The 72,089-nt window shown below is 34.9% G+C and overlaps 2 protein-coding genes and 2 long non-coding RNA genes across 4 annotated transcripts in view; 3 read left to right on the plus strand and 1 right to left on the minus strand.

Moving 5' to 3' along the window:
* Nucleotides 1–10,195: 10,195 nt before the first annotated feature.
* On the plus strand, nt 10,196–13,763 carry LOC146729796 (uncharacterized). Its single transcript, XM_085495078.1, has 3 exons — nt 10,196–10,405; nt 10,519–12,512; nt 12,827–13,763. Exons 1-3 carry the CDS (start codon nt 10,196–10,198, stop codon nt 13,761–13,763), a joined length of 3,141 nt encoding a protein of 1,046 aa, XP_085351204.1.
* A 1,723-nt stretch (nt 13,764–15,486) lies between these two features.
* Nucleotides 15,487–20,968, plus strand: LOC146729797 (uncharacterized). The gene is made up of 2 exons (XR_014928080.1): nt 15,487–15,577; nt 20,798–20,968. It is a non-coding gene; the product is annotated as an uncharacterized LOC146729797 (long non-coding RNA).
* A 44,632-nt stretch (nt 20,969–65,600) lies between these two features.
* Nucleotides 65,601–71,258, minus strand: LOC146729798 (uncharacterized). Its single transcript, XR_014928071.1, has 3 exons — nt 70,954–71,258; nt 66,069–66,204; nt 65,601–65,665 (listed from the first exon to the last, which is right to left on the minus strand). It is a non-coding gene; the product is annotated as an uncharacterized LOC146729798 (long non-coding RNA).
* A 380-nt stretch (nt 71,259–71,638) lies between these two features.
* The window catches only part of LOC146729799 (uncharacterized), a 1,300-nt gene continuing 849 nt past the window's right edge, over nt 71,639–72,089 (plus strand). Inside the window, exon 1 of the mRNA XM_085495080.1 lies at nt 71,639–71,972. Coding sequence (XP_085351206.1) covers nt 71,639–71,972 — 334 coding nt within the window. The remainder of the gene's footprint in view (nt 71,973–72,089) is intronic.

Consider the following 72,089-nt stretch of genomic DNA (forward strand, 5'->3'; position numbering starts at 1 on the left):
ATCACAAAATGAAAACAATCTAAGAAAAGTCAATCCAAGTTACACCAAGTATCAAAGCAAGAAGAATTGTCGTTTTCAAAAAGAAGTTGAAAATGTAAATAGTTGTCACGGACGACGACAGACGACGGAAGACGACGACGACAAAGTCGACAGCGGAGGTAAAAAGATGGAAGACGACGAACAATCACTCATGTAATAAGCTCCTCTTGACAAAGTCGACAGCGGAGGTAAAAAGGGTTTATAGGTAATACAAATAGAGTTTGTAATTTCATCGTAATTATAATTATCTTTAGCATTGGAGGAGTTATTAACTATTATTACAACTAGGGTTTTGTTAAAAATGGTGTTAATCGTTTTTACAAATAAGATTGGCTGTTATTAAAAATATCTGATATATCTGATATATTTGATCTTACAAATACAGTTGAATGATAATAATTATTACAAATATGGCTGGTATTAGAAGCAGTGTTGATTGTTAGGACACAAAATGATTTTCTATTATTACAAAGACAGTTAATCATAATCACAAATAAGGTTGGTGTCAAATCTATAGGATAAACAGCCAATGTCATTAGAATGGCCTAAGTGTTGAAATGGTGTAAGTGACAGCAAACTAGATTCTGCGGCCTCGTGAAATAGCAGGTATTGTTGGCATCCCACAAACCCTCTGGGAAATAGACGTATACTAGTGCCATCATGGCCATGCAATATGTGCTTAATAAGCATGGTGTCACATTGACAGGTAATTCACTTGTGTTGTTCTTTAATTCGTATTTGCTTAACTCATAACATGTCAACACGACATGAGAAAACACATATACCTCGGCTAAGATGAAGATTAAAGTTTTAATAATATGTGTTGTATTTGTATTTGACACAACAAAGGTTTTTCGTCGCTGAAAGGAAAATCGTTCTTTTGTTCAATTTCCATCTCCAATTACTGTGCGATTACAAAACGGATATTTTGCATAAAACTCAAGAAATATGAAAAACAATCAAGTAGCCACTGTATTTTCGATGGTTTTATCCAGAAAGTCTCGTTCATTGTGCTCCATGGAAACGTTTGTAAGCTTTATAAAACCGACCATATATTTAGTACAGTCTGAGGTCGCTCAAACAATTTATAAAATTGAATAAAATGAGTTGACCTTCTTTCATTAAATAATCTGATAACGAGATACTACCTCGTATAACAAAATCATGTATCTCGTTAAGGTGATTTATTGTCTTGTTTTTACGAAGTAAGTTTGTATGTCTGACAACACCGAGCACTGTTAGCCACATCATTATAAAGATTCTCTATAAAATAATATGTTGTATATTTCTTAAACGTCATCAACGAGCGGTTTTCATGTGTACATTCTGATAAAATACAAGAGACTTCGACGTTCTGATGAAAATGTTGATGTTTGGTTGTTTTACCATTTACAAAGTATTACTAATTGAAATCAGTAGTTAATTTAAATAACTAATCCGCACAGTAAGGAGACACATATGTTTGCCGGTTATATTTCGTGATATCGTACTTTCATGTCAGTTATATCGGCCCTGGGTTTCAAACAAGGTAATGTGCCTGTATTCATTTGACACTATGGATATATGAAATCAGTATGATGCTGCACACGTACGATCCATAGTGAAATGTGGCTGAAAGCTTCCTCCCATCTGTTCTCGATATAAAAGAAATAGAGACTTACATGATGCAGCCAGCACAATACGACGATCAATATCGCGATGGCACGGCAAAGTGAGTGAATGCAAACAAAGACTGTAATACCCTCATATAAATGATTGCCAGACATCACGTGAACAATGTGATCAAGGGTGAAAATTTAAACAATGAATGTTTACATATGAAAATAACTGGTTTTAATCCGTGTCGAAAACGGCTCATCAGCCACCTCAAGTGCCAAATCCATGAAATGAACGGTCAATGTTAGTAGAGTAGCCTAGGTGTTAAAAATGAATTAAGTACTGGCAGACCAACTTTTGCATAGGTATGTCTATAAACGCATGCTTTCTGGTTGATTTATTCATCTTTTATGAACTCAGAAGCCCGCAAAACATAATATTACATATGAAAACGAAAACAAATCCGTCGAGATTTAACGTTTCTCCAGTAAAAGGAATGTTGGCTGTTCTCTCTCTGGACTCCCTCCCCGCGTACACTAGTACTACCAACTACCATTTCCTCATTTGGTGACGCATGTCAAGCTATAAACGGGCAACAGTACTTATTTCGTCCTATCTCTCGCTTTTATCGCATTTCAATCAACCGCTAATCGCTTAGTCTCCGACCGCAAAAACGACCATTTTTGTATCCCTTTCTTTTCTAACTTGCTTGTTAAAAACACTGACCGCTTGTCCAAACACTGGTCACTGGCACATGAGTTGTCGAAATGGTTGTTTTAATGCTAAGCTAATAATTTTGAATGTTTCACAACAAGCTGATAGAGCGGGACTGTGTACAGTTTGAATCCAGGGCTGCTACCTCGTTTCAACATTTACGCAGTCCCGCTCTATCAGCTTGTTGTGGAACATAGTTCATTCATATATATAGGTCATAGTTCAAATTGCGTGTCATTCAGAATTTAATAATAGCTAATACACGTTCTATCCTCAAACTTTAGCATTAAAACAACAATTTCGACATCATGTGTAAGTGATCAGTGTTTTTAGCAACCGAGTGAAAAAAGAAAAGGATAAAAATATGGTCGTTTTCCGGTCGGAAATTTAGCTTAGATTTTTTTCGTTCTTACATGTTATGTTATATTTTGATGGGTGCTGAGTTCAGAAAAAAGGTGACTAAATGAACCAAAAGCATGCGTTTAAAGAAGAACCTTATGAAGAATTTGGTTTGCCGGTACTTACTCCACTGATAGGCTACTGACATTGGTTGTTTATCCTATGAATTTGACACTTTGGAGTGACTGATAAGCAGTTTCGAAAACGTGCAGCTGCAAGCATTTGTAAGCTGACATTTTCATGTGTTTGTAATACCAATTTTACTTGTGATTTGGATTAACCCGCTTTGTAATAACGAAAAATCTTTTTTTTTCAATCAACTGTATTTGTAAGATCAATATTATTTGTAAAAACGATGAACACCATTTTCAACAAAACCCTTGTTGTAATAATAGTCAATCACTTCTCTAATGCTAAACCTATTTGTAATTACGATTAATCCTATTTGTAATAATATCCAACGCTATTTATAATGCCAAACGTATTTGTAGAAACAAGTAATGATATTTGAAATAAAGATCAACGCTATTTTTAAATCCACTTTATTTGTACAGTAATCATATTAGTAATAACGATTAATGCTATTTGTAATAACAGTTAAAAATAGTTCTAATATTAATCTTTGTGTAATATAACCCTATTTGTAACACCAACGCTATTTTGGGCAGGGAGCAGTGAAACAAGGAAAATATTTATGTGTTTACCCAAAAAATAACGATGCCACTGCTATCTATTTAAAATGCGGGCGAGCAAACTGGCAATATTTCTGGGTTCGCGCGGTCAAAAAATAAAGCGGAAATTATTCAACAAGCGGTTTTACAAGCGAGTGAAAAAAAAAATATAGAAAAGCAGGTCCTTTGTAAGAATACGATCTGCCAAGATCTAGCATTCTGAAGCACGTCAAAGACAGAAAAAATGCAGTTTTGAATATTGACACCGTTTGTATTTTTTTAAATGAGCCAAAACAATTTAAAATTGTATGCTGCTTAAGCGATGATCGGTCGAAACAGACTCGTTTTACAAGTTTCAATGGTTCCGTTCCGGTAATATATCAGAATTCGGAGTCACCAAAAATAATGTACGACATATTAAAAATCGGAAAATGCAAAAAAAAAAAAAATACATTTGGTTATGTGAAATTACTTAGCATTCATATAGGTCCAATCAGTTCTGTTGTATCGTCTATTTCGTCAACCGAACGTTACAACCCGGACCTGCTCGACGATTATTATTGCAAATGTCATTTCTTTCTCCCTGGTCATTGAATCCAGAATCAATTGGGTATAAGTACGGTATTTTTACTATTGAAATTAAATTATCACATCTAGGGCTGAATTATTAATAGGCGAAGTGATGTTAAAAAACACAAGTTGTTCATCGTCTTGCGTACGCCACAAAGGATTCCTTTTCAGCACAGATCTCCAGTTAAGAGTATGGCGTTTGGACGTGAAAATAAAGTTGGATTCACATTCAGATTACATTAACGAAATTTATAATCGCACATTCGAGTGCCGCGAGAAGCCAGATCCAATAGGATTGGTCAGAATTGGCATCCCTATTCACACGATCCGCCCGGACAACCATGGAACGACAAGATCGTGGGTTCGCGCGCATACGATTATATACGTCCGACCTGCCATGAATAATAATCGATTTCGGTAGATCGTTTATCAGAATAAAATGTTGGGAGTACTGCCGCACAACAAACAACTAAAACCTGAATTATGCGCTATTTTCAATGGCCATCGATAGAAGGCCAAACCACAGAAAGCTAGAACGAAGAAAGCAGAACCCTAGTTAGCAACTCCCTCATTGTCGTTATTATTCAAAAGTGCAATCATTTTTTTCGAAATCGTTACTTAATGTCCCCATAACTGCTAAAATTCAAATTGTGTCTACTCACAATCAATACATTAATTGAAATTACGCAAAAAAAAAATGTGTGAGATTCATTCGGCCGTCATTAGACCATGGACCCAATAACTGCTGATCGTTATCTGTCTGACTAACTGACACATTCGGAAAGAAATATTTCAATTTTTTACGTAAACAAAAAGCACATATTGTTTTACTATAGGAAACTTATTCAAGTCAATGTGTCGAAAAAGTTTGGAAATCTGATTGGGGAGGCGAGTTGTTTTTATGTCATGGTTCAACCCACATGTCATGGTTCAATCTAGTGATCTGAATATTGGCAGAAATGTCAAAGATTTACAAGGTAGATACATCCTATTAGAGTTGTCCAAGGGGGATTACACGTTCGTTATTGCAAATATTTATGCTCCAAATGCAACTACAGACCAGAAAAAGTTTTTTACTAAGCTTAGTCACGAAATTAAAGTTAACTTTCCTCACTCTAACTGCATTATTGCAGGAGATTTTAATGTCCCCCTCGACCCGATTATAGATAAATACGATAGCGGAATCGACAATAAAGGGCCTACTAGAAGAACAATTTACAGATTGATGAATGATTTGAAATTACTTGATTTGTATAGAAAATATAACCCATCAAATTATCGGTTTACTTGGAGGCTTGGAAATTCTGGTTCACGATTAGATTTCTTTTTGGTCCCCGAACGGTTACCAAACGCGGTCAAAAGTTGTAATATTATGCCAAGCATTCGTACTGACCATAGCATGATCCTCATGACCTGATTCCTGATTGTGGAAGAGGTCCGGGATTTTGGAAGTTTAAAAATAGCCTTTTAAACGATTTATGTTGCGCAAATTGATGCTCTGATCATTGAAGTATAGAGAGAGTGTAACTTTTTGAGTTACAATGCTCAACAGACATTCGAATATTTAAAATTCAAAATCAGAGAGAACACCATTATTTATAGTAAAAACAAACAAAGAAATCTGCGTAACAAAGGGAACAACTTAAATAGAAAATTACAACAACTGGAAGAGCGTATTGATGAAACCCTAGATCAAAGCATTTTGCTGCAATATGAGCAAGTGAAAAATGAACTGGAAAAGTTGGTTGCGCAACAAATACAGGGGTCTATTATTCGGTCACAGGTAAATTGGTATCAATGTGGAGAAAAAGAGCAATAAATATTTCCTAAACCTAGAAAAAATAATTATATAAAGAAGTCCATTGACAAACTCAAGGATGGGGACACTCATATGACAGACTCCAAAGAAATATTGTTACGAGAATTTATATTCCAAACGAAAGTTGGAAATTAACGAGAATAGTTATAGCTTCCTTGAAGCTGCCCATATTCCAAGCCTCAATCATGAGCAATCAAATATCTGCGAAGGAGAAATTACTAAAACGAGTTATTTGAAGCTCTTAAGAGTAGTCCTAAGAATAAAATCCCCGGCTGTGATGGAATTCCGCCCGAATTCTATTTGCGATTGTGGAAAAATATCAGTGATTGTCTTCTGGCGTGCATAAATTATGCATACAACAATGTCTCTCTCTCCGCAACACAAAGACAAGCTGTGATTACGTTATTGCCAAAGCCCGAAAAAGACCCACTTCATATACATAACTGGAGACCAATCTCACTACTAAATACAGATTATAAGCTTACAAGCCGCTGTATAGCAGCAAGACTAAAGAAAGTATTACCTATTATTATCCATGAAGATCAGTCCGCCTTTATAAAAGGCAGACGTATTACAGATAATATTCGTCTAATTTGTGACATTATTGAATGGTGCGAAGGAACTGGTAACCAAGGTGCACTATTATTTCTAGACTATACTAAAGCATTCGATTCATTAGAATGGTCATTTATGTATAAAGCCTTAGGCGGGCCTTCATTAATAAAATGGGTACAAACATTCTATACAAACATTCAAAGTTGCGTTTTGAACAAAGGTGCCAACACTGGGTGGTTTGAGGTACACAGAGGGGTCAGACAAGGATGTCCTTTGTCCACTGCTCTATTTGTTGTTTCGATAGAACTACTTTTAATTCATATTAGAAATAATGAACGAATTAGGGGTATTACATTACCATCTGGATACCAGCGAAAAATATCTGCTTATGCAGACGATACGACATTCATACTTAAAGACAGCTCATCCATTCAAATTTCTCTAAACATCTTATCTGATTTTAGTAATCAGTCAGGTTTGACTTTAAATTTAGAGAAGACAGAACTAATTCTAGTAGGCGATCAGAATGGGGGATGGGTGCTTCCACAGGGCTTATCGCCGTCTTTGGGTCCCGTTAGGATACTTGGGGTGTATGCAGGTCACGATAAATACAAAAATGAAAAAAATTATGTTTGGACAAAAATTTAAAAAATGAACGATAAACTTCAGATATGGAAATCGAGAGATTTAACCCTTCAAGGCAAAGCATTACTGGGCAAATGCTTCGGAGCCTCACAGTTAATTTACATTATGATTAGCATACCCGTACCAGTTAATGGTATTAAAGAAGCAGGCACATATATATTTAATTTTCTGTGGAAAGGAAGAAAACATCATATTAAGAACAATACCATGCTTGGCCACTTTTCTCAAGGTGGCGTTAACTGTTTAGATCTTGAACTAATGAATAAAGCATTAAAATTAATGCGGATGAACAGAATATTAGAATCACAGTCATCCTGGTCCAATTTTCCAAACCATTATTTTAATAAATAGGGAGGGCTGGCCTTGCTTATCAATTGTAATTATTCGATTGACTCGCTCTCAGTCAAGATACCTATTTTTATCGTGAAATTCTTAGTCACTGGTCAGAGTTCCAAAAATCACAAAAGATTGCCGAACCTAAGCCATGGATGCAGATAATATGGAACAATAAGTACGTACTTATTGATGGAAAATCGATATTTTACCGCAATTGGTTTGACCACGGGGTGAAGTACGTAAGTGATTTGACTGATGAGAATGGGGAGGTTTTGTCATTCAATCAGTTCCAGACTAAATTTAATATAAAGTCAGATTTTACTAAATATTATGGTTTAACGTCCGCAATCCCCACAGAATGGAAATCTGCATTAAAACGGCGTACGTCGCCAAAGGAAACGAGACCTATTTGCTAAAACTATAAGCGATATAGCAAATGTAATGACTACTACAATGTTTTAAGAAATTCAAAATTTGAGAAGGCCACTGCATTAAGCACCTTTGCTAGTAAACAATATACAGATGATGTTGACTGACAGGAAACAAATTAAACAGATACCAATCAACGAAAAAATGCGCGGATTTCAGTATAAAATTTTGCATCGAATTCTTGCGACAAATGTTTTTCCATACAAATTTAAGAAAATTGACGATGACAAATGCAAAAACTGTGACCTAAAGAAAGAGTTAGAACACTTGCTGTAGGAATGTGAAGAAAGCCAGAAATTCTGGCAAAAGTTTAAAATATTTTGGATAAATATATGTAACGAAAATATCAATATATGTAAAAAAAGAAAAGAGGTAATCTTTAATTCTGGTTGTACAAGTAACTTTCAAGCCCTGTCGAAGCACTCAATTTTACTTGGGAAATACGAATTATATATTGCGAGGTTCATTAATTCTAAACCAAACTTAAACTTATTCATTGAAAGAGTAAAACAAACCTTTAACCTAGAAAAGTCGATCGCAGAACAATATAACAAACACGAAATATTTGTTAACAAATGGGAAAATATAATGAAATACCTAGAAAAATAAAAATAATTTAATATATATATATAACATGAGCGACTTTGACCTTGTTTTTTGTGTTATACTGTTAGTTAACTATCATGTCAAACTGCAATATACGAATAATTAAAATCTGTGCATTGTATTTATTACATCACACTTTAATATACGATTAATTAAAATCTGTGCATTGTATTTATTACATCACACTTTAATATACGATTAATTAAAATCCGTGCATTGTATTTATTACATCACACTTCAATATATGAATAATTAAAATCTGTACATTGTATTTATTACATCACATTTTATTATACGATTAATTAAAATCTGTGCATTGTATTTATTACATCACACTTCAATATACGATTAATTGAAATCTTTGCATTGTATTTATTACATCACACTTCAATATACGATTAATTAAAATCTGTGCATTGTATTTATTACATCACACTTCAATATACGAATAATTAAAATCTGTGCATTGTATTTATTACATCACTCTTAATATACGATTAATTGAAATCTGTGCATTGTCTTTATTACATCATTTCAATATACGATTAACTAAAATCTGTGCATTGTATTTATTACATCACACTTTAATATACGATTAAATAAAATATGTGCATTGTATTTATTACATCATTTTAATATACGATTAATTAAAATCTGTGCATTGTATTTATTACATCACACTTTAATATACGATTAATTAAAATCTGTGCATTGTATATATTACATCACACTTTAATATACGATTAATTAAAATCTGTGCATTGTATTTATTACATCACACTTCAATATACGATTAATTAAAATATGTGCATTGTATTTATTACATCATTTTATAAAAGATTAATTAAAATCTGTGCATTGTATTTATTACATCATTTTAATATACGATTAATTAAAATATGTGCATTGTATTTATTACATCACACTTTAATATACGATTAATTAAAATATGTGTGTGACGCATTTTGTGTAATTTGATATTTATAGACGTGTGTATTATTTGTATGCCAATAGACGCTCACGAGAGGGCGTTAATAATGATCGAATTTACTGGAGCTTAAGGAGTCTTTGTTCACTATAAATGTAGGTCACAGGTCAATTTCAATTAGTCGTCTATTATCACCGAGTCTGGACACATGGCTAATCACCGACACCTTGCCACGTTGCAGTTGCTTCGTTACGAGTTCTCAAAGACAGATTGTTTCACGTCAAGCCGAATTGAAGACAATGTACAGTTTCACTATGTCATTCCACGGACGTTTGTAAGAACTGCATCCTCTCTCTCTCAGCAAGATTTACAAGAACTCGCTGCCGTCCAGCCATCACGTCGCAATTGTTCGAGCCGAAGCCAGCCGAAGATTAGGCCACGCGTTGTTTGCGTCGAAAAGATTGACTTTTGAAACTAGGTATTTTAGTGTCCATATCATTTTATGACTCCAGGCGACTGTAAATGTATTTTCCTTGCGTTGTCTAATTTTGTGTGTCTTACCACACTGTTATTGTATTAGGCTGAATTTGTGAATTTATTGTTCATTTGAATTAATGTATTTTGATACCTCGTGAGCGCACTATATTTATTTACACGAATACAATAATAGAATTTGACAATATCCTGTGTTCGTGTCGTTTCTTGTTGCGAACCCCTTGTTTGGGTTTGGGTCAACGGAAAGATTCCAGTCTGTCCGTCATCCGACTTTAGACCCAAACTCGGCCGTAACAGGAAGTGGGGGCTCGTCCGGGATCGAATAAATTATAAACGTAGTTTGCGTTTTCAAATTATTTATATATACATCCAAGTTGTAAGCGAGGTATCAAAATGGACATTACAAGTTTTATTGAAACACCTTCCCTCAATCAATTAGAAAAATTTAAGAAGACAGAGTTACTTGATTTATCTGATCAGTTGGAAGTTGATGCTAACACGTCCATGCGTAAACATGAAATTAAACGACTTGTTGTTGAGAGGTCGGTTGATAATGATAAATTACCGCAAGAATCATTGGAGATGTACGAACCTTTCGAAGAGGTTAGTCCATTAGATATTGAAACACAAAATATTTCCAACATTTTGAAAAAGTTGCTGTAAATTTAAAATGGCCGACATAAATGTGGTCTTTACTATTGCAAAGCGTTTTAAAGGGTAAAGCCCAGGAAGCATATTCTGCACTTCCGTTAAATGAATATTCGGACTATGGGAAAGTTAAAGCAGCCATATTAAAAGCATATGAGTTAGTACCAGAGGCTTATCGTCAGAAATTTAGAAATTATAACAAGTTGGGTAACCAAACATATGTTGAATTTGCACACCAGAAAGAGGTGTATTTTGATCGTTGGTGCCATTCAAAACATGTGAACAACGATTTTAATAACTTAAAGCAAATTATCCTAATAAAGGAATTTAAAAGTTGTGTGCGTGACGACATTAAAACTTATCTAGATGAGCGGCAGGTTGAGAGTTTACATGGGGCGGCCACCGTCGCTGATGACTATGCTTTGACTCACAAGTCATTTTCTCAGAGGAATAAAGGTTTTGCATCTAAGAAACCTCAGCAGAATGTTAATCTTTCGAAGACTGCCGAAAACGAACAAACTAGTACTGCCTCGGAGTCTACAGCAGGGGCATCGAAGCGAGTTGGTCAGTCCGGGGCTAGATCTAAATTTTCACGTTCGTTTAGTCCCACTTGTAATTATTGTAAGAAACTTGGACATGTTATGTCAGATTGTTATTCATTGAAAAGGAAAAGGGGTGAAGCCACACCTAATGCATTTGTTTCTTCTAAGCCAGGCCATCGTGAGTTGCCTAATAATGTATCGAGACACTTTAATAGTAAATCTGATTCTTGTGTGGTGAGAGATGAATTTAAACCCTTCGTTTCTGGGGGATTTGTGTCTGTGCCTGAGAGTATTGAACGTGTACCCATTAGAATCCTTCGTGATACTGGGGCGACTCAATCTTTATTGTTAGAGGGGGTTTTACCTCTAGATTCGAGTACGTCCACTGGGGAACAGATTATTGCACAGGGTACTGAGGGCAGTTTTATTAATGTACCTCTTCATAAAGTTAATCTCATTTCAGATTTAGTGTCCGGATCTGTTGTCGTTGGAACCAGACCTATGTTGCCGATTGACGGTATTTCTTTGTTATTAGGGAATGATTTGGCTGGTGGTAAGGTTGTTGCCGATCCTAAAGTTGTATCTAAGCCTGTCACTTTGGTAAGCACTGAACAAATTTTAAAGGATATTCCTGGTATTTTTTCTTCTTGTGCTGTGACGCGGGCAATGGCTAAAAGGGCCAGTAAAGTGAATAATAGTGTTAAACAGTCGGTGGATGACTTAATTGGTTTGTCAGAAACATTCATGGGCGACTTGCCAGAAGGCGTTAATGAGAAGCCTCCTGCCAGTGAGTGTTCCGGCAAAATTGATGCTGAAATGAAAAGTGGCGATCCCAATGAGAAAATTGATGTATCCTTGTCTAAACATAAGTTAATTAGTGAACAGAGAAGTGACCCGGAATTACTTTCCCTTTTTGACTTGGCACTTCCTGATTCTGAATTGGATAAAGTCCCTGGAGGATATTTTGTTGATGATGGTGTCCCTATGAGAAAGTGGCGTTCTCCCATAGTGTCTGCTTCTGACCATTGGTTGGTACGACACCAAATAGTTGTCCCAAAGTGTTTTAGAAACGAAATTCTTAAAATGGCACATGGACTTGCAATGGGCGGACATTTGAGAATCAATAAGACGTTTGATAAAATTGCGAAACACTTCTATTGGCCTAAAATTAAGAGCAATGTTTCAGAATTTTGTAAGACGTGTCACGCCTGTCAAGTAGTTGGGAAGCCAAATCAATCTATACCTGTTGCTCCTTTAAAGCCAATTCCGGCTTTTGATGAACCTTTTAGCCGTGTAATAATTGATTGTGTTGGTCCTTTGCCTAAAACAAAGTCTGGTAACCAGTACCTTTTAACTATTATGTGTGCAGCTACCCGGTTTCCCGAAGCCATACCGCTGCGCAGTATTACCGCTGCTAAAATTTCTAAAGCATTAATCAATTTTTTACTCTGGTTGGGTTGCCAAGAGAAATACAGTCCGATCGTGGTACGAATTATATGTCCGGTTTATTTCAGCAGGAAGTATGTCAGCTTGGGGCTAAGCAAATTAGATCCAGCGCTTACCACCCAGAGTCGCAGGGTGCTCTGGAGGGATTTCATTCCACTCTGAAAAACATGATCCGTACTTATTGTTTTGAAAATGATAAAGACTGGGATGAGGGAGTCAATCTGCTGCTTTTCGCAGTAAGAGAATCTGTCTAGGAATCACTGGGGTTCAGTCCATTTGAACTAGTCTTTGGACATACTGTTCGTGGTCCACTAAAGTTGTTAAAAGACAATTGGTTGAGTGAAGATCCTGGCAGTTTAAATTTGCTCGACTATGTTTCTAAATTCAGAAAAAGACTGAGTAGGGCTTGTGAACTGGCTCAAGCGAATTTGAAATCCGCTCAAGCTAAAATAAAGTTCCTGTATGATAAGAAAGCACAACACCGTGTATTTGATCCAGGTGAGCAAGTTTTAGTATTGTTGCCAACTATTAATAACACACGTAAAGCTAGGTATCATGGGCCGTATACAGTTGTTAAAAGGGTTAGTGACGTTGATTATGTGGTGGAAACACCAGACCGTAGAAAAACCACACAATTGTGTCATATAAATATGTTGAAACGTTATCACGCCAGAGATACTTCACAGGAAGTTTTGATTGTACATGCAAGGAAAACCGAAGTAAACTATTTTGCAGATACTTCAATTGAAGAATCAAAAACAGATTGTAAAATGAAATTAAGTAATTCAAGCATTCTAACTAATCTTGATATTAAATTGAAACACTTGTCAGATGAGAAAAAAAATGATCTCGTGCGTTTGTTACAGAAATATGTTAACCTATTTCCTGATGTTCCTAACAGAACTAATATGTTCGTTCATGATGTAGGCGTTGGCAATGCTACCCCGATCAAGCAGCATCCATATAGGGTTAATCCTGTTAAACTGGAGAAAATCCGCAAAGAGGTGCAGTACATGTTGGAGAATAACATAATTGAACCAAGTAAGAGTGACTGGGCTTCGCCTTGCCTCCTCGTCCCTAAACCTGATGGTTCAGTTCGTTTTTGTACTGACTTTCGAAAGGTAAATGCGTTAACCAAAACTGATTCATATCCTATACCTAGATTGGATGACTGTATCGATCGGATTGGCGATGCTAAGTACATAACTAAATGCGATTTATTAAAGGGCTATTGGGGCGTTCCATTGACGGAACGAGCAAAAGAAATATCTGCTTTTGTAACGCCCGATGCTTTATACCAATACACTGTATGTCCTTTGGAATGAAAAATTCCGGGGCATCGTTCCAAAGAATGATGAATATTTGTTTAGGTGATTTGAAGAATGTTGATGTTTACATTGATGATATTGTTGTATATAATGATTTGTGGGAAAAACACATCTCGAGTTTAGATATTGTGTTTGCTCATTTAAAGCAAGCCAACTTAACAGTTAATTTAGCTAAAACCGATTTTGGAAAAGCCAAAGTTGTTTATTTAGGTCATGTTGTAGGTAATGGTAATGTAACGCCCATTGAGGCTAAGATAAAGAGTATTGTTCAATATCCAATTCCAGAAAATCGGCGAAGTTTGTTGAGATTTCTTGGAATGGCTGGTTTCTACCGGAAATTTTGTAAAAATTTTGCCGACATTACTGTGCCACTTACTGCCCTACTAAAAAAAAACAAAGTATTTATGGTCGGAGGAATGTCAGCAATCTTTCAAAAAAGTTAAGTCATTATTGTGTACGGTGCCAGTCTTGAAGGCGCCGAATTTCAATGAACCATTTATATTGTCAGTAGATGCTAGTGATTTGGGTGCTGGAGCCGTACTTTTGCAACAAGACAGCGACGGTATTGAGCATCCAGTCGCATATTTTTCAAAGAAATTTGATCTATGTCAAATGAATTATTCTATGGTAGAGAAAGAAACCCTTGCTTTGGTTTTGGCTATACAGCACTTTGAAGTGTACGTCTCTACAGGTGCAAAACCCTTAACTGTTTTCACCGATCATAATCCACTGGTATTTTTAAATAGAATGAAAAACAATAGAAGATTGTTAAATTGGAGTATAATCTTGCAAGAGTGCGATCTAAATATTAAACATGTACGTGGGGTCGATAATATCTGTGCAGATGTCTAGAGCAATTTATAATTGAAATAATTGACACTATAATAATGTATATAAATGAGCAAATTAGTTTTCTTGAATATCGTAAACAAAATATAAAATTGCATAAATATAAAAATTAAAAAAAAAAAATTAGAGTAAGATATAAACAATGTTCAAGAAAATCTGATTTGAATATCAGATTTTCTTTATTTTACAGAGGGAGGTGTGACGCATTTTGTGTAATTTGATATTTATAGACGTGTGTATTATTTGTATGCCAATAGACGCTCACGAGAGGGCGTTAATAATGATCGAATTTACTGGAGCTTAAGGAGTCTTTGTCCACTATAAATGTAGGTCACAGGTCAATTTCAATTAGTCGTCTATTATCACCGAGTCTGGACACATGGCTAATCACAGACACCTTGCCACGTGGAGGCACGCAGTTTCTTCGTTACGAGTTCTCAAAGACAGATTGTTTCACGTCAAGCCGAATTGAAGACAATGTACAGTTTCACTATGTCATTCCACGGACGTTTGTAAGAACTGCATTCTCTCTCAGCAAGATTTACAAGAACTCGCTGCCGTCCAGCCATCACGTCTGTTAGGAGTTCAAAGGACCCTTACGTTCAAAAGTCTCCCCTGTATATTTTTATATCTTAATTACTCACTAATTTATGACTCTTACATTCATATTTTAGCAGAAAGTTGTTTAACTTCATATTATCAACAGATACTGTTGGCGTTTCCTTATTTTTGCGAGACTCTATTTATTATTAATAACTCTTTTTCGTCGGAAACCCCGTTCTACTTCTTCAAACGTGCGAAAAAACCCGTCGATAATTGACTACTATCCTGAGGAGTATGAAAATGGCATCATGGGAAAACTTTAAATGTGTCTACCGGAAATCAATGGCCGTTCTGTTGCTGTTGAACCGTCCCGCGAATCTTCCACATAGATTGCTATTTTACATCACTGCGACTAAAAGGTGGGTAGTTGTTGCATTCAATTTGTTAACAAATATGTACAAATACTAAATAATGGGAGGGAGGCGTTTCATGATTGTAATCGCTTCGTGGACAGTTGTCGCTGACGATAGTTCCAGTGCCAAAGACAGAGTGCTTGTTTACTAGTGCAGTGATGTGATGGTGTGAGCTGCAGTCCGGGTGCTATGAATTGGGAGGTACAATGTAATCAGCAATCATAGCTAGCACATAAATTGTTCATGTTGCTTCTAAAATATGCCCGACAAATAGCTCGTCGCAGTTTAGTCGGTCGCCACTTATCCTGATCATGGAGGTAAAAAACATCAGTGTCCTGATAGACAATCTGCATGGTGCTGTCTCCAGTGTTTTTGTAATTTTGGTAATGTGTTTTGAGAAATCTGATTTTTTTAAAATATGCCTGTGCGTCGTACAGCTCTGAACACGAAAATTAGAAGCAGACTGGCAACGCAAGCCCCATCAAGTCATTCCATGTGTGCCTCCAATTGATCGAATGTACAATGATACGCATTATTAACTTGTCGAGATAAATTGATACACTGTAATACCTCTACCCAAAGGAGGGCAAGTATGTTTGAGTTACAAACAAGTCTTATCATAATTTAAAGGTCACTGTGACCTTATTCAAAATTATTTAATTTGTACCCCATAAAAGTATATACTGAACATTACCATATGTTTTGTGTTGTTGATGTAACATTTTCTGTCTGCATTTGGTCAAGATCTAAAGAAAAATGTGTTTACTATGAATTTATTATTTTATTCTGTTTTAAAAAGAATGAGCACCTGTTTGTAACATTTTATATAATAAATTTAATTTAAGAAAAAACACAAACTGTACACACTTTATTCTTTTATCCAAGATTTTGTATGATCATATTTTTATAATTTATACCATTTTGAAGTACTGTTTTTGAGTAAACTTAAAAAACATTTTTTAGAGAAATTTAGAAACAATACAGCAAAGGAAACACATGCGTACACTACTGTACACTATTATGTAACACATATTTACAACAGCATAGTATACAAAACAGAAAATGTTGTATTTAAGTTAAACAATTCTCACATGTTGCGCATCTCCATGCCTGTCATAAAAGTGGTATCTCCCAACTGCCTGAGAAACATGTATCTAAACTCCAAAGGCGCGGCCTTTGATCTGATTGAGTTTTGTCTAAACAATCATGTACATTTCATGATCGACCTGATCGCTTTTATCGAAGGTTCTAACTGGCAAATCTGCACGTCTGTGTTTCCGTTACTGATTTATCTGCATGATTGGTTGGAACTCCATTGACAATCCCTTTTCACAATGTTTGGTCCAGCATATTGGTTACAGGTGTACGAACAGTCATATCTCTGCCATTTCTATGCCAATCGTCTCCAAACTGGGTATGATTAGTGTACTTATGGTTCTGGTTCTGACAACATATTGTGTGTGTGCTAATTTGCATACGTTTGCATATATTAATGCTTATAGACCAAATTGTGTCTGGCATTTCTATGCTGACTTTTTCCAAACTGTATTGACTGTCACGCTTATTTTTAAAACTGTTGCTCTCAATTTACAAATTCTCTCTATTCACACTAAAGCTTTTCAGTGTTTAACTTAAATTGCAAGAACAAAGAGTTCAACAATTTCTAGCAACTACATACAGATTTGTTCAGTGTAATCAACCAGATTTAAAAATAGCATACACTGCATTATAGTCACTGTAATAGCAATGTAAGGTACCCAAAGCTGTAACTGCTAGTGAATAATTCCAATTTTCCATGAACAGCTTAGGAATCAACCATCTCTGATGGTTTTCTTGTTTTATTTACATATTAAGACATTTGAACAAAGTGATTTATTGAACTTAACACACAAAATCACCATTACCTGTAAATAGCATTTTATCTATTTGGAAACTGTACATGTATAACTAACCGGATGCAACACATACATGTGCGGTCAGAAGGGATTTAAATTTTGAGCAGTCTGTCTGAAAAGGGGGATGATTTTTAGCAAAGCTGTCGACTTTGTCGAGCGGAGCTTATCATATGAGTGATTGTCAGTCTTCGTCCGTCCGTCGTCCTTGTCAATGTTTTACTTTTTCGACTTCTTCTTGAAAACTACAAGCCTGAATGCTTTGATACTTGGTGTATATGTACCTTGGGTAGATCTCTCTCAGATTTGTTCATTTTGTATTGATATCTTCAATTTTCTAATTTTGGTGAATATTTTTGTCATTTTTGGTAAAAGTGATATTTTCGGCTTCTTGTTAAAAACCACAAGTCTAATTGCTTTGATATTACATATATAGGTACTACATGTGGACCACTCTCAAATTTGTTCATTTCATGATGACACTTCAATTCTCTAATTTTGATGAATATTTTTATCATTTTTAGTAAAAGTGATATTTTCGACTTCTTGTTAAAAACAACAATCATATATGGTGAAAAATGATATTTTTGAATTCTTGTTGAAAACAAGTCTCATTGCATTGATACTATGCATATTGTTCATTTTCTAATCATATCTTCTGTTCTTTAATTGAAATGTGCATTGCTAACAGCGGAGCTATCTCAACCGAGAGGCTGCTTGTTAAAAACTTCTATCTGAAAAGGGGTTTAGTTTTCTCACTTACAAATGTATTACTACAGCTGCTAACAATATTGTATAATTTTATCTTACCACTTTGTTGTAAATTCATATTTTACCCCATTTATGCATTTTATCGTTTTTTCAGACTGCTATGTTTTTAGTCCCCGTTCGGACGAAGTCCGAAAACTGGGACTTATAATTCGGTCTGCGTCTGTGCGTCCGTCCAGAGTCATATCTCAGAATCCCATGGACCGATTCCGTTCATTCTTTGTATGTGCCCAGTGGTTTAGCGATTCGATTCAAAATGGCCGACTGGCAGCCATCTTGTTTTTTGAAAATGTTGTATTTTGGACATGCTTTGTCAGTTTTCATTCAAACTTGGTACATAGATTATACATGTTAGGATACATGTCCATGACGATTTATTTCACAATTGGATCAAAGATAGCCGACTGGCAGTCTTCTTATTTTTTGAAAATGTTGTATTTTAAACATGCTTTGTCAGTTTTCATTCAAATTTAGCACATAGATCATACATGTTAGGATACATGTCCCTGTCCGTCCGTGTGTCCGTCCGTGTGTCCCTCTGTCCAGAGTCGTATTTCAGAATCCTGTGGACTGATCCCGTTCATTCTTTGCATGTGCCTAGTACCTTATGTGGGGCATATGCACATGCCGTGGTTTCGTCATTCGATTAAAAATGGCCGACTGGCAGCCATCTTGTTTTCTGAAAATGTTGTATTTTGGACATGCTTTGTCAGTTGTCATTCAAACTTGGTACATAGATTATACATATTAGGATACATGTCCATGACGATTTATTTCGCAATTGGATCAAAGATTGTTGACTGGCAGGCATCTTGTTTTTTTTTATGCGGTATCTTGGACGTGCTCTGTCAGTTTTCATTCAAATTTGGCACATACATGTACTTTAAACATGTTAAGATGCATGTCCATGACAATTTGTTTCAAAATCTGGTCAAGAATGGCCGATTGACAAGCATCTGACTTTTTGGCCTTACTACTTCCACAATTTATGTACCATTTTCATTTGTATTTGGCATACATCATACATATCAGTGTGTTTCATAATCAGATCATAGATGGCCGAATAACGACTGTTTTTATTTTTGGCCATATTACTACTACACAGAACACGTGTTTTGATGTAAATAAACAATCTGTTGTATACGCCACTTGGAACTCAAGTTTCAAGGACACGCTCGCGACAACTCCTCCGCTTTAATATGACGAGCACAAAGAGAACTTTGAAAAATTTTACGGCGGGGACTGTGCAATTTTCAATGACTTGTTTTTAATTGTAATTTTATCATATTATTTCGTAGTCATTTTATTTTATACCCTATTTATGCATTTCTTTATTGTGTTCTCGTCATTTTTGCAGTGGATTGTTCAATTTTATGTAAAATTTTATATCTATATGCTGTGCATGAAAAACCATTTATGGATGTACTGTTTTAAATGAATAAATTACAAATTACAATTACAAATTTTGACCTCAAAACAAATCGATTTGTCCATGGTGTCAGCGATTATTTCCCCCAGCACATTTATCATCCCTATCCAACCACATCTGGTCTACTGGTAACTTCACTGTCCCTAACATGTGTTTAACCATTACACAACATAATTTTCAATACGCCACTATTAAACATCTGAACTCTGCCCCCCCCCCCAACCCTAAAAAGCATGGGCAGTAGAAGCATTTTCAAACAAGAGCTGAAGAAAATGCTTCTCAGTGAGTGATATTTATCTATGTACATAGAGCATATTCATTTTAAAAGTATGCAAATTTGAATACTCTTATTAAATAATTTTAATATCATTCATTCATTGTGATGATTGATTATACTATTTACTGGTTGATCTCATTTATTTAATTCATTACTTTTGTTTGTTTACTGTGACTTTTATGACGACTTAATTTTTTTATTTAATATTAAGCGCCATGGACTAGACTAGTCCAAATGGGCTATTTCCTTGGTCCCCACCAGTATTATACAATTTTGTCCCGTACATGGACATGTAAATATTTTGTTTGTATACTGGTGAAATATATAAATATAAATCTAGGACCAGTGATCATATTCAGACAAAACTCGGCAATCGGATAGTATGGGACAAACGAAAGGTTTTGTTACAAATCTGTGCATATTTAATCAGGAAAATGTGCATTATAATGAATTCTTCTGGTGCTAATATCTCAAAACAAAATCGCCACATACAACCCAAAACACTGAATTATATTTCTAATATCCAGATGAAATCACAGATAATTTAAGGCACTTATATAAGATCTAACTAGTTGTTGGTGTCAATCTGTGCATCATTAATTCACTTTAACTTACAACTTTTTTGTATGAATAAATTCTTGTTCCAATTGTACCTTGATAACTAATCTTAATATTTAAGTAGTAGATATGCAGTAACCGTATGTCAACAGGCTATTCTGATATCTGCATTAGGAGCATATATATTGCATGTTTTATATTATATATTTACTTCTCAAGAAAGCTGGCACAAAATAAAATGTTGTAGTATATTTCTGTACGGTTTAAATTAAGGTTCATTATACATTTCTTTTTATTCACAGGATAAATGCAGTACACCAATTAACTAAGGAGTTGTAATGAAGACCGGATTGGTGGAAATTTGTCAGATCCTGACTCTCCTAAACCTTGCATACATGCAACCTGATATTATTGTTTTGTTTTGCAAATGTGTGTTTAATATTAACTTGAATAAATGATTTTCTCAAATGATACATTTTAGGTGTTTTGTTTCCCCGTCTACTTCACGAATAGTTCAATAATTTATAAAACATGTTGTTCAAAAGTGCCCTCAATAAATGTCTACTAATATTAATTATAAATAAATGGAAGTTCAAAAGTATCCTATTTACGTTCAAAAGTATACTCGTAATATCGTAATGTTATGTATTAGAAGATTTCAATAAATGTCTACTAATATTAATTAGAAATGAATGGAAGTTCAAAAGTATCCTTTACATTCAAAAGTATACTGGTAATATCTTACAGTTAGGTAATAGAAGATTTCAATAAATGTCTACTAATATTAATTAGAAATAAATGGAAGTTCAAAAGTATCATATTTACATTCAAAAGTATACTGGTAATATCTTACAGTTATGTAATAGAAGTTTTCAATGAATGTCTAATACTAATTATAAATAAATGGAAGTTCAAAAGAATCCTATTTACATTCAAAAGTATACTCGTAATATCGTAATGTTATGTATTAGAAGATTTCAATAAATGTCTACTAATATTAATTATAAATAAATGGAAGTTCAAAAGTATCCTATTTACGTTCAAAAGTATACTCGTAATATCGTAATGTTATGTATTAGAAGATTTCAATAAATGTCTACTAATATTAATTATAAATAAATGGAAGTTCAAAAGTATCCTATTTACATTCAAAAGTATACTCGTAATATCTTACAGTTAGGTAATAGAAGATTTCAATAAATGTCTACTAATATTAATTAGAAATAAATGGAAGTTCAAAAGTATCTTATTTACATTCAAAAGTATACTCGTAATATCTTAGTTGTTTAATAGAAGATTTCAATAAATGTCTACTAATATTAATTAGAAATAAATGGAAGTTCAAAAGTATCTTATTTACGTTCAAAAGTATACTCGTAATATCGTAATGTTATGTATTAGAAGATTTCAATAAATGTCTACTAATATTAATTATAAATAAATGGAAGTTCAAAAGTAACCTATTTACATTCAAAAGTATACTGGTAATATCTTACAGTTATGTAATTTAAGATTTCAATAAATGTCTACTAATATTAGTCATAAATAAGTTTACATTGAAATTCTTATTTTTCAACGAAGTTAAAAAGCATCATTTTTTGGCGTTCTAAAACCTCGTAATATCGCAAGTTTAACAAATCTTAGAAAGGGTATTGAGACCAGAAATAAAAATCTTGTACTGAAGCTCAAAAATTACAGTTGTACCAAATATGTCAAACTCAAGATTGTTCTAGTTAGCTCATTGATATACTTAAAATAAAATATTCAGATATGTTTTTCATGCATAGTTTATCTCTAGAAAATGGGGGAAACATTTATCATTCACCATTTTTCATGAAATTAAACAATCATTAGTATTGTAATTTGCATATTCAGATAATTACCACTAGTAATATGGATGCAGACTGCATCAATGTATGTGCCTATCATATTTCGTCCAAATCTGTCGAGTTGTTGAGATAATCCATATTTAGTAATGTGCAAATGAAGCAATTTACATATGCAAATTATCTCCAAAATTAGGGGCCATAGAAATGATGTCAATGTATATCCCTACCAAATTTAGTTCAAATCTGTATGTGAGTCCTGAAATTGTTGATAGTTATAGGTGCTTCGAGTCATTACACACATTACTCTGCAATGTGGTGCAGCTCGAATATAGCTCGAATATAGCACTTAAATAAAAACACTCAACCCTTCAACACCCTTTTCGTATGAACCGAGGCCACCGTGGTATGATTGCAATTGCGAAATCTAATTGAAAATGTTAAACGAGTAATGAAATATCTCGGCTACAAGCCACAAATTGAATTGGAGCGATTGTAGTTGTAGTGCTATAAAACAAACTGGTAGCTTTCACATACTACTGTAGGCAAAACTTGCAGACCTGTGTTTTTCAATTCTCTTCCTTGTATTTTTTCTTTTTCTTCAGTTTAGAAAACCTTACGATTATGCAGGCTTCATTACATGTAAATCAATGAACAGTAGAACTTGATAAGTTGATATTTTCGCACCCCTTGTTAGAGGTAAATTATTATTTCTTTTACATATTGTTGATCAATTATTGAACGCCTTCCATTTACCACAGCTTACCCAGTCGCATGCATGCAAACGGTAATTATCAAGAGAAAGGATAAGATATTATATGAACACTTTGAAAATTACATAAATATCATTGAGATCTAATTTGAAATAACGTGTCACAGCTTAAAATTGTGTGAGGTTAAATACTCGTGTCTGCTGTGTGTGACTTTAACTTTTTGTTTCACATTGCATAAAATTGAATTCTTGAAAAGCGATTCGCAAAAACAAATTATCTCATTCGTGTAATATGTGCAAATGTAACATACATAAGTTTGTCCGTCGTATATAAACACACAACACTCCATGTATGTCTTAGATTACCTGATGGCGTGTTTGAGAGTGATTTTTGCAATCCTAACTTTGTGTCGATTTCCTGTATTATTTAGTCACGGTTGAACTCGGCTAATATGCTTCAAGTGCTGAGTGTTGACAGAAGACAAAATAATTGCATTACAATGCACTCTGTATGTTGAGGTTACAATGTCAATTTCGAACATTGATCTAGTTGGTTTTCAATGTAGTTTTAATGAGCTGAGTTACGTGCATAATGTTGTACAGTAATTAGCAGACTGATATTTGATATTGGTTACTTTAATTATATCGTACAATTACCCTCCATCGGCGTCGGATAATAAAGCTCAAGCATTTCTGTTTGCAATTTCATGTTATTCCTCGGGAAACATTTGTGTGTACAGTTTGTTGACGCAAATCATTATTGCAGCAATAGTAAGCCACCCTCCCAAGATAGAGAATAATGTTATATTACATTATACGTTTTTCGAACAATGACCTGATAGGCAAATGCCTACAGCTCCTCTGTACAGTGGCTATCTTCTGACTGAAGTTGATTGATGTTTATTTTACTATTGTTACTATAGCTAAATAATGAACATTGATTTACAATTGAATATTATTGATAATACTACACTTGAAGTAAATAAGCCTCTGCAAGTACATTACATGACTGAAAACAGTTTGCTATATATTATTGTTTTCAAGTCAAGCTCCCACTCGATGAGTGTGAACTTTGGTTATGTGATCGAAGAAAATAACAAAGTATGTATACAGTTTTTTACTCAACCCATTGTGTAGTACTTAACGTCGTTAATCGTGGTATGCGTTTGTGGGCGTTTTATTGAAAAGACTAAAACGCAAAACGGGTTTCCAAAAATGTCCAATAACACGAATTGCCGTGATGAAAAAAAACCTTCGTCTTTTCTATTTGCACACCTTCATTGAAAAATATAATAGGATTCTTTAGGTAAAATTGTACATCTAACGTGCACGTGATGTCAATACATTATAATTATGCTAATCATGCTAAAGAAAAAGGGATATAAATTAAGGTACCAAATGTGATTAAGATTAATTTACACAGAACATGTATTTTGAGCATTGCATTGTTGTTACGCCGGAAAACAGACAATTATTATAAGTTCAACTGAAATTGCTGTTGATTATTCTAATGCGAACTAACTTTTTTTATGGAATCGTGTTAGTATGATATATTTTCAAAAATGATAACTGTTTTACGTACTACATGTAGTATAAGACAGTTTTTATAGAAGAGTTTTTACAAACAAATAGATTGTGTATTATGATGTCCTGATTCTAAAGTGAGTTCATTCACATTGTGTTACCTAATAATATGTGCGACAAAATTTGTTCTGGGAAAATTTTTATATTTGCATATTATGCGTGATGCGTATTAACAGTACGTTTTTATTGAAAAATACACTCGACACGAAAAGTGATAAACAGTAACATTGTGGATGACGGCCATCATGATTACTCGTTATTACTGGCAGCGATCCGATATCTGAGAAGCGTCTTGTAGCATGTAACAGAGAGTCATACAGCAAATCAAGTATTGCATATATCGAAATCGTTAACGCTACAATGATAAAAATAAAGACATTTTATGAAAATATACCGCCGACACAATGAGATATTCGCCGTGTATTTAATAATACGTTAAAATCCACAGGCGTCACTTTGCCCAGAAGTCAAAACCTCGTTACAATTATTGCTTTAATAAGGATTAAAATTGATTCTAATTGATTTACATATATGTAGTCTAAATGTTCTTTCAGCAACCCTCAATAATTGAGTAGGGATTAATTTGTATTAATGGAATCAACAATGGCAAATCAATCCAATAAGGACATACCACTTACTCTGGTGTTTATATTATCATATTAAAGTACACTAGAATAGAAACACGTCAACACTAATCGTAACAGGTGGTTCAGGTTTAATATCAAGTAGAATACCACTATTTGCGTTTACAACGTGTGGCAGGCAAATCGACGGGAATCACATGTATTTCTATCACCATAGTCGTATCTGCAGGAAGTATTAAAAAATGCAAGGATCGGTCATTTGTCCAAAATGACGTATATTCTCAATAACGAGACTCCCTTTATTGAAATAATAAACATTGGTATATGCAAAGCATGATATAAGTGTTTATGACACATTTTACATAAAATGCCTTTAAAATATTCAGTACTTAAAAGGCCCAAGTATCAATAAATAGATTAAATTTCATGATGTGTAATGTATTGTTATTGTGTTCATGTGTATCGGCAATCTGGAAAGAAAACACACATGCGTATTTCTTTTGAAATTTTTTTTTTCCAAAAAAAATCGTTTTGAGAAACTCCTCTTTCTCCCAAGGGGTATCTCTGTAGGTCTCCCAAAGCGTAATGTTATGTAGTCCGTGATATGCCCGAGTGGTTTTCAGGCTCCTGCCCGACATAAAAAATGCATATTGGGTTACAAGGTCAATTGCTTTTTAATGACCTGTGGTAAACTGATACTGCAGGAAAATTACACTTGGTTGGCCCTAACTACTGTAGTGCTACATCTGGATAGCCTGTACTACCATAAATTACAGCTTGGATAGCTGTGAGTGTTTGACAACTACTTAAATAAACTACTTGGCTGACCGTGAATACCATAGGATGCATGAGGGGTTTTCACCAACTACTAAAATATGCTGTTTGGCTGGCTGTAACTACCATGGGACAACTTTCAGATAACTGATACTACAAATATATCATATTTGCCTGCCCCATGTCCAAGTAGCTTCGCAATGGCTCTGACAGAATGCATATATTTTTGGTTAGGCTCTACATTATGACATCTAATTACCTGCAAAACACAGTACTGCAGGGGCTCTACAAACGTATAATTGTGTATAGCAGTGATATATATCTTGTATTCTGAGGCTTTATCTTCTATGCTGCAATAATAAAAAAAAACATGGTAAGCTTACATGTCATGTACATGTCTTCTCAGTCTCCTATCAAGACCCTCCACCCTGGGGCCCAATAATCTGTTCTTCAGACTTTTCTGATTCCTCCTCTTCTTCTTCCCCTTGTTCCAACTCTGCCGCCTCCTCTGCCACCTCTGACTGCTGTACCATCTCTCCTGCCATGATCCCATCTTTTTCTGGACTCTTGAAGATCATTTTCACTAGTCTGTGTTGTCTTGGGTCTGTCTGGGCAACCTGTGGCCACATGGTGGTAGGGCAGAAAACAGCCCTTGCATAGGTTGATGCTACACTCCTGACATCTGAACACAGTCGATACAGGGCAACCTTTCCTTGTTTTTCTCCCTAACTGAATGCACCATCTGCAGGATGAGCCACGGGAGCGCTGACTATGTACTAAATGATGGTTTTTGAATGAGCTGATCACAGGTTCAGAATTTCTGGTATGCTGCTTTCGGGATGAAAAACCACCAACCAGTGCCATGCCAATTTCAATTTGGAAGGCTTTGTGCATTTTCTTTGGATCCACTGATTCTTTGTACAGGATCCAGCTGTTGCATATAGCAGTATCCAGAAGGTAGAAAAAGATATACTTCCACCATTTCGTTGACTGACGCTGGGCTGTATAATAGGACCTGAGTTGGTTTGACTTGTCAACTCCACCCATGTACAGATTGTGGTCATAAATTGCTTCTGGGGAAGGTAGAGAGTATGCTACTTTCCTGTCAGTATCTGGTGAGCGCAGAAAACGGGTAACTCTTTGATTCTTGGTTCTATAGCCCTCATAGTATGTTGTCAGTATATTCAGGAGGTTGGAGTCCTTCCATGATATAGCCACCACTGTATCCTTTTGTCTGGATACAAACTGTCCCCTCTCTAAATTTGTTATTGCCTTGTGATTTGAATTTTTCTTGGGGTTGGTACGGAGGGCATTTGGAAATCCCACTCTATCTTGCCTAACGCTGCCAACCACATATATTTCATGGTTTTCTAGCAGGTAACTCACCATGTCTACACTGGTATAATAACTGTCAGTGTACATGACATGATGGCATCCCCTAATGTCAACGATTAGCCTTTCACACAGATCTCTTGTTCTGGACACATCCCTTCTATACTTCTCATGACTGCCAGTCATTGACATGATCTCAATCCTGTAGTTGTAGCCTGATTTGCTATCAGCCAAGGCATATATTTTGAATCCCTTAGCATGGGGTTTTCCCTGGATAAAAACTGAAGGAACTCCTCCATAACGACCCTTGTAGCCAACAATAGATTCATCTATGCTAACCTGGCGATGCATGTTGTAACATTCCCGGGAATTGGTGAAGACAGCATCCAGTACTGGCTGTACTTTATACAGAGGCGCTTCTTTTCTCCTTTATCTGCGTTCTTCATCATTGACTATATTCATTGGGTCAGTTTTTGGTACCTGTTGCGGCTCATAACATTGGCAATGTAGTCATTTCTTATAGCTTGGTAGGTGGACACCCATGATGGCAATTATTCCAATCAGTGCACTTATTTCTTCACTGCTAGCTGGAGACCAGAATCTATTCCCTCCATTATTAGTGATGCACCAGGTTGCATAACTGTTGGTTTCTTTCCATAATCTTTTCACCAGAGATCTTGGAAAGATGGAATAGAAAGCATCAATGGGTTTTGCACCCTCACCCAAATCAATGCTTGGTCCAGGTGTGTTACCAGTGAAGGGCTGTGTATGGCGTTTTTTTAGCATTGTACTCCATCCATCATCATCTATCCTACTACTGTCGTCTTCAGACTCAGAGTAGTGTGCTGGTTCAGTATATACTGTTTTCCAGGTGTTTTCTATAAATTTGGCATTGTGGTTACGTAATCTTAACCGTGCCATCTCTTCATCTTCAGATGAAAAACCACCTATTTCACTCCCTGATGAGGAATCTACTGGAGGTGGTGGGGATGGTGAGGACATGTATGAACCATCATCATCGTCAGAAGTACTGTCATGTACCAGGGCATGGCTTACAATTATCCCCTGCATTTCTGGTAGTGGTTGCTCCCTACTTTCTGATGGTGGTGGGTCTATATTTTCTGGTGCCGGTGGGTCTACACTTTCTGCAGATGTGTCATTGCTTGTATCCATCTTTTCCTCATTTTCAATGTCACTAACAATTGCATCTTTTTCAATATCCCCTTTTTTCTGCTGTTTTTCTCGCACTTTCCCAGACCTGGTTGTTGAAGGCTCTGTAAGGAGAAGCTTTTCTGTATCAGTAAGCTGCAAGGAGGACATGCTTCATGCAAGTGGCTCACAGTTGGACCAATTCCTGTAATAACAATGAATGAGAACCCACTATCACTGACAGGAAACAGGTTTCCATGCATATAAGGGAGGGTGCAGAAGGAAGGGCACTTGGATAGAGAAATCAGCGTGTCCTCCTGCAACTCTCCTGGACACCATAAAATAAACGCCATGCAAAGGAATCACACAGAAATGACAGTAGTGCATATCAAAAATAATTGCATTCTAGCAGAGCCAACATGTAGTTATCAATTTTTCATACCGCCCCAGTATGGATATTTTATAGTGTGGGTGAACCAAGGAGTTTATATGTGTACTTTCTACCAGCATAGTTGAACTGGCATGCACTCAGGCTATGCTCAGTGGTATGAAACAGTAGCCTCATGTATCCATTACGGTATTTTATGTAGTTAGCCTTGACTGATCAGCACTCAGGCTATGCTCAGTGGTATGAAACAGTAGCCTCCTGTATCCATTACGGTATTTTATGTAGTTAGCCTTGACTGATCAGCACTTAGGCTATGCTCAGCGGTATGAAACAGTAGCCTCCTGTATCCATTACGGTATTTTATGTAGTTAGCCCTGACTGAACTGTACTTACCAGTTCTCAGCATGAGCTGTGTACGGGTTTCTTGCAATTCAAAGAAGGCAAAATTCAATGGGAAAGCTGACAAAAACACGTCTTGTTTTATCCTCAGGAATGCACCAAATAAACAGGATTAGTAAAAAATATTCCCTTGAGTCACCTCTATATGCTAACATGGTTGGCTGCAGGATACATGATATCCATGACCCAGGGGTGCTGCCAGACCCCACATGTTCAAGACTGCATATTTCTGCCACTTGGGCAATGAACCAGTGATCACTCAATTACATTTTGCTGCACTATGGGAGGTAAACTCAAAGTAGGTTGGGCAAATCACCGGCTACCAAAAAGTACAATATGGTTAATTAATAGCTTTAGATCCATTGGCAAAAAATGTTTATTCATTATTTTCCAATATCGAAAGTCTAGTAGAAAATATGAAAGTTTTTATCAAACAGCGTTTAACAATTGTCAAAAACGTTTGCAAATTTCTATTTATGCGCCTTCGTAAATACGCACGTATAATTCTAGATTGAATGCCTGTAATATTTTGCGTAAATCACTGTTGCTGTCGGCAACACTAATTTGATTGAATTTTCAATCACCTGTTGGCAAGGTAAATGAATGGAGTATTCGTCGCTCACACAATGACTTCGATTCGCTGCGTGAATAGCTGTCCGGCACTCTTGGAAAAATTTTATGTATAACTCTACATTAAGCTACCCAAATATTACTGGCTAATAGGTATGTTAATCACCTCCATGGCAATGTTTTGTACAACAAAAATGTAAGCACCTCATAAAGATTGGTCGGTTAAGCAGATGGAGAAAATGGAGGGGTTGTTTAATGAGAATAATGTGCGCGAAACATGGCGTAAACAACATTCAATGCGAGATTCCACATTGCCCAATTATACGTATTTTTTCTTCAAAATACAGGGTAATTGGGCAGTGTAATTGCTACCAAACCCAATGTGATTCAATTTAATTATTCAAGATCAGTAGTCACGACAAAATTGCTGATCCACAACGTGAATCATGCCATGGCCATAAAAATTTACGTACAAGATGGTCTAGTTGTCGTCAGTTGTCTTATTAGAAATACAGATATTGATCATGCATTTTATATTTGAACAACCTAAACGGGTTATACATAGTATTTAATACGCGTAATTCGAATAAATTATAAATAATGCAGCATTGTTTTTAAAATATATATATACATTTCATGGTGTAAAACATAATCAGTATATATGCAAATATGAATGAGACCTCAGAAAAAATGTTAAAATCGGATCGGATTTGATGTTTTTAATACTAGTAAGCTAATTGGAAACTACTAATTTGTATTGAAGATGTTATAAAGTCTTATATTAAATATACATATGGTCTGGGAACTATTGAACGTTTACCCACTGAAAGCATGTTAATGCTTGAAATGCAAATATTCACATATTTCAAGAAAATTGTTCATTTACAAATTGAAGGCTTGGATAATTATGCAGCCCGTTAAAATGTGAAAAAAAAACCTGACCGATAATTTTGTTTTTAATAACTGACAGGGCTTCTGAGATTTATATCACGTTGTATATATTAATAGGAACTTTCCAAATTGTAGTATAACAAGAAACGTATTCAGGATACGGGTAAAACATCGCACATAATGTGAAGGCTTCCCACAGGTATGTACAGATGCACGTTCCTGACATAAAACTCACTACATATGTTTTCTTTGTTTCACTTAGATACGCACCGCTGAACTCCGCCACAATTATCATATTTTAAAAGCGTGTCCAATATAAAAACAACACAAGGGTGGTTGAACAGTGAACACAATGACAATATAGAACACTATTTCTAGATTGGACACAACTGCTTTTAATATAAACTAACTGTGAATATGACGCACGTTTCGAAATTCGGAAACATCAAATCAATGTTGTATGAATTCTACTAAAATCGACTACGGATGATCTGGCACTCAATAAATAAATCAATAAAAAACGGAAACGGATTACAGGTGAATAACATATATTCAGCAACATTCCGATTTAGCGACTTGTACGTTGAGCATGACTATTTTCAATATAAATTAGATGTGAGTATGGCACATGTTTCCGAATTAGGATACATCTACATCAGTGTTTTCTGAATTCTAGTAGACTTAACTATGAATAGTCTGGCAGTCACTGAATAAATTACTACAAAACGGAAATGTATTACAGATGAATAGTATGTTTATAGTGAAACTAGTAGAGCTTTGTAATTCCTTTTTAAGAGGTAATTGGCAAATATGAGAAATAATGTACCTTCTTCGAAATAAGTTTATCAAAATATATGTGTAACACCTTCTATTGCAATGATGATAATGCTTCCCACTGAAAAAAAATGTTCGAGAGTGAAGAAACTGGGAAAATTTGAGCAATCGATTTTGTTTATTTTTGAATATGCATATAGTTTTTGTATTTGATCAAATTACACACCAATTGCTGTAGCGTTCTAAATGAATAAATATTACACCACATTATTATACACTGACAATATTGTGTGTGCTACAAACAACTATCCGTTCTCATTTTATGGTACAGCTGATCAGGTAATGGATCAGGACCTCAGAAAAACGATAGGGTTTTAGTTATATGTACGACGCGACTCTGTGTCGACAGATTTATGAAACCTTCAAAGGTTATGCGCTAGACATTTGAATGAAATCGATAGCTACATAAATAAGATACGATACTCGCAGATTTAATTATCCATTAAAAAATATGGAATAACTGTATTGTTGTACTGTATTGACAATTTATCATGATATTCCATTCGTGAACATACCGAGAACGCTCACCCAGAGGGTGATAATTCCAGACGCGCTATATCTTCCAAGACAGTAGAAATGAGGAAAAATAGTCATTTCCAGACCAAGGTTTTTTCATGACATGGTTATACATTAATGAATATCTTTAGGCGAATTTTGAATGCTGAATACGTTGATCAATTCTCAAATCACTTATGCATATGTGACTTTCGAAAAACCTCAATACAATTTATTAGTTTACAATAATGATATCCGTTCAGCTAAATATAATCATCAAATCCGATATAGTTTTATGTTATTTGTTCTGAGGTTTTATTAAAAACAATAATTCACTATCATACTAGTATCATTCACTGTTCCTATAACTACAAATTTGCAGATTTAATAAAAAATGTTTTACACAACACTGTATACATATATAATCCGCTTGGGCTGTTCAAATATAAAATGTATGATTGGCAAGTGTATGTCTGAAAAGTTAATTCAATTGTCATTTTTTATGACGACGATAACTAGAACATTTTGCGCCATGTGTCAAAGATTAGAATCGTAATATGACTACATGACATGTGTATCTTACACAAGGCCGTGACATAGTTCACTTTTTGTCGTGAACTCTGATCTTGAATAATTATATTGAATTACGCTGTTCAAATACATATAATAGGCTATGGGGAACCTCGCATCGAATTTTTCTACGCTATGTCTCGTGCATAACTATTCATGAATATTCTCCTTAAACCACTCCATCATTTTTCATTTATTTCAGGTGCATAATCTTTCAATCCACATGATGTACACACATTTTTGCTGAACAAAGCACTGCAAGGAAAATGATTACCAAATGCGTTAGTACTTTTTTAGTATCTAAAGACAGAGTTGTACTTGGTGATTTCCCATGGTGCCGTACAACCTTTCACGCAGCTAAACGAATGTATTGAGTTAGCGATGAATACTCGGTCTATTCACTATGCTAATGTGTGACTGTGATCAAAACAGCAATTAAAGAAATATAACAATTTCCTTTGAATACGCGTTTCCACAGCCGAATTCAGTCAACTTTGTGTTTCCGACAACACTGCACTTATATATACTGAAGTACAATACATTACGCTGAATAATACAGGCATTCATTTCAGCACTATGTTTTTTTTCAATTAAGGGTAATAGACTAATTTGCCAAGCAGTTGAATGTGTGCTTATTAATGGGTTTGCATTCTAAATGCAAATTTGCAAAGGTGTTTGATAATCAGTAAACGCTGTTTGATTGAAAACGTGCTTGTTTTCTGATAGATCTTGAACACTGAATCACCATTCTTTTTTTAAATCCTCCGAAAGAATTGTTTGTGTTTCCTTTCTCGAGCCAGATTGTAAATTCACACTTACACATTACACATTTTGATATTTTAGTCTATTTATTTATTAAGTCTTCAACTGTGATAAATACCAAATATTTCAATGAAATTGTTATCAATTCAGATGTTTGATTTGATGAGAGGGCGAGGTAATGTATTTCACTGTATTATAGTTATTATGTAAAACTGTGTACTGATTTATGTTACCTACTAAAAATAAATCCGATTGTTAAATCCAATTTAGTAAGTCACCATAATAACAAGGTAATACATTTAATGAAATAAAATCAAAGCAATATATTTTCCTTCACTTATGTTACTCCTATTTATTATTTTTATTAGTGGTCGAACCATTATTATTTAGATGAATATTGTGTTTCATAATAATAATGATAGCTGATAATGATATTCATAACTGTGTACAAGCTGCAACACTACGAAATCGACGAGTAGTGTAATAACTCAAATGTGTGGTAATTTTAACGCATTAAAGTAATGACACAGCCCGCGGTCAAATTTCGTGTCATTAACTAATGTATTTCACACACGTTGTATACATATATACTAGGCAACGTATGAATAGTGACCGTCTTAAAATATAATATTAATATGATATTAAATATCATTCTTTAAATTCTTACCCACTGATCCCTAAATACCTTCTTAAGATAGAGATGCAGGTTCGTGGGCACTTGGAAGTGAATTATTTTTTTTTTTGCTTTTTATTATCCATATATTATTGGCTATAGACTGATAATTTTTTTTAGAATTGTGAATAGTGGAACATACTCAAAATGATTTTGAAATATAGATAGTAGGTGAAAACATTCTCTCTTTCAAATGCTTTGCAAGATTTAGCAAGGCTGTACATAAATAATAAAAAAGTAACATGGTGAAAAAAAGAAATGATGGGATCTCCATATTATGCGCTGTATTTAACGTTTAACAAAACGATAATACATTCAAATTTGGAACTGTTACATCCATTTTAATTATGAGCATTAGAAAACTTCTTACTGAGTGAATTGTTATGCAAATTAACAATTATCCCCGCTTCATTTTAGTGCACATCCCAGAAAAATAGGTCCTAGACACTTTGACCTTTTGTTTTGAAATTTTCACAAATGATTGACAATGTGTTTATCTTCAAAACACCGTCAGAGCATTGTTTTTGGTTGTACAGTGTTACAACAATCGTACAGACAACTACCATGGGTGCTAATTTATGCATAAACTTGAAGTAGTGAAATTTGAGCTGCCGCCCTGCAAAATTTACAACTGGTAGACAGTTTTGACCAAAAAAGCACATTTTTGTGCATATTTCAAACTACAGTGTCCATAAAAAAATACTAACACAATTTTAAAATTCATACACTAAGCTTTCTGAAAATATATAGTTTTGTGGACAAGATAGGTCATCTTGGTTTCCTAATTAAATAATTAAAATACCTGTCAGGTAAACTGCATCTCTACCTTAAACAACATTAAATCAACCTAAAATAAACTTATGATATTTTTACAGAAGCCTAAGATTTGTTTGGCTGTGGTTATGTGACTCGCAGTAACATATCCAATCTTAAGAATTAAAAGACATGCTTTGCTATCTGGGAATTCGCGCCCAACGTAACCTTTCAGATAACCTGTAGATGTGACCCGGAATCACAACATGCACTGTACAGCTGATACAATTTTCTTATGTATGCTTCTGAGCTCTGGTAAACCATGTACTTTCAATCGGTCAATGCATTTGGTGATTCAAAGCTACTGGCTGACTGTACGATAATATTATGAGATACTTGAACAAATCAATGCGGTGCAGAAAGAACGGTGACTTGTACAGTGCAGGGTGTTGTACGTCCCGGTCAATATCGAATGAGATTATTTGCACGTGCAAAATAAATACTGTAGTTAAATATCAACATTCAATATTTGTTAGCTATTGCAGGGAATGATTCGAATTTCACAATATGTTAATACATTGATTGCATAATAATTATTTATACTGACACCGTTATAACTTAATATTTTTTTTAATTTTTTAATGAAATCGTAGTCGTAATGTGATATTCGTTGTGTAATGTTCGTGGTGTCCATTTTATTGTCTTTTATAAATGTAAATTTCGCTAACAAGTTAATGTGAATCTAAAATTGACTATGCTTTAAAGCGATGTATGTTAAGTTGTATATGTATTCTGCATTGACAGGGAATAAGTTATTTTACTTTGAAACATTTGGGGTTTGTTTTGTGCACATTTTGGATGAACACAATTGATTTTAGAACCAATTATATATATTCACACGTGAATAAAATATTGTACACAAAATATATGGGGTTGCATATTGATATTAAGTAACGTGCCATGTGGTTCCTACAGCTGTGTAAGCGTGTGTGTGTCAAATATATTCAGGTTAATACATATTCAGGGCATTCATGAGTCATAGTTGGAAATTGCTCAATTCCAAAAATTGAATCATGACGTGTTTTTTTTTTGAGTTCATCCGTCCACATATTCGTCAAAATATCACCCACGTGTTGTCAATTTATTAATGTATTGGTATTCCAACAACAATGTTATGTTGTTAAGTCAACATGACAACTAATTAGACACTGTGGAACATGTCGATATAATGTCACAGAAACACAAGTACATAGGCGAAGTAATAAAATAAAGTAAACTTAGTCATTACCAATTAAAAAGTGTTCAGTTTAAACACATACCTTATATCTCAGTTTATTTTTAAAACAGGGAGCAATTACAGTTATGACATTTGAGTATTCATTGATTCTCATTGTAAGTTAGTTCATATTGTAAATGTGCGTCCTAATTAAATGATTGATACCACAAATAATACAGCCGACCATCTGATGATAAACAACGTACAGTGATTGGGTTCAATATTATTACAAATTGAATGAAATGAAACTATTGTAACTGAACATTAACCATCAGTGAACGCAACGCCTCTTTAACTTGCATTCGATCTCACTGGTAGAATATTAAGATTTAATAATAATAAAAAATGACCGACTTGAGCATTTGTGGCAATAAGATGAACATACACCATTACACATGCATGCCTGCCACTGATTACCTTTTGGCATAATTGAAAGTTACACAGTGATTATCAAATGGTTCTAATTACTGTATAATTTAGTCCAAAGAATATGCCCCATACCCGTCCATGTGACATATCAATATCGTAAGTAATGAATGATGACAGAAGACAAAATAATTGCATTCCAATGCACTCCGTATGTTGAGGTCACAATGTTTATTCCAAACATTGATCTAGTAGGTTTGCAATGTAGTTTTCATGAGCTGCGTTACGTACATGTCACTGTAGCTTATTGACAAGTCTGGTATTTGATATTAGTTACTTTAACAGTAACCTCTAAAGGCATACGTATTTACTTATCGGATATAAAAGCTAACTATCCAACATTCTGGATCTGGTTTACAGTCTCATTCTAGACGCATTATCTCGCAGGAATCATTTGTGAACACTATTTGTTGACGTGAATCATTATTACAGCAATATTGTTAATACTATTACACGTATGCACACGACTATGACTATTTTGGCTATATTTTTTACTCAGTTTTGTTTGTATTTGCATATTATTAGATCAAACATACATACATATAGCAAGAATGGTTGCTTAATTCGAACACGTCTTTATTTATAATCACATGAGAATGACGTGAATATATGATTTATTTGTTCATAACATTCATACAAGTTAGATACTTATTTTGTATTTCAATGGTGTAATGTTATAAATCGTCAATCTGCCTGAATATGAATAATATATATATATATATAATTGACATTTATAATATACAGTTTATATGGATGTTTTAATTTGTCTCTACATTGATTAAATAAACAAAATAAACTTTACCTATGCGATCATGCACTTACAATCAACAATAAGAGTATGCGCATTAATACAAAATAATGTGATCAGATCGTATATCAGTTACAAAACACCATATTTTGGCATTAATTCTCTTTTTTGAAACCAGCGCAAACAATATGGTGATGAGTTCGAGAGTATGAAATCAAATGTTCAAAATATGATACGATAATTTTGTTAAAATTTTACATCTAACATGGTACTCGTCAAATATAATCACTCAATTTAGCACTGTTGGTAATTACAATAATATATGAATTTAGTCACTACACTACGCTTGCTGTATTTAATGTATATGCTTGGGTAATTGTTGAGACTAAAACATATGCATATAAAGTATGTTTCTTATTGAAAAATACAAGCTTCTGTAGATGTGATTGAGAGTTATAAAGCAAATCAAGTATTGCATTTATTAGAATCATTAACGCAACAATGACAATAGTATTATTATCTAAAATGAATATGCCGGCACCACGGAATAAGCGCTGTACACTGTGTAAATTCACAGGCATCGCCTTGCCACGAGTCAAAACAGCGATACAAGTATTGCTTTAATTCGGGACTAAACTATTTTCGAATTGACAACGTCAAATCAATCCAATCAAACACATTATGGCAATTACTCTGATGTTTATTAAAGTATACTAAAATAGAAACACTAATTGTCACAGGAGAGTGTGACATGTTTAACATTAAGTAGAATATCCCTACTTGAAAATACGATGCATGGCGATTTGATTATCACCACAGCTATTATCTTATGGAGTTAAAAATTACAGTTATCGGTCAGTTGTCTAAAAGCACATATATTCTCAATAACCAGACTCGTTTTGCTGAAATAATTCCTTTATAGAAATCATGACACAAGTATTTGTTAAATTTTAGAACTGAATTCTGTAAAATTACACATAATAATTGTCATATAGTGAAATACGTTACCTTTCTCACTTATTATACTAAATTTATATGATTAGTGTGCGCCTGTGTGTTTTCTTTCCAGGGCCAGACAGCATAAGTAGCTCTCTTGAATGTTTTGTTGCAAATAAAATTCTTTCAGAAAAACATGAATAGTGAAGGTTGATAATTGATAATTCAATTTCTTTTTATTGTCGAAGGTCCAGTAAAAAACATGCACGTTTTTATCGAAAAGCGGTAATACCGTTCTATGTCCTCATTAATTAACTTACCTTATCAAACAGACTGGCAAATGTGTATTTAGTATGTACTTTCAATACGCCCATTAAATTGCGACTGCTTGACAAAATAGTCTATTACCCCTGATTGATAAAAAAAACATAATTCTGGACAAAATGGTTGTATTATATTGTTGTTCAATATTTTTAAGTGCATTTTTGATGACAACACTAAATTGATTAAATTCGCTTGTGGAAATGCTTAATCAAAGGTGTTTGCTATATTTATTTAATCATTGTAATCTCAGTCACACGTAAGCGTAGTAAATAGACCGAGTATTCATCTCCACTAACTAAATGCGTTTCGCTGCGTGAATAGTTGTCCGGTACCCTTGGGAAATCACTCCATGTAACTCTCCATTTAGCTACCCAAGTAGCACAGCTAATAGGCATTTGTTAAATACTCTCATGATAGTGTTTTCCAGCGAAAATATTTACACATCATAGAATCAGTAGGATAGGCAGCTGAAGATAATAATACATGAAGGAGTGGTTTGACATGAAGGTGATAGCAAATTCGACCCACCCGTAAAGCAGTATACTATGGCTGCAAATACCATAGTAAACACATTGCACATTGCAATGGTACACCTTAGCTATATAAAGCACTGGGTATTCCAAAGTAAACGTTCAATTTAAAGCTCACCCAAAGCAAAATATTCTCAATATTTATCTGCAGACTTAGAAAAACTTCGAAAGATTTATGACTAACTTCCCAGAACACAGCTTGTCATCGGTTAGCATATATTATTGAAATACACAGCAGCAACATTCATAGACTAAATCAGTTGAAATCATTGATTCCCTGGTGTATTTCGCTTTAAAATTAACGCATGCGCAAATCATTCATTCGTGCTTGTCACAAATTTTCCAAAGCCAACAATTTGAGTGGAATCCATTTATACATGACTAATCTTGTTTCTATTCGAGTGTGGCAGTCGCGAGTGATTATATAAATTCGCTTGAAACTCATAGTTTTACTCAATTGTCTCATTATCTCCTGACATCCTACGCAAAAATATGTTACTATTAATATCGCTTTGAATTATTACGGTTTCTATACAATGAGGCATTACACATTTTGTGTTTGTCACGCAATACACCTATATTAACCTCGTCTCTACGAAGATCATACAGGACATTGAACACTGTGTAACTGCTGATTTAATTAGGGTGACTGAGAACAAACTTGGAATTATGTCGATTAATAAATAGACTGCCATGCATATTTAATAAAATTGGACTTATATTGTATTACTAAAATACGTTGATGTGTCTGGAAAATACGTGTGCTATTTTTTCTAATATGAGTGAATTGTTACTATAGTGACGCCAATGGATAATGTTCATCTATTTACCTAAGCATTGAAATGTCATGTTACTCTCGCATAGTGTGGTATTCTTAAGTCGAGTCTGTGTTTAATAGAATCATTTAAACAATCCACGAAATAATGGCCGGATATGACGTAATTGAAATTTGATGACGTCATCGGGTAGCAAGCTTAAAATTTGTTTGCTGATTTTGCAAAACATTGCCCGCAGTGATTGCAAAAACAGTAAATCTGTAAAACTGTAAGTTTCGTTTTGCGTATTTAAATGGTGTAAGTGCCATGCACAGATTAAACATATTCTATATCCTTAGAGTTGGTTTTCTGTACTTTAAGAACAATTGAGTAGAGTTAAGTAGAGGCTGTAGGTTATATTTGCAAGATTGATATCGATATTTCCAAAATTGATTGTTATCTAAGTTGTTGCACATTTATCTTCCTCTAAATAACCGTAGCACAATGATTTAGTCTAACGAATTGATTTTGAAGAATATCCATAAAATTGTCGGCAAATGGACACAATCAGCGCAGACAGTATAACAACATATTACCCTATGACCGAATGATAACACTACCCAAACTTATTTAATTATAAGAGTGCGGCAAGTTTGATGTCATGAAGACTAACACTACCTGACGCCGAATCGAAGACAATCGCAGATATCTCTATCATCATGGTTGTATCTGCGAAAATTATTAAATAAATACAGCGATCAGTTACTTGTCAAAGAGTGCGTTTATGTTAAGAAATGTTGAACTATTTGTTATTCAAAATATGACATAAAAAACATTTGTAATATATTTATTTTACACAAAGTCTTGTGAGGAAACACTGTTCAGATATGTATTATCACATAGTGATATGCTTTAGACTTTTCATTTATCAAACCAACCGAAAACTATGTAAATTTGTGGAGCATCGATCGAAATTTATTATAATTGTGTTCGCGTCATTTCATAATCAAACATTTTTCTTTCCGTCTTTGGTCCCTAATTTACTGATTATCAAACACGCCTGCACAATACATTCAGAGTATACTACCATAGGGCAGTGTTGGCGGTAGAGGCAAATTTGGTTAACAGAGAAAATGTACAAGTCGTAGTAAATTAGCGTAGTAAATAGACTAAGTAATCATCTCTTTCCCAGTGAATATGTATAGCAGCGTGAATGGTGCACTGGTGCCAATGAGAAATCACTTCATATAATATTTTTACATAGCACAAAATAATAGGCATTTTGTAATCACTCTAATGACAGTTTTCAATGGAAAGCGTCAGCAAATCACTGGGATTAGAAATAATGACAAATAAAAATGCCCATAGGATGCTATGAACGAGACATGGCGTGGACAAAGGTTCGACCAATTAGTTGATATGATTCCACATTGCCCAATTATCTGTACTTTTCTCACTGTACGCATAAGTTGGCAGCTCAGTGTAATTCAATTATTCAAGATCAGTAGTCACGACAGAATATATTATTCGTAATCTGAACCTCGGCACAGTCTTGAGTAATTTACGCATGTTCTGCACTCACACAATAAATTGTTTGGATTTTAGTCAACATTATATCAATGAATAAATTTAAACTAAAATGTATTTTCCAATTCCAAACGTCAGATAATAGCATTTTATGTAATGAAGGTAATGTTAGTTACAACATTTCAGTACACCTTCAATCATGAAAGTATAAATAAATTACAACATAACTGTGAAATTTGATGTCGATCACACATGTTATATTCGTTTTTCCTTGATGCCAAATTGGATTACCTGCGGCAATTTAAATACACGCACCAAGATACCAAACAAAGTTCTATTCACTTCGAGGAAATGCCAACAGACATTGTTTTACGTGAAATAGTTATCAATTACCTACATTATAGTGTCAGGATATGACGTAATTACATTTCCCGCGGAAAACGTAATCTATAGTCTGATGTGTTTGCTTTGATACAAATCTCATCATGCATTTAGAAATTCACTTAACCCGCGATGATATGGCACATTACGGAAAGCCGTCATCCTCTTCACAGCAAACAAAAAAAGCAAACACAACTATCTCATCTTATACTGAACTATGTACACGTGGGACCTGCATAACAATATATCATAACTGTACTGTGTAAAATACTGTGTAAATATTTTCTTAAATGTTAGCTCTTAGCATGTACGTAGTTCATTCAGTTACAATCTTGAAATTTGTGATTTAGTGTTGCGTGCAATTCTTTCAATACTTGTTTGTAACATGTATCACAGTACAGGGTATAAGGACACAATTTGCACTAACGTGAGATTCATATGCTTGTGAATAACATGGACATGTTTGTGTTTTTATTAAATACAAATTATATGTAAATCAGCGGCATCCAACACAATAGAGACTATTTATTCATTTTCGGAATAAATATATGCGATAGCATAATTTGTGTCGTGTATAAAAAAAAACTCAAAAAAAAACTCAGTGGAACGGGTCAAGTCAACATATCATCATCGTAGGCAATGTTGATTTATAACTGTTGTGACATGTGCTTCGACCGATAACATGTTACACATTTGCAAATCGCTGGTATTTGTGTTCGATATGTATGTAATCCGACTTAGTATTCCAACTCGAAGTACATCAATATTTTATTTTAATAGTGCACACGGAATTCAATCGTATAAATATATGTAGCTTACTATTTAAGAAGTGTAATGATGTATAGAATATCTTGAATATAGCATATTATACTGACAATACGGAGAGTTTTTGAACACAAACACATCTAAAGCAGTTTCTTCCATATAAACTCTATAAAATTCAAAGCCAGGGGTCAGTGGGAGGTTTTCCGCAGATCGTGAGATGTGGGAATGTAATTTTAACATTTGTTGAAATCTGCTGTATATTCACCGATTGCTTAGCGAGATTCTAACACATGACATTGATGTTAGTAATCCGTAGACATAGGTGAGACAGGCATTTATCTAGGTATAAGTAATATGCTGTTTATGGTTAGAAACAGAAACACACTTCCCATTTGTGAGGAATATATTGAAGGCCTGGTGGTTTTTCACGTTTTTTTTTTCACTGGCCTTCATTATAATATAAACAAATGCATTCTGTCGTTTGTTAAATACATATAAAGACACAGCGTATACAAAGCAGATCGGTTTCCCGCAACACTCGATTATCTACAACAGCCGTATTTATTATCTAAAGATACGTACCAGAATCAATAGTTCCCCGAAACATATCATTATTCAGAATGGATGAAAGGTATGGTAAATTTATATATATTAGCAGCATGAATTGGGGTAACTGAACAGATAATTGAACTTAGCATAGCAGCTATATAACTGTATATCATAACACATTTTTCTCATTTTTCACTTTGTTGCAGCGCAATGAAGCAAACTCTTCGAAAATGATGGTTTGGTCGTATATACTTTTCAGTCTCTCCTTTGATGATCATTAATTTGTTAAAAAGTTGTACATGCTGCTTACTGTGTTATGTATACTAATATTTGATTGTGCTTCGTCATAGTAATGAATGGTACATTCTATATATTTGCCATAATCAGAACAACAGTAACATTTAGGTTCAAAACAACTTTTTTGTTGGTTTGATAATCGCAAAACGTGGAATGAAACATTGTTTCATGAAATGACATTCCCACATTTGAATCACGCTAGTTTGTCTGACAATAATAATGTACGCACGATTTGCCATTAGTGTAATGCTACGCTTGGGATCAAATACAATTTCAAAGACGCCGCTGTTGAAAAACTATATTCCACTATTATGTTTCCGTTGTATATTTTGTACATTAAATTAATGTAATATTCTCACAGTGGAACACAACATTTGAGTGTTTTTTTTAATTTAAATCAATGTTCGAATTTACACACCTGGTATGACAATACAAATATGAAAATTTGATTATAATCTCTCTGTGTTTGTCTGCTGTCACTGTATTATGCCTTATGCTTCATTCGTGTATTTAAACCAAATCATCAACCTCTCGAATTCAGAAACCAATATAATTTATAATTATGAGCAAAGATTTCCTTACAAACTACACCTGAACAAAAAAAACACGGGCACCACCCGTTTGTGAATTATACATATTACTGTGAAACTCCGATTGCATATTAGTACCGTGTGACCAATTATTGATACGCAATATTCTCGTTGGTCGATCAATACCACGTGCAGCCTATCATAAGACGATGTCAGGACAGTGTTTAAGATCATTGCACAAACTGATAAACAAACTGATATATTTTGTTTAACATTTGTACGAACCCCTTCAGGTTAAGGATAATTTTTGCGTTTGAAAAAAAAACGTATTTGCGTGTTTTTTTGTTTTTGTTTTTTTCTTGTCGTTTGCACGCACACTTCTAAGACGCGCTAACCATACTGTCTAGCTATTTCTTCATGTATATTCAATTAGTTAAGAACATCATAATGGATATAAAGGACTCAGAGGGCTTAAGTAACCGACTCTTCTCAGAGTCATGCCTTGCTACTTGCTACTGATTTAAACAATAATGAATCTCCAACAACGACATAGTTAAGTGAATGAGGAGAAGGGTATATTGCAAGATAATGTGTGAGACAAAGCCGACAATATTTTTGCGTCTATACATGTTAAAATAAAGCAATACTAGTGACTCTATCACTATATATTATCGTTTATTGTCATTTCCATCTATAGACGAAAAACTGATGGCGCTTTTTCGCAATACTCACCCCGCATTCTTTTTTTTAAAAAGACTTTTTGCGCCATGCTACATGAAATCAAAAATCCATGTACTTGATTTTCAATAAATTTATAATTGTATCGATTTGGTATAACACCTGTTTTTATGTACCTAGTATATTTGTTCATTGGATATAATTTATACAATTCATGATCTATTCACTCGATCAATATAGTACCAGTTATCGCCGTGACGGCGTTTTTTCCAAGCTGTTCATAGGACTGTTATATAAGCACTGATTGACAGCTGTATATGTCTAGTTTTGAAAAGTTAAATTATATTTTGGTATCTACACATACCCATACCCATACGATATATACTACATGCTACGGTGTTGCGTGTTTCTAACATTACATAGGAGTAAATCCTACTATTTACTAAAATCGGCAGAATACTATTTTGCAATACAAACATAGCGAGGGTATTTCAGGTTCAAAAGATATGCGTATATGTACTACATGTCTTATAGTAATACTCTTGAACTTCTGTGATATCATGTACACTTTGCTTTCATTAACTACTGAATGGTATACATGTGTCAAAAACTATAATGTGGCGTGTTTTTATTGCTACAAAAAAGAGCAATTAATATCACAGCCAGATATTCACAAATAAATGTATGCAGGTTCTAGACTAAGGTAGTAAGTTAACCTCTCAATCGACAGATATAATCGACGTTGTACCAGACGGTGGATGTACAGTTTGTGTGCATGGGTGTTTTATTGAAACAATGTGTGTCTGAACCCGAGTAAATGAATTCATTATAGAACGATTCGAAAAACCTCGCATGTATGATTTTTTTCACAAGTCAGGAAATTAGTAGTCGGCACTAAATCTAATCGACAGAACATTAAATAATATGTTCAACTGTTATTATTATATTATATTAACTTACTCGTTATCTAACGAACTGAAATCTTGAACGAAATGCACCCTTGGCAATGTATACTATTACTCTGTATCATCAACGTCGCATCTCAAAACTAAGATGCACCCTCTTCACCTTTGCGTGGATAGTAAAAGGCAAGATCGTTGGAGGAACAGGAAGATAAGGAGAAATAGGGAAGTTCAAATGATCGCCATTGGGAATGTTAAAAATCTGTTCAAAAAAAAAGACCGAAACTGTTATCATTTGAAATCAGCCGAGTGAAGGTTTTATCTGTGTCTTTTTAGTTAATAAGGAATGCGTGTACTTATTTACGCATGATAAAATAGATAATGTCCAAACAGTCAGAGTTATTTATAGTCATTACGCACACGACTATGCATTGCGCTACAATGCACATGTTAACCACGCTCGGGTCTCAAACGTGTGAACTTTTCACTCCTCACTCAAATAATAATCCAGGCATTCAAATAAGGACAATCAAAAGCCAGCAATCATTTTGTATGAATTGAGGGCATCGTGTTATAATTACTGAAATTGTTTACCGAGTGATGAAATGTTTCGGATACAAGCCTCGAATGAAATGGAAATCGTTTATAGTCGTAGTGGTATTGAAACGAACTGCTTGATTTCACATGTTACCATAGGCGAAACTTGTTTTTTTAATTGTTTTTTTTTTCTAGTAAAAAACACATAAAAACTGCACTTAATCAGGCTTTATTACGTGTGTAACAGAAATATGACTTGACCTGTGTTCTGTTTGTTAGACCAGGGGTAGATATGTTTAATCACCACTTTGCAATTATTAAAATGTATGTCATTTTTGTTCATCGTACATTTAAGTCCATACCTCATTCGTGTGCAAATAATAATGACTACTAGTATGTTAGAAGTTACGACAAATTATTACAATTCTGATTTTAAAATGACATATGTACAATCAATCACATGAGGAAGTACGTTACGCTGTAAAATTGATGATATCAAAGGCAGTGAGATAAAAAACAAACAAACTCGTGCATGGTTGTTTGTTTGCTGTTACAGTACGTCACCTAAAATTGCATCTAGTCGGTATAAACGGTATAAAACATATACATTTACATATAGTTCTAGTTGTTGCCACCTTATGATTTGAATTCATACTAAGCTGTCACAAATATACACGTATTCATATAGAATTTTTGATTGCCGCATATTTATAATAGAGTGCTATACGCCAGTATAGACACAGACCTGTTGTATACAGAGCTTGGACTACAACCAGACACTTCGGTTGGAGCGCTAACGAGCGAGTAACTCCGTTTATTTCTCAACGGGAAAACAGAACCAACATGGCGCGGAAAACACAACGAGAGAATGGAGCATGCGTAGCAAAATGTAAAGCGAACACACAAGAGGCCGTTAACATGATCGTAAATACAATAAACACACATAGTGACGATAACCTTAAGCTTGCTGTTTTCTATCAAGGCACACAATTTTATTATACTGGTAGATATATATATTTGGTAATACTAACAAAGTTATACCTAGTACATTTATTTATGATGTTGAGATTGTAACATGATGCTGGGGTTACGATGCATGGTAAATAATGTAGTTAACGTCATGGTCTTATCAATGGCATTAACACAAGCTAGTCATGGCAGACTAATGTCAAAATCATTTTATAAAAATTGATGTAAATTTGTTTCCCAGTCATAACAGCCAAGGGCTTTGCTCGATGTGACATGACCTTACAAGTTTTTTCCACAATTACCCGACAGGCATATGTTCACAGTTTTAAGGTCTGTCATTTCAAAACCTATGTATTTGTGCAATATGTTTGTTTTTGCATTTTATTGTGTGGCTAGCTCGAAAGCGAGCATATTCGTACACAATTACATTTTTGTATGTGGTATGGCCATTCATTTTGCATGATATGTCGATATGTCCTGTTATATATCATCGATAGTCCATAACTGTAAAATTAGATAATATATAACACATATTTTTTTAATGTTTTCTCTGTTCATTGATTGAATAACATCCGCGTTTTTTAGAAAAGCAACTGCTTGACTGCACACTTACAAACCAGGCTGCTTCGATAACTAACAGCAACACAAGTATGCGCACTAAAGTATATCCATATGATCTAGTCATAGTATTGTCGTCATTGCAATACATCATCTTGTTTTATTCTTTCCTTTGGAAATGCGAAATCAAATCGACCCAATCAACATGGACATCATGGGAATCACTCGGGTGTTTCTTTTATTTGATCACTATACACTGGAAGGTTAAAACGCCCACGCCCATCGTCACATTAGGGAACAGGTCGACTGTGACACAGAAGCAGGCGCAGGCATTTCTACAACCATTGTTGTGTCGCGTCTCCGCAAATTATTAAATAAAGTAATCATTTACAGTATATTCTCAATAACCAGATTATATTCTCGAAGATATAATCATATTAAATGTGACTCAAATGTGTGGGCTCTCTTAATGATTATTTGTAGCTTTGGTAACAGTAGTCCGGCAAATATGTTAAATCACCATGTATAACTCTCGATTTATCTATCTGAATCATACAGGGTAATATGAGTTTCTTAATCACTCTGGCAGTGAAAACGTTCTCACATCATTGAGATTTGGTAAGTTAAGCTGAGGGAGTTGGCGAATGATACAGTGATTCCAAGATAATACCTATGTAAGGCTGTGAAGGGACAATACGTTGAACAATTCCACATTACCCAATTATATTTCCTTTCATAATTGCGCAATGTTTTATAGATATATGAGGTCTATATTTAAGCATTACCCCCGCCTCAGGAGATATTGCACAATTCACGACACATATGCACGAGCCGCAGGCAATTACCCGGGTGCAATTTCACTGCATTTTTCAGCTAGAATTTGAACGGCGCTACGGGACACCGTTTGTTATTAGTAGCAAACATTTTTGTCTGTGACTCGTAGTTTCTTGCATCTTTTTGTTTGCCCTTCAATTCCGCAATCTCATCTAGTTGATCACCAGTTAAACTTAAAGTACATGTTTTTCTTTGTTGGAGGTTCGCAATCCATTTCAAGGTAACAACACTGGAAACACAACGTTCTGGCGTTCGTTTAGGCACTCATGGTGTTGAGGAACGGTGGTTTAGGTTTGTGTGACGAACGACGATCACCCAACGACCGGTTCACAACTTGAAACCCGCAATTAACAAAAAGCAATATTATGATTATACAATTTTTCAGATGTTTTTAATACGGATTTTTTTAAATATTTTTCCAATATTCAACTACTATAATTCCCTAAAAATCAAATACTACAAGTTTTATGTATTTCCGCATTAAACCAGTAGTCAATTCATGTTCCAGAACCACTTTGTTTAGCTGTGCATTATTAGCCAATATACCATTAATTGCATATGCAAATTTTGTGTTTGGACCAATCAAATCGATGGATTAACACCATTAATGTGATGGTATAATATAATACTTATTATATAATATATATATACATTACATTTTTCAAATCTGTAGAAATATTAAAAATAGCCTATGGATAATCCTAGGTCGGATTTGTGTTTACTGAAAATCCAAGAACAATTTCAAATTGAGGGCTAGAAGAATTATGAAGCCTGACTTAATATTAATAACCTATTTGACTTGACATGTTCATTTCTCTGTATGTTAATTAGCAGAACCAAAATTATTGTTTTATATTCTCCAAAAAAAGTTACTATACACAGCAACAGTTATCAATAAACTGTTGTAAGTACGAAACAATATTTCTGAGAAAGTAATAACTCCGGATTATTCTTATTTCAATGAAATTATAATGTTTTATAAACTCGATAGCATCGTGCTTGAAATATGTTTCTTAACAGGGCAAAGAGATTAATATTCACGTGCATAAAAAACTGCTATCTGTAAAAGAACAAAGTTGAAAATGAAATGCAGACTTGCCTATTCTATAAACGCAACAACAATGTCTGGCAATAATAAGGTATATTGTATTTTCTATATTATAAGTACATATAAAAAAGCAAACTGCGTTAGTTGCGTTAGTTACGTAATCATTAAAATATGACTAAAAATATTAATGAAATTTAAACACGTACGCTACTAATAAAGCAAAAACAGTCTATTGTTAAATACGCAGCTACTTCATTCTACATACTAGTACAGATTAAAACCTATTAACACGTAATTATGCATATTATGTATAACCACAGTACATTAACCTTTGGGTGGCTTTCTATAATCAATTTACATAAGTGAAATGTTCTCTATTTCATACAGGCAACATTTCATTTCATTAATATTAGGTGAAAAAAACAATAAAAGCACCAAATCAGATGTTTGTTTCGGAACATAAATTCACAACAGGAAGGATTTTCAAAAAAGAACACTTGGTGGCGCTCTCTTCGTCATGAATCGCAAATGAATCGTGAATGTCAGATCGTTAGGATTTTTACTCAATTCTACGATACGACTGACTCTGTAATGCAAAATATTTAAATTAAATGTTATATTCCAGGCATTAGTTTGAAAAAAAACAACAGTCAAATACAAGCCGGATAAACTATATCGTCTCATATTGCACGCGCAGTATCAAAACCTCGTAGACACGGCTCGACGGTGCAATTTTTACCCCACGAATCATACAAAAGTACTAGGTCGAAAATTATCAAAACAACATGAATATTTTTAGTTGAGCTTTGAATTTCCGAATGGAGTGCCTATGGATATGCTGCAAGTCAATAGTGATGAACAGTACAATCACGATATTTTTTCATTTGGACAAACCTCACTAACTTACAATAGGAACTAGAAATTGTAATACCAATCATGATAACATCTTGTTTAATACTTTACCTCAAAGCAATTATTCCCACGAGCGTCTGAGTCAACGAGGGCGGCAACCAGTTATAATATTCACGCAGTTTAAGTGTAAGGCCTGCTTATTGTTATCGAGAGGGGCACCCACAGAACACACACTGAACATGGGGTTCTTTCACTGTTAGATAGGGGTAGACCATACAATAGTACTTGAAATGCAATACACATACACCCAAATATAAAGTTAAAGCTCCTGGTTTCAATACCTCTCAAAATAATTAAGAAATAAAGCACAGCAAAATACAATGAATAAAGTCACTAAAATAAAGGATTGCCCAGGGAGGTGTGCATTGGTGATAACTCACAGTTCAAGGATGTATAATTGGATGACAGTCAATGGCTTCTGCAATCCAACAACGTAGAAATACAGTAGTCTTGCTTGCAGAGGATCTATATTATTCTGGAGAGCACCGCTGAAAGCAGGAGATTGCAGAGCAGTTCATACAAGTTTCACAGAATGATGATTGAAGCCTGTATCACTTGTCTCACAACGGGAGAAATGATAGACCCCCACTGTCCCCAGTCTGTCCAATTTATAGGAATAAATGGCCCAGATTCGGGAACATCACCTGGGTTCCCACATGAACCAATCAGAATGTAATTTTGCTAGCAGCTGTGTCACCTAGGCAACTCAGTAGATCATGACAATCTCGTGTTATTCAAATAACAGCACACCTGGTATATTCTAATTGTCCTTCCAGAGTTGTAAACAAGTATGACCTGTTAATCACCTTCATGACAGTTATCTCATGGCAATGCACTCCGTTTCTTCCTATGTTTCTATGCACACTTCTATTTGCTGGGTTTGGGGTAATATGACAAAAACATAGAATAAATGATGCAGATACAATACATTATTGCGAGTATTTTCGAACAGCACTTCATTACATCTGTAAATGTATTTATTAAGTTGAAAAACGGAGCTAAACACCTAAACCGCAAACTAATTTCCGAACGTGTCAATTACCAACTGGCTATTACAACATGGCATGTATTTGCTAATGAACATGACAATTTTTGAAACATTCATGAATGACTGGCGTAACTAGGGATTTACTTAAACTCCCAAATCTACAAAAAAATATTTAGATAAATAAGGGGTACTTTAGAAATTGTGTTCGTTGATTGAATGCAATAGGAACAGGTTTCTCAGTTTTAATGCCAATGTGGCGAGAGTAAGTAAGTAAGCCAATGAGCATGGTAGCAATCTGCACAGCTAAGTTCGCCTTCCATATTTAATTTATCTTTAACGAGAACGGGCAGTATGTTTTATTAAAATTCAGTGACTGAAATTCATAAACATTTGGTGCTCATTAATACTCTGAATTTGTCAGTGTCTTTCAATTTTACACGGAAAGTACATGGTTTTATAAAATGCAATGACCATGTATTAAAAGTGCATAATAATAAGCAATGTAATGCATAATGTAAAGATATTACAGGACATAACTATTTGGGAATTAGTTAAAGAATAATTAGATACAAGATAATATTTTGAGTTTAAGTTTTTATTGGTAGTATTTCCATGATAAATATAAAGATTGACTTCTCTTCTTGCATATATATTTTCAGTGATATATCCTGTATTGTATCAAGTTTCTCTGCGCTGATAACAGTGTTATATTGTAGAGTATTCATAGGACACAGATTAATTTCAGATGAAAAACACGGTCATTTATGAATCACGCGCTGCGCCTGAATGTGCACTAAAAAGCCTAACAATAATTGTTGAAACAAACAGGTATCAATCACATGGTATTCAATTATTATACACAAACATACAGCTATAGCTCCATGGTAACATGACACTTCATTTGTGAGTTTATTACAGTATCGTAATGTTCTAATCATTTAAAAAAAATATATTCTTTAGAACAATTCCATAATTCCATAGAACACAATGTGGAAGCAATTTGTCAAGATTTTCATAACAGTGTAAAAGTGATTGTATAATACTAATATATAATCACAATTTCTTCGAAAACTTAGAGCCAGTGATCAAAAATGTGTTTGTCATTATCCTCAAAATGACTAGGAGTACAATTTGTTTTTTCATTAATGAATAGATTTTTACTTAATTAAAATTTGCGTTTTATGGATGACTCAAACTATCTTGAGGACAAAAAAAACATATGCTATAACCTGAATAAGACCAGTCAATATGGTTTAAAATACTATACTTTCGCATTCTGTATGCCCACACAGTCACACAATGATATACGATAGCTAGGTAAAGCATTAGATATTACAAAATAAACTTTTAAAAATAAAAAAAAGTATTTACTAAAACAAGAGATGCGGACGGATATTGTTTAGGGAGATGGCAGAAGGCAGAAATAATGGTACACTTGAAGTTTTGCTTGCGTATCGGTTCGCTGATATAATGTCAAACTGTGCTATTATGTATTTCGAAAAATTATCGCATACACAAATCTCCCTGGGCTTGGTCAATATTTGTCATGCTTGTCTCGAGTTTTGTAAATCCATTAGGTTGAGTTACATTCATTATTTCGTAATATATCTTGTTTGTATTCGATGGGGTTAGTCATAATTGTATTATTTTTACAAATTCAAAATAATGGATTAAAAGTTCGATAGTTCCACATGAGTAGTGCATAGTTAAGTATTATCCTCTCGACCTATTCTATTAAAGCAATGAATTCAATACTTCAAAAGATATTAATTATGCTTTTTTCGCAATGATGTATTCATTGCGTAAAAACAGCTCGTATTAAATTTTAGCATGACGCGTACAACACTGATTTAGATGTGTTTTAGCTAGTTCTGACTTAAAACCGTATTGTTGAACCTAAAGATAAAATAGAATAAACTGAATGTGACTGTATTAAGCTATGCGAGTGTTTTCAATATACCAACTATTCATGTTTTAATGATTTTCAATTATCTATCATATTTTGGCTGGTTATGACGTAATTTCTTTTCCTGTAGTATGAAAAATATATAAGGACAATTGTATTATAATACCTACTAACCCACCCATAATGCAGCAATTATTCGTAACCAGGAACATCCCAGCCTTAATGGGAGCACATCAGTTATGGGAGACAAAAAAAATGACGTCCAATGCAGTCAACAATGTATTTTGCATAGGGCTGTCTGATTTAAAAACATTTCTCTCTCCATTGCGACTGAAATGCAGGTCATTCTAATTAACCATCGGTCAGTATGACAGTGGCTCTTTGTACAAAAGTCGAATAAAATCTAATAAACACCTAAAATCAAATCCAAAATAATTTTAATAACGCAGAAAATTAACAATAAAGTAACATATGTGACAGCTCTTAATGACATTGGTATTTTGCGTCTTGCCATTTGACCATACATCAGTGAACAGAGATCAGAAATTAATTCGTATATTCAACCCCAGAAACAATGAAACCACAAGTGCTTTCACAGTGGCCCAGTAAAATATCAAAGTGTAAGTGGCTTTCAAAAGCAAGCCATAAGACTTATGCTGCATAATTTATCATACAGCTACAAATAGACGTAACATGAATACACACCGAACAAGCTAATAAGTAACCATGACTTTCGTAATAACGTCCTCTACGTCAGAGCGATTTCGTAAAGAAACTTATTTCAACTACAGAGGGCCTCAGTCACAATAGAACGCCTTTTATGATGATGTGCTAATATAAATAAAATAGTAACAACTAAAAACTACTGTTTTGCGGAGTTCACGAAAATAGTCCAGGCACAATTTTGTCCCATAAAAATCATTAATAGTTCTATCGTATAGCGAAAGTTACCAATTAGACAGAACCAGAGAAACATTCGGACTTACTGAAAACGAACCTATAACAAGATACAGAAACAAAACGGCCTCATTTCGTAATCAGGCCTCTAGATAACGATTGATTCGCCAAAATCGTCTTGCTTGTCGTGCGCACATTGAATAAAGTTAATTTATACTGTGATCAACGTATCGAATGGAGCACTGATTGATCTAGAGAAGAATCGGGAGTAAAATATCGCCAAAATAGTGAAGTGAAGGTGGGGATGTTAAGTTTAGAAAACGATTGAGAACCGATTTGAAATATTCATAACTATCTGAAATTTCAGTGCATTTTTTCAAACATTTTTAAGCAAAAATATTTTCTACTACACAAAGATCATAAACACAATAACACGCATAAGAAATAATAAAATACTTACCGCACAATTTGACGATTCTTGTTATCCTGATGCAAATAATTCGACCGGGTGATAGCGGTCTTGGTGATAGCGCCCTCTGGTATCGGAATAAACAAATGCATTAAAAAAACAGTGATGTACAATACTGTTTACTCATCTTTTAATATTATATTTTTTATCAACCAGTATTTATACGTGGTTGTGGTATTTAACTATCCATTCTTAACTCTCATGAGAAAAGAATTGTCAATATGTGTATTAATTTACTGATTAGTTACCGCCACACTAATGTTATTATCACGGGGTAATTCTTCTCCTCGGGGTTCTCCACACGTGTCAGGGGGGTATCTCGTCTCGTCTCTCTATCGCATCTCCTTGAGGTACGGGATCTGGGAAGTCACTTAAGCTTTACAGTCAAATAAGACACACGCAGCGAAATACGTTTCAACTCTCGTCTTAGTCGATCAGTCGAGCACTCTATAAGACACAGCTCCCTGGGGAAAAGTCCCCAAGACTATCGCATGGCTGAACCAAGACTCGCCCAAGACTGCGTCAAGGCTCGCCCCAAGTCTCTCCAGGACTGCGTCTGTTCTGGTGTACTCGCCAAGACCAACTAAAACTCTCTTTATTCATTTTCAAAACATTAACCAATTACAAAACAGTAAAAAGACTCTAGGGCGTAACCTTCAATCATAAAGCCAATCACACTAAGTACTGAATACGTCATATCTTTTGATTAATCGTTCACTACATTAATAACTACGAATACCAACTGTCATAATTAATAGTCCGAATAGCTACGATTATCTCGTAATTAGTTCCAAATCACTGAGCCAAGTTCCGTCCAAAACTTCAAATAGGCCTAAACGATGACAGACATAACACAGCAATTCGCTAATAATCAGCTAATTAAGTCGGTCAACAGATACGCGTAAATATATTCATGACATTATACTGAGTTGCACAAGAAACGCAAAGATGACAATTCAGAGCTATAGACGCCAATGTTTATTGCATAACATTATTGTTATTGTTCAAACAATTTAATTGACGTGTCTCAATTTCAAATGTACGTCCAATTTTCAATATTGCAGTATTGCAATAAAATAAACAAGGGTTACTGTCGTGTCATTGTCACTGTGGCCATTTTCACATGATTTTTGTTGGTAAGTGCGGCCGTATGTAAATGCGTGCAATATTCGATGATCTATTATGTTCTTTTTCTCGTATTCTAGAAATATGTTTATGTTAATAACTTTTTGTATTGATATCGTAAGACCAATATTTACACTTCCGTGTAATAACAAAGTAACTGATACCAATTAATTCATATTTATTCATTGATAATGTTTCTATTCATATTAGGATGTCACAACATAGTATATACTTATTACTATGTAGCTAACCTGATGTTTATTTATTTCACAGGGACGATTGACTATAGCATGTATGGGAAATCATAGTTTTGGGGATCTTCCGCTCGGATGGGACTTGAACCTCAAATCTGAAAGGGATGGTGTATTTATAATGAAACAATCTGATTTAATTGCTGTTGTGATGAAGTTCTGAATTATTCTTCTAAAATCCAATTAATTGCAGCTCGAACAAATAATATTGCCCTGTAATTTAACATTTTTTTTCATCAAGAAGTTAACTCTCCCAATTTATGACTTGTCCAAATCATATCAAAAAAACAGCAATAATTAATAAAGCTTGTTCAGGGCATTGCTGGTCGAAAAAGTCACTCGTCATGCTTCTGCCAATCTCTCACTCTTGAATGTCAATTCTCCGAATAACATACCACTAATTTCCTGAATAGAGGAGTCAAAATCGTCGCTGACTTGAACATTGCACTGTATTGCACCATTAACCTGAGCCACCACTTGATGTTCACTGCTTGTAATATTACATTACAAGCAGTGAAGATCAGGCAATGCTTTAATTGATGAAGGCATACAGTTCACTTACCTGAAAACATATTGGAACAGGACTTATACTTTGTACCCATAGGCTTGTAGTCTATCCTCAGCTGAATTTCTGCCATCTATGATTCCACAGGCAGTGAATCACATCTAGTATTGAAATTAAAATAAAATATTAAAATTAATTCTCTACAATATTACAAGCAGAGAACATCAAGTGATGCTTTAATTAATGAAGGCATACAGTTCACTTACCTGAAAACATATTGGAATAGGACTTATACCTTGTGCCACATGGCTTGCAGTCTTGCAGCAGCTTAATTCATTACATCTGTTCTATGTTTATTGTAGAACCTTCCCAAACAAACGAAATTCTAATATTTAAAAAAAAATAAGAGGTAGTCACTAAATCATGTACTTTTACACTCAAGCAAGAGAAGAGACATGTTGGTGAATTAACCTTGCACTGTGAGTGTTTTATTGTTTGCAGTCTGTAAAATACCAATTGTTTCACAAATAAAAAAAAATGCAGACCTCACATCTTTATATTTTCGAGTGGGTCAGCCAATTTCCACATACAGAAATACATATAATATGTCTATTTAATTTATTTTATTTTATAATATTTTCTCTGATTTCTTTAAAATAATTATACCATATAAAAATTCATTTGATGGTCACCATTTCATCTTATTATTTTACTATCCATATCCTTATATTTGAATCCGTTTCAAGACATTTGAAAAAAAAAATATTTTAGAAGCATAACAATACATCGACTAGATTTGGTCTCAAAGTTTGCTCCCAATTCATACTCGGATATTACCAGCAATAATTAGTAAAGCTTGTTCAGAATACTGTTTATTCCTGACATCATAATCAGTGGATAGTTCTCAGGCTCCACAACAGTAATAAATAAACAGAAATCATTTTGATGCCATGTTTTTAGAAGACACCGCCATATCAAATTTTGATTTGGACCATACCATTTCAAGCTGCAGGGTGGCTAAACAATGACTCAACAACCAATAAACACATCGTTCACCCACCACAAAAATTGTAGCCATAATTGAACAACCAATAAAGGTACACATATCAGGCTGCATCCTGAAAACAACTAGATGGCACATTACAACTACTAGTCCTAACAAACATGAAATTCGTTAACCCTCCCAATACCCCCTACAGCATCAATGGTTCCACTATGTATAGCAGTTTGTACTTTGAAGTTGGTTGATGAAAAAACTAGTTCGTAACACGATGGATAGATAACGATTACCCTGACTTATAACCTAACATGCCATTATCACCAGAAAGGTAAATACAATCAAGGCTCAGTAGAATACGTTTAATATAAACCTTGTTCGCCAACAAAGTCACTACATCAAAATTCTGGTAAGGTATATATAATAAATACTGCATGTAGAGCAATCCTGAAGTCCTGTGTTTTACAGCAAAGAATTGTATTCGAATAATTGTAACAATGAAACTTAGACAAATAATGAAATTATTTATTTGTCAACTACGAAATGCAATAATTAGGTCGTGTATCCAGCGTCAATGAGTTAAATTGCAGTTTTCACAGCGATGATGGGCCCAACTACAAACGGAGGCTGCCAGCTATACGAACACAAATATTCCCATGTTCTTATATAATATAACCATACAATTTATGAACAAAACAAATTACGCGTTGTGACAACAGGAGAGGTTTACAGGTGATGTTAGCACATCACTATATGGAAAATATATACCCTTGAAAAAAACGCTTTCTATAGTTCGTGTTTCTATCCCACAATTCTTTGCAAAATCAAATAAGGAGTTAACACATTTCGTCACTATAGACGCCAGTGAACAATGCGGACAAGCAATGGTATTTTAAATGTGGGAACTTCACGGAAAAGGGAATTCCTTGCTACGGAAAATTACCTTTCCCTACATAGTTTAGCGGGAAATAAATGTTTACAAATTTCGTGAGGCATGTAGCATTTAGCAGCATTGTGTTGTTGGCTTCTTTCATTCAGTTTTACTCTCTCGCATCATCATTTTCCACTCTATAGAATTCAGATACCATGGATACTCCAGCTCCTTCAAACCAACAGCGCTAAACTGCTGCAATCCATCATTTTGGCTCTTTTCCAAGCACGTCCAGCTGGCAGCCCAACACTTCATCACTAACAAGAAACAGTGCGTTTGCTTTGGTTGTGGCCGTACTGCCCATTACAGGTTCGAATGTCGAGCTCTGACATCTGTGTTGGGTCAGACAACATATCGGCGGTAAGAGTACTGTCGGCAATAATTGACTAGGTCAAGGCACCGATTTGTGTTTTCTAGTTGGATCCTTTTCCGTGGCGTTATGTAGTGTTTGCGAGTCTTCGGCAGTTGATGGGCATAGTATACTCTGCTTCTATTTGCATTTCCGGTTATATCTGGATGTAGCTTTCATCGGTTGGGGGGGGGGATTTCTGTAACTTTTTTCCTATCTGATCTCGGATTAGTGCCCCAAACATAATTTCGGTATTATTCAATTCGGGTACAATTTTCTCTATTTAACTAACCCCTATGCTTTGATTCTCGAAATAATCTGTCGGTTTTGTTTAGTAGTTTATTACAAATTTTCTCGCTACTACTGATATCGAGGAGAGCATTGTTTCCCTGTGTGTGTGTAACCCGCAATAGCAACGAGCATAGAAGGTACGATGTCTTCATCTTTAATCTTAAACATGTTAACCTCGACGTTTTCAACAAATCTTCTCTAGAGAGCCAGAACAATTCCTGTTCTTGTTTGATCTTAATTTCGACGACGGTCTGGGGCAAGAGATAACCTTCATTCCGCAGCTATGTGCGCTGCCGATGTTAAAATTTTAAGTCGTTTGGGTTTTTAGAAATTAGCAGAAACGCCATTTATATCCCGTTTGCAAGATTACTTTGCTGGTTACCATGCTCGACGAGTAGCGAGGTAAGGCCTAGATTGCACACAGCTATTTGCAAAATATTTGCCGTAGCGGGCGCCGACAGCGGGTCAGATGCAGAGTTTTGACACAACAAGGTTTCAGCTAAACATATGCAAGTGTAGGTACTATTGTACCAGTCAGTATTTACTACCCTGAGCCTGTTGAAATCCGCCATTATGGCGAACATCGGTTTTGGAAAGCAAATGTACGGAGCTTGCATGGTCGTTTGGCATATCCGTCACTGATGCCTCAAACGTCGCAGTCGTGGAGGGGGTGTTGTCGAATATAGTGATTCTGCCATTCACGGTTAGACTGTCGACAGTCGTTCGTATCTAATATTAATCTGTTATTAATTAATAAATATTGTGTATAAACGTGATTAAATCTGTTATTAATTAATAAATATTCTGTATAGACGTGATTAAATTGTGAACACCGGGACAGGAAGTATGGAGTAGCATACATTATGTTAATATAATTTATTTCGTGGCGTCAGCATCACCTATGAATTATTCATATCGACTAGAAACCTGCAGACGGGGACGGTCTCTCGGGAATAAGGTCCTTCGCGTGAAATGGTTTGCATTTTCCATCAAACGGCTTCGGCGCTCGAATGTCTAGGAAACACAATTACATTAGGCCCAAGGACTGTCGACAGTTTATCCACAGTATGTAGGACGCAGGTGAGAAAGGTCGCAGTTCAGCTTACAGATCGTTGCAAGCCGCATTCAGGGTTCTGAGCGACACACCTTTTGTAAGGTCACATCGTTAAGTGGTTCAGAATGTCACGTTTGTTATGAGTATGAAACCCGATTTGCAAGACATTGCGCTGGCTATTTTTTAGCATTAGCACCTATTTTACTATTCCAGCCGAATAATACATACACTCGAATGATTGGTCAATTAATGTAGATTTATTTTAACGCTTTAAACGCCAAATTGGTTATTTTACCGTTGACAGTTTCGCCTGGTCATACAATTTCTAATTTTCTAGACTTAATTCTCGTTTTCGGTTGAGGCAGTGAACGCATTTACACAAAATTGTTGATGTGACAAAAATTGGTTACTCCTTCCCGTTCATTTTATTGGATGATCATTAGGTACACTCAAATGTTTGGGTGGTGGAGTACCCTGGTAATTCCGCTATGGAGAACGGCTTATTGCTGGTCGCTATTGTGACCAGGTGGTTCGCATTTTGCAAGCTTCGTTACTGTTTGGCGGTAAGCCATTATTTTTCTGTATGCTGGCTCTATTCGCTGATTCCTAATCTAAGTGAGACATGGTTCGACTATAATTTTGCTCCAACGAGCAAGGCGTTGTTCTGAATACGTCTGTGCTACACAGGTACATTTTCGGTATACGCGAAATGCGACCTACCAAATTGTTCATTATTGTGTTATAAAGATTGGAGAATACTATTTGTGCTCTGCTCGTGTGGCCAGTTGAGTCCAGTGTAGCTTCTAAACGATTCACGATATCGAATCCGCCAATAGTGCTTTGTCCCGCTTTACAGGCGGCAAGGGCAGAAAGTCGAGTTCTGACATCTGTGATAGGTCGGTCATCACACTGCGGTGGTACGAATAATTGACTATAATTGGCACCGACCTATCAAAGATAACTACCGTTTTGTGATTTCTAGTTGGATCAGTTTCCAAGGCGTTATGTAGTGATAGGGAGTATTCGACAAGGGTTTGGCACACACCTGTTAAGGTCACACCGCTCAGAATCTTGTGTTTAACGTACACAAAGGGAGTATGGAACGTGATTTGCAAGATATTGTGCTGACCACTTTTTAGCCTTTGCACCCGTTTTACAATTTCAGTCGAATTGGACTGGATTCCATGGGCAGCCTCCATTAGTAAAATTCTCGAATCAGCCAATAGTGCTTAATCCCGCTTTACAGGGCGGCAAGTACGTTAATTTCGTTATACTGTTACTCCTCTGTTTAGTCGTGTTCAACGCATTGTGCCTTTTGGCTGACATTATATGCCAGTTTGTTCAGTTATTTATAATTTGTCGTTTTTTTCTCAGGTACAAACATATTTAAGTCCGAAGTTTGGGTGGAGTTAAGGAAATTGGACCATCCAGAGGCTGTACGCCAAGTGTCCACGTTAGGATACTGGCCCCCAGGGTGGACTCCACTGCCAAGTTACACGTATGCGCAGTAAACTAAGAAGTTGCCTGTGTCGGCTTCATTGTTTCACAGCCTTGTCAAATTCTTTAAGCATTCATTATGTTTCTTAGCTTGATATCAGAGATTTGTGTATGTTTACCCACATTTGCTGATTTCTTTCGATACAGTGATCTTGTAACGTTTAAGATATACGATTGTTTTCTCTGAATCGCACATTCGTATTATTATTATTATTATTCAATGCAAGACACAAGTGAAATTTACTTTTCAAATATCCTTCATTGAAAAAGTCTTTCCACGCTTTCCCGTCATAGATGTCATTCAAAATGTTTTTTCCTGGTTGTCTTGCTCTCCACTTGTTGCATGCAGTTGTAAATCCGGGTCTTCTAACAAACATTTCCAGGGATGTAACTAGACTTCTATAACAATAAACTTTCTTGGGATACAAGTACTGTACTCTCGACCATTTTGTCCTTTTACCTTTTTGAGTAACACTTCACCACATTGCTTTTGACGTGACCGATGTTGATGTTGTGGAAAGGCAACATGCTGGCACTTTAATGAAACTTTCTTTCCGTTAAGGTAGTGGGACTATTATTTGCATACTTGTTTTCATCTTCTAATTGTGACTAAATGACTACAAATAAACCCAGGAAAGTATATATTTTTAGAATCGCCAGACTTCAAGCTTTTCACAAGTGTATTTTGCATGCCCGTATCTGCATTCTACGACGTGTTACTCAACCAAAAGTGAAAAATTACTTTTTCTGTAAAAAAAATAATTACGCATTTATGCTGGCGATAAGAAGTATTTTTTTCACTTTTCCTAGTTGTTCAATAGTTTGGTAAACTGAATGTGTCTGGTCAGTTTTATTCAAGCAACGCGTTTTAAAAAATAGTGTGCTGAATTTCAATTACTGTTTTAGTCGCATTGCCCCCAACTCAAACCACAACTCGTTGGTAAATAATCGATGAAATAGTTTGTCTGGACACATTCAAGTTCCTCTCACTGTCACCTTAAAGCTGTGAAAATTTGGTGTTAATCCGACGATAATAAGTATACGTTATTTTTTGTTAAAGACCTTGTATTTTGAAAAACAAACTCTTAGAAAACGTCCATGAAGTAACAGCAAAGATTTTCAAGCTTGTTTATCGGCACAATCAATTTTTTTTCCCACCAAGGTCTGTTTTAACACGTGTGGGGACATCCAAATGTGTAAGGCTATTGGAAACCAAAAAAATAAAGGAATGGGATAGCTATAATTGGATAAATTCGGCATATGAAAACACCAAAATCAATAATTTTTTCAGTGGCTGTGTGACCTTGTGTCTGACACATTCATATGCAAATGACTAATCTGTGAAACAAATAGGGGCGGAGACAAACCACTCAAATGTTTGGAAACACTAATTGCGTGTCAGATAGCTACTGATAACACATCCTAACATTGCTTTGTCTTGAGTTTATCTTTGAAACTTATAGGCACACAGATGAAATCTGTGTTGTTGATTTTGGAAAACACTACTGAGGCTGCTTTGCTTCCCTTCAGAAAATCTACATTTTAACCAACTTACATGATATTCTATGTTATGTTGACTTTATCACATGAAAGTTTATAGTGCATTTCATCAATTAATAAATGAAAGTGAAAATCGTAATTTTCAACAAAAATAATAGTCTCGCTACCTTAAACTTGGTTTTAAAACAATCCTCAAATAAATAAACACTATGGCATTTAGCACATACCACATATTGCTTGAATGCGTCTCTGTCAAGTCCCAGAAATTTCCTAATAGTGAACAATGTGCCTGGTAAAATTTTTACAAACTTTGTCAGCGCATCAATGTTAAAGATCGTAGCTATTGTCAATAGCAGATGTTTGATGAATGCCACAAGGCACTGAATACCTTTATCAGAAACAACATAGGTTTTTTGCCATGAAAGAATAAACAATAATATCGCAGTCATCAAATGAGAATGATCCGTTTGTGTTGTATCAGCATGTTGATTGTCAGGCACATCGTTGTTGAACTGCATGGCTTCCTTGATGTCAGCCTCATCTACCCAGACATTTTGTACATTTTCTTTATTGATTGATGACCCAATTCCTGATGACTGACATCTATCATAATTACTTGATCTCTATAAAATAAAATTACACTGTTAATGAGCATTGGGGAGAAGTATACACTTTTCAACAATAATAATGATCAAAATCTTTGATTTCATAAATAAAGTTTAACTGATTGAACTTGCGTTTTTAAAAGTATAACTGTGTGCCATTTATTTCACCCACCTAGGCAGTGTGCCATTTTATTTGCAGTTGTAAACAGCTCTCAGACTGGTAAAGTTCTGTCATTGTGTTTTGGGGAGCATTTGGGTTACTCAATCATGGAAAATGTTGACATGAATGGCTTTGAATATAAATACCATGATTAAACATGATAATTATGAATAGTAATTGCATACATATATCACAATTTTGTTGCGAGAAAAACTGGTGTAACGGTTTGCAAATGTCACAGTAGAAAAGCTTACATGACTGAACAGTGACAATCACTTAATACTAAACAAAGGCCAGGAAACCATCTACCCTGTGCTGCAAGATGTAGCCACACCTCAATAATCATAGACTTACTTCATTGCTATCTTTCTTTTCTTCAGAGCTAGAACAGGGTTCTCCCCAGAAAAAATGCATTTGCATATCATTTACATATCTTTCCTTCATTGATTAACAGAACTTATTTACAATTATGAATATTAGTGAGCTCAGTCACAGGGCAAATATTTTTTTTAATGGAATCAACACATTATGTTTCACAATTTAGAAGAGTTTGAAACATTCTCGAAATACAAATGCTGCAGACTAAAAACAAACACAAATACATTATTGTTGCAATATAATTGTTTTGTAAAACGTTGAAGGAAACGCATTCAAAACGTTAAGCCAGATTTATGTTCACGAATCTCTTAATTTTATTCACTCCAAAAACATTCTCCTTCAAAAAATCGATCACGTAATTAATTGACGTATTGTTGTAATTTATTATTCGTACCATCAACTTCTAAAACGTTTACAATTACAGTAATGAGCGAACAAATAAAGCTTCAAAACGATCATCAAAGTTACGACGTGACATAACTTACTTGGCCATGTTATACACCAGTTATAGCAATAATTCCTCAACAAATTTTACTTTTTTTTTTTTTTGATATGAAATGTAAGTAAAATCCGACTTATTTTTATCGGGAGCGATTATTTTTGATCACTTGATCGCTTCGGTAAAAAAAACACAGACCCGCCATGTTTGTGAAACATTAGCATGTGTCCTTTGACCCGATGGGTCAAAAATTCCATTAACCAATCAAAATGACGCATGGTAATGCCGGTAGAACCCGAAGTTTTCCGAATGGTAGTGATCATAAAAATTACATTGCGGAAGTAAAGCGATGTCGTAGCACGATGTGTTGGCATCGATTTCAATTGAAAACTGCATGACAGCTTTCGAAAGAGGTGATTTGCAATTTTTAAAAGGTAAAATAGGTCTTGAAAGAAGAGTTTTTACATGATTCGCAATGATAACAGTTCAAATGTATTTTACCAAATCACGCAATAAACACGTTGTTTTTTTCTTGAGTAGCGTGAACTGATCGTGAACTCCGATTTGACCATGTTATATCGAGGTGGAATTGATTTTGAAATAATTTTAGCTTTAAATCTAAAGACTGTGTCTATCGCAGAAAGTATTTACTTACAAAGAAAGAGGTGCTAATTCCACAAATTTGACTAGCCGCTACGTATCGTAGCGACTAGGTCTATTGTTTATAAATTATAATCCACGACTGGCAGGATGCGTGTCGGTCGGTACGTAATTAATAGTCCTCGTCGGAAGCATTTCCGTGGTGGTCACTAATTTTGAGTGACGGTCGGGGCCGACCGGCGTGGCGAACAAAGCTTTTTCACATCTGATATTGGCATGTCAAATATGAAATCAAGCGCCGAGGTGGGAACACATAGCGCCGAGGTCCCAAGTGAAGCGCCGAGATTCACAGGTATAGCGCCACGGACCTCGGCGCTAAAAAGCCCTGGGGAGAACCCTGTAGAATATACATCAAATTCACTGTGATCTTCCTCAACATCAGTGATTAAACTGGAAATGATGCCATAAAATATAAATGAGTACAATATCTATAAGGATTATTTTATTTGATGAAACATTGATCAATACATGTCTTTCACTTGCCCCATTTCACATAAATTTTAGTATCATATGACATCCATATTGGAGGCCAGACTGAATTTCCTCCATACATTCAACATGTAACAACTTTTCAGACTGTAAAACAATTTTGTCATACACCAAATACTTACAGCAGCACAGTGTCAAAGAGTGCAAAAATACAATGCCATAGACACAAAAGATAGTTTGAGTGCCTTTAGCATGGCAGACTTCCTGTTTAACCATACAGGCCTAATGACCTCCATACTGAAATTCTATACTGTAGAGCCTTTATTTGGGACTGAATTTTTATCAATAAGTTAAATCATCTCACCATTGTTCCTAACATTGTTCATCTGATTCCTGTAATGACTGGTTATGGGCATCTTTTGGTAAAATTTGGACAGCAAGAGCATCACTGCCATCAGGCACATGAACTGGATGTACTTCAACTTCATGTAAAGCTGCAACTAAATAAAATACTAAACTTATTGCAAAAAACTAAGAATTATGAGTTGAATAAAAGAAACATTCAATTAATTTATACTAAATTTTGTGATTTAACTTTATCATGATAATCCTGTTTACATATCATTAAAATAAATTATTTTTATTTGTAATTCTGTTTTAATGTGTTCAATGGGACAACAGTGTATAGCATGTGATTACTTCAAAATAATATGGAATACAATGACTTATTTTCTTTTTATATTTGACTAAGAACAAAAAAATAGATCTGTTTCTGGTCGTCAGTTCAAAAGGCCGCTCTCAAAATTTTTTTTTTTTTAATTTTAAAAAAAGAAAAAAAAAAGTGAAGTATGCTTGTCGTTGATGGCACTGTATCTTGTTCACGCATGTGCAGATTGAATTTCTTGATTTCTGTCTATAGTGTCTGTGTTAGCGTATGACAAGTCAGTTTCATCCAGTTTTGTTTCTAGAACTCAATTTAAAAAAAAAAAGGGGAAAAAAAACGTATCACCGCATTGTTTTTTAAGAAACTTCGGACCAGAAACAGATCTATTTTTTTTTTGGCCTAATAATTTTTACCACAAACAGATTTTATGTCTTTTTTTTTTACATTATAAGGTATGAAGACCCTTCATTTTGTTCACATCAATATTTTAGCTGAAATTCTAATGTCAGTACACATCCAGCTTTAAAGTGGTATTCAACTTGTTTTTATCGATATCGCATTTACAGCCCAGGAATGTGTCCCATTTGTCAAAAAACACTGCATGTTAATGACAAAACTTTCGCCACCTTGCGACACTCAAAACATGCCCATAGAACATGTTTGATTTCATTTTAAATATATATGCACAATCTAGATTTTCAAAATAAATTCAGACAACAAAAAGTGCTCATGAGCCACAATACTGTAAAATGACTAATTTTCACTGGGTTTAAATTTTACTGATTTACCATTTCAGGCATATTCAGTGGGTTTTAAATTCACGGTTTCGTCATTTAGATAATGTGTTCTATGCTAAATTTTACATATTCACTGGGTTTTAATTTAGCGCATTTTCCAGTCAGCGAAATAAGCCAAATTAAAACCCAGTGAATAATTACCCCCTTTACAGTATTATATTTTTATTACCCCTATGTCACCAGCAAAGATTTGTGATACAAAGACAAATCTTCGCTATAAGAACCATTGGTAAAAAGTTCTAAAACACTATCAGTGCTATTTTATACCCTAGTTTTTCTTTTGAAACTGTATGGTTAACCCACGTTTTCTGCACAGAAATAAATATACACTGACTCAGTGAACAAAATACTGAGATTTGGACAAATTTTAGGTTGTATTAGTGTTGAGCAGCCTTTAAACTTAAAATCAAGCAAATTTATTAGCAAAATGTTTTTTATTTGTAAGTTTTGTGTATCTTGAAGATGACAGTGCCATATGATCATATCCCACTTTGTGTTTATCTATAATACATTGTTATTATCAGCCACATAGACATTGTTGGTGTGGTATTGACCCCCCCTCCCACAAAGAAAAAAAAATATTGTAAAGCAATACAATGCCAATTGCCTACTAACACCGTCTGCTAAGAACTTTATAATTTCTGTCTGTGTAGACATTTAAGGTAGCGAGATAGTTTTTTGGCATGGAAAATGTAAACATCTATAATCGGAGTAAATTTTACAAGAACCTATACAATCTATATATGTTTGGAAAGCCCTTGACTTGTACTTTTCTATTATTAATATTTTGTGAACACTGTGTTTGTTTTAGCGTCACGTGATTCTGAAAATCGGCGCGGCTGATAATTAACTAACGTGAATACATTTTTAAATGTCAGCTCTACGGTCATGCATGCGGCCAAAAACTTTACACTGTTTTGAAGCAAAGGTCATGAAGTTTAAATCCGTATTTCTATTTTTTAAATTAAGTTTTTTTTTCCTCTCCGAAAATGGAAAATTTCAAGCACGTTTTTTGGTGTTGAAGTTAGTGTATACCGGTGGTTTGCGCGAGGTTTGTGAAAATACGCGATAGAATTTCGCAAAAATGTAAATACGGATACGAAGCCAACATATTCGAGAGTACGGAAAGCCAAACGGCGACATCGTAGCGCTACTTACTGAAACGCCATTTAAAATTAGGTCAACGGCAATTGCCAGAAATCGAACACCGAGAAATCGGCACTTTTATGATTTTAAACTTCAATCAAGGTTAACTCCCGTTTTAGCAGCAACAATTATATAGGTTGGCAGTAAATAAATTACCTTGAAGGTTGTTTTCAGAAAAAAATCATGATTCGACATTTATGTCTGTGAAAAAACTGTATTTTTACCGTTTTCTTTCACGCTATGGAGTTTTGACACGGTCTGTGCTGATAACGAACGGTGACGTCATTCATTCCAGCTGGGATTATGCAAAGTGGGCGGTTCTGTTTGCAGGTAGCAAACAACACAAATACTACACTGGGCAGATGAAGTGTTTGTCAACATAGCGTATTTATGTTTGGGCCGTTTTATTTGCAAACTTATTTTCTTGAGTATTCCACAAGTTTCAAAGTCTTTTAGAGACACAAGAACACTTTCCGACAATAATTATCAGACTCCCGCGAGCAAACTTGCGCAGATTACGGTAGAATAAGAAAATGGAATGACGGCTGTGGGGTAAGTTTTTTTATGTGTGGGATTGGAAGAAATGCAGAGTAAATTTTCAATACGAAAATATTGTAAATCATCATCCGACGAGACCGTTTTTGTTGGACTTGTTATTTTCGGGAGGGACCTTTTGTAGTGTTCGTGCAAGTTTAGTTTTCATTTTACCTGAATAAGCCTAAAGCGATTTTCAGACAAATTCGAAGGAAACTCTGCCCCTCCTTACCAAAGTGTTCGTCTTACAGCACATTTACATGCACTCTTTTTGCAGGTACGTCGGACTTTGGTTTGATTTTATTTTAAGATAGTAACAACCACCATCAGCTAAATTCAAGTCCATTATGTTCGCAAATAATTGTGCTGCATCAAGTTTTAAACTTGCCACTTTATCGTGAAGATTCTGGCGATCTCGGCAAAGGAAGCTACCGTAGTGTGGCTCCCCAACAGCTAGCTGCAGTTCTGTAGCTCGCTTGGTTTTGCTGTCGGTTATTTTGTTCGTCGTGGTGTTAACGCGAAACCAGGGAGCTACAGTTCCATCCTATGCGAGTTACCATATTTTACCGACCTGAAATCAGGTCTTTTTTCTCATGATGATAACAGTGATCAATCACTGTCAACAGACTGTAATATTTGTTTCAATTGACGACTCTTTCAACGTAATTCGACCAATGAAAATGCAGTGTTCTAAAATATTGACAGACACTAAACAACCCCACGTGGTTTCTTGTTATGGCTATGACGGGGCTTCAAAGTGTCTTTTTGTCGTCTTTTTGTTGCTTTAACCGGACTTTTCTGGTCTGTTTATAATTCACACTTACGCATTGAATACGTCGTACTATCTTGGGAAACATCCTTTACCATTGTGAGTACCGCCGTTGAGGAAACGAAAACTGCTGTGAATGACGGTGGAGTCAATGAAAGTAAATTACTGAACAGCAAACTTCAAGAGGTGTTAGCTGGGGAAGCTAACTGTGGAGAAGAAGATGGCGAATTTGACTTTTTAGACGAAGACAGTTTGAAGGTGAAGATATCACAGATGCCCTTCAAGTATTTGTGAATGACGCTGACGAATCCGACGTTGGGGGCTTTTAGTTTTACAGCCAAAACAAAGTCAGCTTGGACTTTCAGTTGCGAGACGTGACCCAAAAAAAAAACGCAGCGAGTGATACATTTCGAAGACAAAAATACAAAACAATCGCAATCAAAGACGCCGACCACGCGCGTTAGAAATAAATAGAACACGCTGTTTCACTGGCTTCTTTCACTCACGCAATATAATTATGCTATTTCCAAACGCTTATATTGATCACTGTAAAAGTGGATATATTCAAACCAGCCATCAAATTAAAAATTCGGATCTCGTTGAATGTCAATCAACACGGAACTCGGTAAGGGTCAAGGCCCCCTGATCTGATCCTAAAAAGCATATAATGTATCAAACAGAAATAAAAAAAAATTAAAAATCTCCAACTGTGACATTGTACTTTTATTTTGACAACAGATTTATTAAAATAACATTTAGAACATAAATTTGTCTTCCCAAAATATTTTTTTAAAAATCTTAAAAAATACCAAACTGCCGTTAAACGGCCCGGGCGAATTTATGGCAAAATCCGGTAACATGTGATACACTCATGTACTATTTTGTTTATACAAAATTTGTTGTGTTTCGAAAGTGTTTTTTGTTTTTGTTTTTGCTGTACAGCTTCCTCCTCTTGAAACGAAGCAGTGCACACATCTTATCAGCTGTGTGTAAACTACAAACAGATATCTTATCAGTTGTTTGTAAATAGCTTAGCCCCAGTTCAGTTATGTTTGTTAACCATGAATATTAATGAGAAGCACTCATGGGGTGTACACTGGATAAACAAAAAACTTGGGTATTTGTTTGCACACAAGGAAAAAACCAGTTTACTTGTACAAGATATTATTTTTTCAATAAAATAAATACACTAATGTATGTGGCATGCCTTATGGAGCTATGCTTGTGATTTTCAAAAAAAAATGTGAAAAGTGCCCAAAAAACTATTCCGCTACCTTAAATCTTACATATCATACTGGTGTTCCTGATGGAAAACATAACAGTGCAAAAGCATGCTTACCTGTTTCGACTTCAATCATTTTTCCATCATCATCAGCCCAGTAACCGTAAGGTTCGAAATAAGTACGCTTGTGGTTGTAAAACGAGGACTTTCCCATCCATCTAAAACAGTGGCCGCATTCATATAAGCGTTGTTTTGACAGTAGTTCTGACATGCTAATTTCGACGTGCTTCAGCAATACTAACTAAATTATAATAATGCTTGAAACTTCGCAGACAACGGAAAAGTGATTCAAATACAGTATGGTATATTTTATGGGACAATAATCGTGAAACAAGAATAACTTTTGTCATTGTCAAGTGTGACAAGACACAAGTTACATTGTTGACCTCACTGGCATAGAAAGGCCCTCTAGACCGGCCTGTATTCTTACTTAAGTCGAGGTAAACTTGATGTCTTCAGCTGTTATTGAAACAAATGCACATCAAGGATTGAAAATTATTTTTATATGCGATATTTGCATATTGTGGATTTACAAACACTTAAAAAAAAAAAGAATTAGGCACACGTTTTAATGATACAGCTAGGTAGTCACAACAGCGCCACCATACGACAACCTTTCGTGTACACAAACTAGTGAAGGGTCAGTCTATGTTTGTCATTGCATCCGTGCTGACGTGAACAGTCTTCTTCAACTTTGCACCCGAAGTTCAACATCCTAACATGAATTCAAGAAGACGTCTAAATGCTAATGAAGCATTCAACATTATGGAAGAAAACGCTTCATCAAGTTTTGCCGAATCTGATTTCAATAGTAGTACTCCGTTTTACCCGGCTAGTTGAGTTCAGCCATCATGGTTCAGCCTCAGGAGCCTCATGCTCAACATCCACTCTATACCTAGATGCACAGACAACCCAGCCACCAAGATGGTCAACGCCAAGACAGCCACCCTCATCATCCACTTTATTCGACCTAAATGCACAGACAACCCAGCCACCAAGATGGTCAACGCCAAGACAGCCACTTCCACAACAGAATTCAAATACTGTGGGGTATGCACAAGATGGTCAGACTGCAGGTAATTGTTCAGTTTTATATGCGAGTTAATTTCGATCCATCGCATTTGCATCTTTCTAGTTATTTGTGGCGCCGATCCTGGATCTAAGATTAAATATATAACGTTTAATTTTTCCTA

This window comes from Saccoglossus kowalevskii, chromosome 21 (assembly GCF_978046115.1).
Source record: "Saccoglossus kowalevskii chromosome 21, keSacKowa6.1, whole genome shotgun sequence".
In the NCBI taxonomy this organism is placed as follows: domain Eukaryota; kingdom Metazoa; phylum Hemichordata; class Enteropneusta; family Harrimaniidae; genus Saccoglossus; species Saccoglossus kowalevskii.

What these genes read in the sequence shown, in the direction of transcription:
- LOC146729796 (XM_085495078.1), top strand. Translation starts at nt 10,196, where the DNA reads ATGGACATTACAAGTTTTATTGAAACACCTTCCCTCAATCAATTAGAA. An exon ending in TGTACGAACCTTTCGAAGAG is followed by an intron (nt 10,406 to 10,518) that starts GTTAGTCCATTA and finishes AGCGTTTTAAAG; the next exon opens with GGTAAAGCCCAGGAAGCATA. An exon ending in CCGGTTTATTTCAGCAGGAA is followed by an intron (nt 12,513 to 12,826) that starts GTATGTCAGCTT and finishes TTCTAAATTCAG; the next exon opens with AAAAAGACTGAGTAGGGCTT.